The sequence below is a fragment of the Anastrepha ludens genome, chromosome 4, assembly GCF_028408465.1.
Source record: "Anastrepha ludens isolate Willacy chromosome 4, idAnaLude1.1, whole genome shotgun sequence".
Lineage (NCBI taxonomy): Eukaryota > Metazoa > Arthropoda > Insecta > Diptera > Tephritidae > Anastrepha > Anastrepha ludens.
In genome coordinates, this window is record NC_071500.1 from 113,696,158 (window position 1) to 113,757,105 (window position 60,948).

Genomic DNA, 60,948 nt, shown 5'->3' on the forward strand with positions numbered 1-60,948 from the left:
TTTACTGGATAGTATATTAAATTTGTAGGTATTTCATTTATTTTTTCACCAGGTTTATCATTGATAAAAAATTCATGAATAATATTTGTTTGTTTATTATTTTCATAACTACCTCCTACAATATTACATTTTATTCTAATAGAATTAACATTCATAATATTTACTGGTAAATCAGATGATACTAATGTATTAGGTTGAATAATTTGTTCACTAAATCCTAGTAATGAAGCTATGGAATTTTTTTGTGTAAAATCAATAATATAATCACTTTTAATTTCAACTTTTAATGTTGTCATATTTGGTTTAATAGTAATACCCTTTATTTTCTCTTTTATAAAATTGTTTATATCATTTATTTCATATGAACCAGTTGGGAATGTAATTATTTTGTTAACACTGTTAATTGTTTGTAAATTATCTTGTGAATCATTTCCTTCGAAAATATGTTCACTTTGTGAACCAATGACAGAGTCAACATAATGTAAAATATTATTTTTTAATTTTTCAGATATGTTCGGTATAGAATTATAAGTAGAAAAATTAAGCAAACACATTTCAAAATCATGTTTAACTTCATTTGACTCTGTTGAAATATGTTTATTATCTAAAATTATTGGTTCATCAAAATTACATGAAATTATTGAAGTATTTCCATCTAATGATATAGTCGGCATTATTTAATTAAGTAAAAATTTTAAACATAGATGACCACAAATTATTTCATTTATTTCTTGATCAATATTATTATTAAAAATTACAGTATTTTCATTAGTTTTGAAATATTTTTCTATTAATATTGGTAATTTATTTATAGCAAAGGAATCATAGTAAAAAATATGATTATTATATTTTTTATATGCTACCCAGTGTGTACCATTACCATCATTATTATCTAAATTTATTATTCCACATTCTTTATCTTTTATCTTTTCTGGTAATCTATCTTTCATGAATACACCCCTAAAATTTGCTATATTAAATTTTCTAGCATATTTTTTTAAATCATAATTACTTAATGGTTTAATTGGAATTAATTCAAAATCAAATTTTTTTTAAGTAACATACCATTACCAGATTTTTTAAGTAACATACCATTACCAGATTTTATATTTTTTTCTTCTAATGCTTTATTATGACGTATTTTTTCTTCTAATAATTTATCGTTAGTTTTTTTATCATTATATGCTCTATATAATGTTGTTCCTGCAGTAACTGCAGCTCCTATTGCTGGAATAAGTGGTAATAGTGCTGGTAAAAATCCGCCAATTTTTTCATTATTAAAACTTTGTAACTGAGACATAGATAATTTTAATATAAAAATTTTAAAAGTAGTTTTATTATTATCTAAATGTTTTTTTATTGAATTAATTTGTTTTCTAGTTAATGGTAAATATGTTTCATTCATTACACTTTCTTTAGTTCTTTGTAATTGAATTGGTTCTAATTTTATAGTAATATCTGTTTTATTTTTCATAGCATCATAAACTTGTTTTTGTTGATCCTCATTTAGAGATATTGGATATTTAATATATCGTCCACATTTTGGAATAAAATTAATTTCATTTTCATTTGTATTATGTTCACTTTGTGAACCGTTAACAGAGTCAACATTTATCAATTCTTCAGTTAATGAATTGTGAGTTGTTAAACCCATACCCATTTTTCTTTTAAATTTCATAGCATTAGTAGTTAAATATGCATTTACTTTTTCTGATAAACTAGCATCTTTTGCTGAAACTCTTGACCATGCTTTATCTTCTAAAATTTTATCAGCTTCATGTCTTTTCTTTATATCGTTACTTTTAGAATATGCAATATCATGTTCTTTAGCTGCTTCATCTAATTTATTAATTGGATGTATATCTTTTTCAAGTTTTAATTCAAGATTAGTACCAGGTCCTAAATAATTATATCCTGGAGAATGTAATTCAAATGGAAGATTATTTATAAGATTATTTATAATACCACTACCATAATATCGCACCATTTATTATAATAGAAAATGTGATGTATTTATTTATTTATTTGGATAATTATTAATCATGAACTGAAGGTAAACTTGAAATATCATCATCAACTTTTTTATTAATATTAGACAATTCGTTTTTATTTTTCTTATTTATTTTAGTTACATTCTTTAAAAGTTCCTCTGTTAAACTATTTGATTTAGTCTGTCGAGAATTGTATTCATTTGTCGAGAATTGTCGAGAATTGTCTTCTTTTGTCGAGAATTGTCGAGAATTGTCTTCATTTTTAGTGTTTTTGCCAATAATTTCAATACCAAGTAATTTAAGTCCATTATTAAGAGAATCGCGTGAAATATGATTTTGTTCGCAAAATTTTACTTTAGTTAATTTTAAAGTACTAGCTTGTTCTAAATAATTAATAGCTAAATTTCTTTCTCTAATTTGTTTAAGTTCTTTAGCATTTTTTGGAATATGAATATTTTTTGAATTTCTAAAACTTTTTGTTTTCCCTTGTAGTGATACAAGTGGTGAAACAGTTCTAGTAGAAGGGCTTGGATGATTGTATAAATTAGTTATATTCTTATACATTTTATTAATTTTAATTTATTTATGAAAAAATTTTTTAAAATAATTATATTTTTCTTAGTGTTTCAATATAAAAAAATATTAAAAATTTTTATTATAATAAATGTCGAATATACATACAATTGAAGAATTTAAAACAAATACTGATGTGCCTATCTTGAAATTAAGAGGATCTAGTATAAAACTATTAAATAAAGAAGAAATAGAAAAAGAGGTCAAACAAACACAAGAATTTATTAGGCAACATAAGTCTCAGTTTAATAATAGAAGTGGTTTTGTTCAATGTTTAAATGATGCACTTAAAAATAATGATCATGTATGGCATGAATATGCTGTTTGTATTATGAAAAGTGTTAAAAATATTAAAGATTATAATATTGAATTACATTCAGAATCAAATAAAATATTAGTAAATGAATTATTAAATGAGAAAGCTATATTAGAATTTAGTTTAATGAGTTATGAAGAAATTATTGGCAAATTAAATGATGATATGTATGAGTTACAAGTAAATTATGATATTCTTGAATCAGAACATAATAACCTTATAAATAGCATTGAAAATAAAAACGCTGCATTAGCTGAAAAATATAAGAACAATTTTATTAAAAGACAAAAAGCTATTGAAGAATCTAAAACAATGAAGATTGGACTAGTAAATAAAAAAATTACAACACAAAAACTCAATGATTTATTGAAAAGTGTAAGTAAAATGAAATAAAAAAAAAATATTGTTAATAAATGAATACTTGTGTTAATATTATTCCATATCAAAATGATTGTATATCACAGTTATACATAATTGATGCTAATAATAAATATAATGGAGGATGTAGATGTGTCATAATGGATCCGTCTTTATTAAAATTAATTTCTATTGTAATTTTTATTGTAATTGCAATTCTTATATTTTATGCAATATATTTAGATATACAAAAAAAGGTAATTGAAAATGAATGTAAAAAGATTAACAAAAAAAAAAAATATTAAAAATATTTAGGATTTTTTCTATTGCATTAAATGAATAATTGTAAAAACAATTTTGATAAAAATAATCAATTATCAAAAATAGATTTTATTATTTCAAATGGAATAGATAAAATAATGCAAAATGAATACATTTCAATGGTACTAATTATTATTCTATTAATAATGTTTTTTTATAATTTGATAAGACAATTAAATGCAAGACTACAATTATTTTAAACATTGGTTTCGACCTAGTCAAAACATATTAGTAAATTTTTAATAATATTTTTTAGTTAAATAAATGAAAGAAGAAAAAGGTATCGAATCTTATGACTTTTATGAACATTTGCCATCTAATTCTACACTATTAAATGAATATGGAAGACCAATAGAAATAAATATTAATAATCAAGACATTAAAACGTTACCATCAAAAAGTTTACTTAATATTAGAGGTCAAATTATTGCTAAAGATAAAGATGGTAAAATATTAGATAAACTTAATCCTGATAAAATAAATTTTGTGAATAATGGTATAATAAATCTGTTTAGTAAAATTACATATTTTATTAATTCAGTTGAAATTGATAAAATTGAAAATCCTGGAATAACAACAACAATTAAAGGCTTAGCATCATTTTCTAATGATTTATCATTAAATAATGCTGGTTGGCAAATTGTAAATAAAGGTAGTGTTTGTAATAAGAAAGGTTATTTTTCTGTTAGCATTCCATTGTGTATATTAATTGGGTTTTTTGATGATTACAAAAATTTCATTTTTAGAATTAATCAAAAATTAGAATTAATAAGATCAAATGATGATACAAATTGTTTAATTATTGATAATAGTTTAAGTGATCATACTTTTTCTATTGATATTAATCAAATTATATGGAGAATGCCTCATGTTAAATTTTCAGTTGAAGTTGATCATGAAATTAATAAAAAAATTTCAAATAATACAAACTTTCAAATGTATTTTAGAAATTGGAGATACTATTGTACTACTGCAATTCCAGCTGTAAAGACTTATACCTGGAATATAACATCATCTAGTGCTAAACCTAGATATTTTCTTATTGCATTTCAAACATCAAGAAATCAGAATAATTATGAAGACAATAGTAAATTTGACCATTGTAATTTAGAAAATGTTGTAGTTAAATTAAATACAAATAGATATCCAAACTATGATATGCAACTATCTATTAATCAAAATAAATTTGATACATTATATAATATGTTTCTAGATTTTAAAAATTCATATTATGGTTCTAGTATAAATAATTTACCAATAGTTAATTATGATACATTTTTAAAAGAATATCCAATAATATGCATTGATACATCTAAACAGAATGAGGTAATTAAAGAGGCTGCTATTGATATTAAAATTGAATTTAAATGGACAGAAGATTTTCCATCAAATACAGTCGTTCACTGTTTAATTATTAGTGATGATAGTTATTCATATAATCCACTAACAAATCAAGTGATGCATGTTTGACTTGTTTTTTTAAATTTTTATAAAATTAAAATTAACTAAAAATTAATTGAAATAAATATGTAATTAATTATATTAATAGATTAAAAAAATTTATCTAAAATTCTAAATTATGGATGGTCATTTAAAAGTTACTAAATTAGATAATAAAATTAAATTAACTATTCAAAATTTTGATACTCATAAACCAATAAAAAGATTAAATGAAATATTTCCGAATATTATTAGAGCAATTATTTGTGGACCAAGTAATTGCGGAAAAACAAATGTATTATTAAATATATTATCAAAGATTTATTATTCTGATATAATAATTTGTTCAAAAACTTGCTATCAAGAAAAATATAAATTTTTGGAAGATATGATAATTCAATTCAATAAATTGTGTGTTAAAAATGATTTGGAATCTAAAGATATAAAATGTTTATCAATTCAATCTCTACCAACACCTGAAAATATTAAACAATATTCTGTAATAATATTTGATGATATCTCTACAGAACAACAAGATAATATTTCCAATTATTTTGCTTATGGTAGACACAATAACATTTCTTGTTTTTATTTATGTCAAACATATTCAAAAATTCCTAAACAATTGATAAGAGATAATGCAAACTATATAATTTTATTTAAACAAGACAAGACTAATCTGAAACACATATTTAATGACCATTGTAATGATATTGATTATGATATTTTAAAAAATATGTGTATTCAATGTTGGAAAGAACAGTTTGGATTTTTAGTAATAGATAAAGAACAAGAAACAAATGATGGTAGATATAAAAAAATGTTTGAATTTTTCTTTACAATATAAAAAAATGTTTGAATTTTTGTTTAAATAAGATTTTTATTTTTTATTATATCCAGTTATTTTGGAAATCTTTATATTTTTCATTTTTTTCATCAAAAACTATATCTAATATTTTTCTATATTTATATAATCCATCAATGGTTATATCTAAATTTTGCAATTTTTGGTATTGTGTTACCAAAAAGCCTATATAACGTAATTTACAAGCATAGCTTTCGCTTATCTTAAATTTTTTATATATATCTTTCATAGTTGTATATTTACATTTTACACCAATTTTTTTATAACCTTTTTCTAATTGCAATTTTCTTGCATATTCTTCTAAAATTAATCCTATTGTACAATTTATATAAAAAGTATTTTTCTTATTTTGTAATAATAATTTATTAATTTTATATAATTTTGTAATATTATCATCAATACTATCTTTTTGTAAATTTTGTATAAATTCATTATCAATTTTAAAATCTAAACCAACTGGTTTAGATTGGTTTACACGTTTTGATTCCAATAATTCTTTTAAATCGATGAAATCAAATTCTCTTTTATCTTTCTTATAATTTTTTTTATCTTTTTTATCCATAAACATATTATCCAAAAAATTTTTATATTTTTCATTTTTTAATTTTAGGCCATTGCCTTCAAATATATATTTTTCTTTTAGTTGATTAAAAGAAGAAATACGTTTTTCTATACAAAAACTGGTGAAGGTTTCAAGATCTTTAAAAAATTTTTCCCCTTCTTCATCAAATCCATCCTTGCTTTCATCGAAATCCATACTTTCTTCTGAAACAAATAAATAAATTAATAAAAACTTAAAAAATTACAAAAAAAAAAACTTACCAGCCATAGTTATAAAATCTTTTTGTTTTGTTTTTTTTTTTGCGTCCACCCTCTTCTAACGCTAAATACATACTGCACTTGTAACCATGTTTGACAAAGTCAAACGGTTTCGACAGAGTCGAAACATGTGTTGATGTATAAAAGCTTATCAAATATTATGCTTATCTTGCAGTTTGTGACTCGTATTCAACAGTATTTCATTTTTTTTTGGTTTGTGCTTATGCTTATTCTATTTATAGATTGTGAGCAATGTTGATAAGATCAGCATTGCTTGCTTTGCATACTACTCAGCTGTAATTACATTACTTCAGAATATGATGTTTAGATGAGTTGGTTAAGCAGTTGGAATTATAACAATAATTTTGTTGCAAGTTCAAATCTGACTCAAAGACTCTTGTTTTGAGGAGTTCGTCGTTTTTTTTGAAAGGTACTTTAAAAAATAAATGTATCCTTTTTTGTTTTTTTTTTTGAATAGATTACTTTAAATATTTTGTAATAAATATTTAAAATTATCAATCAATAATAATCGACCCAACTCAAAATTTTTAACTTTTTTTTTTTATTTTTGTTTGAATAGATTACTTTAAATATTTTGTAATAAATATTTTAACATTTTTTCACTTAATAGACATCGACCCAACTCAAAATTTTTAACTTTTTTTTTTATTTTTGTTTGAATAGATTACTTTAAATATTTTGTAATAAATATTTAAAATTATCAATCAATAATAATCGACCCAACTCAAAATTTTTAACTTTTTTTTTTTTATTTTTGTTTGAATAGATTACTTTAAATATTTTGTAATAAATATTTAAAATTATCAATCAATAATAATCGACCCAACTCAAAATTTTTAACTTTTTTTTTTTTATTTTTGTTTGAATAGATTACTTTAAATATTTTGTAATAAATATTTAAAATTATCAATCAATAATAATCGACCCAACTCAAAATTTTTAACTTTTTTTTTTATTTTTGTTTGAATAGATTACTTTAAATATTTTGTAATAAATATTTAAAATTATCATCGACCCAACTCAAAATTTTTAACTTTTTTTTTTATTTTTGTTTGAATAGATTACTTTAAATATTTTGTAATAAATATTTAAAATTATCAATCAATAATAATCGACCCAACTCAAAATTTTTAACTTTTTTTTTTATTTTTGTTTGAATAGATTACTTTAAATATTTTGTAATAAATATTTAAAATTATCATCGACCCAACTCAAAATTTTTAACTTTTTTTTTTATTTTTGTTTGAATAGATTACTTTAAATATTTTGTAATCAATATTTTAACATTTTTTCACTTAATAGACATCGACCCAACTCAAAATTTTAACTGTACCAACCTAAATATTGATTACTAGTACATCAAAAATAGATATCTTTAATATCTTAAAAATATTAACTACGAGTAACTATAATTTAGGGGTGGACTAAATCGACCCAATTCAAAATTTTTAACTTTTTTTTTGAGATAATATAAGCTAAAAAAATGAGTTAAATGTTAAAAAATGTTAAAATTTTGAGTAACTGTAAGTTAAAAAAATGAGTTAAATGGTAAAAATGTTAAATTTTTGAGTTAAAATGATAAAAATATTAAAATTTTAATATTTTTGATATTGTCCTGTAGCCCGGAATATACATACTACTGTTATTAGTTTTCTAAATATTAATTATTTTGCGAGACAGCCATCAAAAGTGTAAAGTAGGTCTAGGACTGCACGTAAATAGCATAAATGTAGCAACAACAAGTAATAAGCAGCTGTAATAAAATTAATTAATATACAATGCATTCAAAATTTAGGTAAGCAGAGATGTATGTTTTAAAAAATGCATGATTTTGAAATTACTCTGTTCATTTTATTGGTACTTAAATGTAATTCAAAAACACTTGCATTTTACAGCCAGTTTCTATATTTGCCTTTTCGTCAAGAAATATTATCATTAATTTGACCAACCGGAAGCTCTATACGCATTTGGTGGCAATATTGATATAAAAAAATCACTAAGATATAAAGAACGGACCCGAACTGGTCGGGTGAAAATCGTTTTAACGTAAAACTTGTATAAGCTATCAATTTTTATTTTATTTTCTTTTTTATTAGGCGTACTATGTTAAACAAAAAACTCATATCAATTACCTTTATTTTAAACAAAATAGCGCAGCTTAGATTTGACTTCTCTCATTAGGCGCTGGACCGTTTTTTGTGACGGTACCTGCCGCGCTCCACCAATTCATTTTAAACTACTACTCATTTTTAATTTATTGTGTTTTTTTTGTTTTTAGCAATTTTTTTTTTTTTTTTTTTTTTGTAATTGGCCAATATTTTCTAATGGGTCGCAATTGTGGACAGTTCAGTGGAGATTGTAGTCCTTTTGAACATTATTTACCCCGTGGTTTTCATACCAGTTCATGGCCAGATGGCCAAAATGACACGCTGCTAAATCGGGCCGGAACAGTACTGAGTCTGTGAGCTGTGTTATAAATGGCAGTAAAAGCCAAAACAAAAACCAAAAAATGTTTTTCCTGCTGTTAACGCCTAATTTGGTTCTATAGCCAAAAAACTTAGTCAACTAAATATTTATTTTAATTTTATTTAATACTCAAGCGGGCCGCTTAATGGGCAACGCTTTGAAAATTGCCAATGAATTTAAAGGGGCAGATACCTGTAAAATTTCGAAAGAAATATTTTTTTTTTCATAAAATGTTATTAATATAATCCTTTAAGGCTATGGCAAAAAATTTGTAGAACGTACATTTAAGTATTTCTTATATTATAGATCATCAACCGTGACGACTCAATTCTTTGCGTTCGAGCGCTGGGTGAGGTATAGTTACGTATGAATTCAAACTTTAGACGCGTTTTTCTCAAAACCATATTTTTCATATTCATATTCATATGCGTGCACGAGAACTGGAAAAGTTGTTGACCGATCTCCCTAAAGTTTTACTCACATCTTTTTTACGATATTCTATGTGAATTTACAAGTTTTCGAAAAAATAATTTTTTCGAAGCAAAAATATGTAGTAGGAAAATTCGCCCCAAAATTCATTTTTTTTAACCAATTTTTATAGTAACCAAAATTAAAAAAGCGGCAATAAAAAAGTGTAAAATAAAAAGAAAAAATTAACCCAATACAATTTTTGTTTTTTTATTAACGATTCTTGGAAATTGTTTCGGAGCGATTTTCATTTGATAATTTAACTTATTTTAAGAATAATTTAATCGCTACTCGCTCTTCACAAGGAGCGTGTTTTTATCGTCTTCTACAACAAATGCAGCTTCGATGTCATTTTCTTCCTCCACTGATCTGAGAAATCTTATTTCACAAGTCTTCGCTTGAATGAAAAGTTGTGCTGCCGAATGTAGGCGACGTGAAACAGACGAGTTGCACATAGGCAAATAGCTTTTAGAACTAATGTAATGGCTTAAAATCCAAATCGGGTGCTTTTTTCAGAGCTTCAGAACTTAAAATGATAATACAAAAAAGAAGCACTATTAGAATTAATTTTTTTATTATTATAATCAGGTAGATAGAGTCAGGGCATTTATTTTTTGGTATGACATCCAGCACATGTCCGCCGTGGCTATGAGTTGCATAGTCCATTTGATTAGTTCAATTTTTGACTACTTTTTCCAATAAATCTGGCCGTATAGCGTCGATGACGCTTGAATATTGGCTTCCAATGCTTGAAGAGCTGCTTGTTTATCGGCATATACCAATAACTTAACGTAGCTCCATAACAAGTAAGCCGGAGCTGTGGACAGGACCCCTTCTGAAAAGAAAATTGTCATTTTTGAAAACAAAACTTCAGTCAGCATGGAAAAAAAATAAATCGTGGGAGAATTTGCTGACAAAAAACTAAAGAGTCAGTAAAAAAGAAAGCACACGCACAAAAGAATTAGAAAAGTCGAAAATCTGATGCCAGAATTGTGGACATTTATGTGCCAAATTTATTGTATTTCAATTACTTTTTTCCTAAGCTTTGAGATGAAATATTTGTCAAAAATTTTAAATTCACAAGCCTTTGACCAGAGACAAGAATTCTCAATGTCGCCGAAAGCCTTTCATTTGGCGTGATTGCTTTACACATTGGAGTATCCTCTTTTTTTTTTTTTATAAAAGTAGATACCGAATTAAGCAGCTCCATATAAGTTTCAATGGCCATGCGAAGAAAATGTTTATACTCCTCTGGAGCAATCCTTTCCATATTTTCTACGAACCTAATGCAAGAACGATTGTTCCTATTTTGCAACCTACCTCGATTATTCAAATTTCAAAACAAAACAAAAAATATGTTTTACATGCAACGCATTTCCGAAATTTGGCTTCTGCACAGCGGAAGGAGTCACTTAGCCCACGGTGCATTTTTAAATTCCTTATAAATACTGCAAAATTGTTTTAACTGGCCGCTTAACAGCAACTGATATATTTTAATGCAGGGCTCTTTTATGCATGTATAAGCACATTCATACAAAATATGCGCATGTGTGCGTACCAAGTAGTTTGTGAAAATATATTAAAGTTGAACAATGCTGCAAAATTAAAGCTTGCATTGCGAAATAATTAAAAATAAAGCAATAAAAATCAATGTGCAAGTCCCCAAATATTCAGATATCTCAGCCGCCGTGCTAGCAGACTGACGTAGAAATAGAAATGAAAAGGAGGTGAGAATATACAGGTACACAAAAAGATATTAGAGGTCGGCAAAAACGATGTAACCGGCAAAACTTGGCAGTGAGTGAGAGAAGAACTCAAACTCAAACCATGAAAAAGCAGAGCAGCCATTTGACATTTCAATAAAACTCATGCTGATATAGGAAATAACGGACAAAATGAGATTGCGCGAGGAATGGGGTTGGAAAAGCCGGCAAATCACACAGCATAGAAGGGAAGATGCTCAGTAGAATGCTGGGAGAAGAGTGTAATGCAAGTAAAAGTGCTCGTTGCTCACCGAGCAAATCTGCGCCTGGAGGTTGTGTGGAGTCGACAAACAGCTGAGCTGTGCATAGGGCTCTTAGAGTAGAGTAAATAAGTAAAAGCACATAGGAATATCCAAAGTACATGTAACGAAATATGTGTATGTATATGTGTACATGCTTCAATTTAAGGAGTAGCAGCTGAGCTTCATTTTAGGTGAGAGTTACATGAGGATGAAAATGAGTGAATGAAATGTGCAACTTGCGCGTATGTGTGGCAGGGTGAAAAACAGCTGAGCAGAAAACGAGAGCAAATGGAAAACCATTTGCTTATAAAAAGTCACGTAGACCAGCTAGGAGGCTGGATGAGAGGGGTAAGACCACGAATTTATTGAGCAAGTGAGCGGAATGTGCGCAGGCCGGGTGCAGAAAGGCGCATATATTTACCCATATACATATGTCTGTTTGCAACTAAGCATATGCACATCTACATATGTACGTTAGAGAATGAACTATTAAAGAGAAATGCCATTTGGGAAAAATCAATTAGTAGCAGCTATGATGGAAAGAATGAGCGAAAGAGCTGGTAAAGGCAAATAAGATGCCTGTATGAGGGTGACTAACTTGAAGGTGAGTGGAAAAATCAATTTTGAAATAATCGGGCAATTTTCACAAGAATATTAGGTGCTGAAATGTAAATTTGCTGATGCACACAATTTCTTCAACAGAATGAGAATGGAAAAATTCGTTAGTTTGCAAAGTATTTCCTAGCTGCTTACAGCATCGAAATATTTTATCTTAGTTTCTTATAGAAACGAATAGGCAGAAGTGGGAAAGCCCAGCTTTTCATTGAGCAAACATCTAAGCAAATTCATTCAAAAAGTGCTATGGACAATTACTTACAGCTGTTTTCTTTTCACATTTCGAGCTCTTCCTGCTATGTGCGCGATTTCTAAGAGCAAAATTTCTTATATATGTAAGTGTTTTGCAGGTTTCACTCAACGCCCAAGCGCTTGCCTCGCAAAGAATAATTCTCAGTATAATCAGCCTTACTGCTTCTCTTAACAAACAAAGATGTTCGCTTGTATACAGAACATAGGCAAAGAGCATGAAATAACATGCTTCTCTTTCTCTTAATCACCAAATACTCATTTTCTAAATGCGCTCAAAGTTTTCATTGAACCTGCCCTTCGTACATCTCTTTCGATTTCATTACCCATTTCCATGTTTACGTGTTTATATATTTATATGTGTGGGATAATACAGTTGCGCTCTTATTCTCTTTCGATTGTCAAAGTACCACAGCTGTTTTCTATATGCACATGCATATGTATGCATGAATGAGTGTATCACAGCTGTATGAAACGTTCTACTCTTTGAGCAAAAAGTGCTTTTGTTGTAGCGCACTACACTAACCTCCAGCAGCAATTTACTCTTCAATGCAATTTGCAATCTCCCCACAACCCCTTTTTTCATGCGTACTTCTCTACTTATTTCGGCACAACTCAACTCAGCCCTGACTCCCCACTCAATTTTCTTACTGCGCTAATTTACTAATGGAGTGTCTCACCAATCGTATTGTAAAGTACTCAGCTTGTGCGCAACTCCGACTCAATTTCGCTGCTCACATGCGCTCGCCTAGACTAGAACTCATCTTCTCCCTAGCAAAATATCTGTGCGTGCGCAATCGGAGAAGTGAAGAAAAAAATCAGCTGATTGCTGGAGATGTCGAAACAGATGTTCCGCACGTTCAACTGTGTGAAGAGAGAACAGCACTCACAGACTGGGCACCACCACAAACCGCTATGCAATAAAGTGAGTGCACAAAATTATGAGATACTGACACACAGCGCTCAGCGCATGACACAGAGCTTTGTCGGGCAACTGCATGCAGAACCTATGGGAAAGGGAGATTCATACGAGCACTCAACTCAATTGCAAGAAGTCACTCACACAATTAGGTGCAAACACACACACGCACTCACATATGACGGATGGATTGGTGTACGAGTATGTAGGTGCGTTGCATTCTGTTGTAATGTAAGTGGAGAGTAGGGATCTATCAGATACAAATCGTTAGCCGGGTTGTTGTTGCTAGTTAGTTTGGTTGTTGGTTGGTCGGTCGGTTGGCTGGTTGGTTGGTTGGCTGGTTGGGTTGGTTTGCCTTGCTTTGCTTTGATGGCCCGTCTGTGCATGGAAAAATCGTTGATTGTAACGGCCTGGGTAGCCCTATAAATAGCAGCACTTTGAGCCGGTCGGATCCAGTAGCTTCGTAACAACTCTGCTGGTTAAACGTAACGTGGAAATTGGTTTGTGAAGAACAAGAAGAGGAACATTTAAGAATTAAAGTAACAACAGCACGACTGCGAAGACGAAGACGACAGTAAGGCCACCAACACACAAATAATCTAAAACAGAAATGACAAAGGACAGCAGATTATTACTTTAAACAGAATTTTGCAGTAGCAAATAAAAAGTATAAGCGAGAAGTATGTCAAATAAAAACTTTTGTTAATTTTCACAAAACCAATAAACCAGCAATAAAACTAAAACAAACAGACTTGACAAATAAACCAAAACTGAATATCTACAGACATTCAAGCAAAACCATCCATTTTCGAGCTTTACAGTAACCACACATATGCGAAGCACACACACAACTACACACCAAAACAGCTGACACATGCAATATTTTGTTAATTGACTGCAAAAAATGAATTGTGTAAAATTTTGTTGAGCGAAAAATACCCAAAGACGCTAACAATTTAATGAATATTACTGAACTTTAAAAAGGGTGAAACATGTAAAATTATGCTACAAAAACAATATATATACCAAAAACAAAAAAAAACCAAGAGCGTCACATAGCTCTGACAATTTGCAAAAAAAATATGTTTTCCCATAAAATATTTGAAAATTCAGCAAAAACTTCAAATTAAATTTTTACAGCAGCAAAGTTCTTAAATTTGCTCTATAGCCACAGCAAAAAGCATTACACGCAGAGAGCACGAGTGAAGAGTACCCCCATTGACATCAGGAGAAAACCAGTACAGGAAGCTACCGAACAACAACAGCAAAACAACCATTTCAACACGTACCAGCGAGCACTCAGGAAAGATCTACCAACCCACAGCAAATGAGTGAAAACCAAATCAGCTGCAAATAGGCAAAGCCGTGAAAAAGAGGCTCCAACAAACAACTGATATCTCCAGCCCCACGAAGTAGCCGCGGAACGAAGGCTTTTGAGCCAAATAGTCGCCACATAGCCAAGAAAGCGCCTAGCAGCTCAGTGCAAACGACAGCCGACATCAGTAGCAGCTGGGAGAGCGTCGAGTAAGCAACGTCAGTAAATTTGGCAAACGACAACGAAAAAGAAGAACGAGCTCGCTCAAAGTAAACGGAAATTATCAAAGACGAGACGTGACCACGACGCGCAGGCAAAGCTACTGTAGAACAACCGGCAAATTGGTAAGCAAGCAAATGAAAAGAAAAAGAAACGCATAAGAACTTGAAGGGCTCTCGAAAGAAAAGGAAGTGACATTTGTGAAATAACTCCATTTTCAAAGATAAAAAAACAGGTGAGGCAAGCAAAGCAAAAAGCAAGACGAAGAAAATTTGCCGAACCAGCCGTTTTTGCCATTAAATTTGTGGTAGCAGTCAAGTAACACAGCAGAAGCCGGAAAAAATGCAGACAAAGGTTTTACTGAACGCCGCAGAAAACTGACAAGAAAATATACAAAATTCTCGCAGAGCCACAAATCAGTGAGAAAAGGAAACGGCAGTGAAATAGCAGTGAAGAAACAGAAAGCCGCAATTAAAGAGTGCCCAAGAAACCGCAAAAGTACGTAAACCATAAACTAAGAAAAAATCAAGGCGAAGATAAAAAGCACAAACGAGCCGACAAAGCGAAGCGGAAGGCGAAAACATTTTACAATAATAAGAAAAAATCGAATGCGCTGCAGGCGAATATCCGGCCTACATGCAGAAAGCGTCAATCAGCGCAAGAAAACGGCAACTGAGTGAACAGCAGATAACAAAAAATTAAAGGCACACAAAAAAACAAAAACCAGTGTGAAAAAGGCTAAAAACCACAAATTTAACAAAATAAAAATTCAAGTGATATTTTAGTGCTGTGAATGAGTCGAAACGGAGTTGACGAAGACGAAGCCTACAAAGCAGAAAAAGAAAATCTGTAAAAGGCAGCTGAAGGAAACTCCCACGACCAAAAGCCAGCGAGACAAAAGCTGAAAATACGCAAAATAAGCAGAGAAAATCAAGTAAAGCCACAAAAGCTGCAAGCAAAGGCAAAACGCTGCTGGGGTGAAAAGAAAATTCACTAGACGAACACAGATTTCTACAAAGTAGTTGGAGGGCGGCGTAAAATAGAATTAAGCTTTTGTAGCGATTCAAAATCTGTGAAAACTCAACCTGAAGGCAGAAAAGGGCTGGAGATTCGAGCAACAGCAAAGCAGCAGCTTAAAGAGGCGCAGTGAAATTTTCTTAAGCGTAAAAATACACAAGTTCAGGGATATAAATCATTTCATTTTTTAAAAATTAATAATAACAAACGAATAACTCCAAAAATAAATAATAAACTCTTAAACAAAAAATTGCGCAATTAAAACTTAAAAAGAAAAAATAATCAAAATCAGCAATTAAAGTTGGGCGAAAAATTGGTTATGAAAGTTGGCGAGAATCAATGCGGAGCACAGCAAAATGTAAATTTAATATCTAACGAAGCGAAATCCAAACGCAATGGTTTAGAAATTTTTCAACAAGAAATTCTCAAAATCATTAACGAAAATATTTACAAAGCCATGCGCGAGCAATAAGGAAATAATTAATAAAATTAAAAACAAATAGGAAGCAGCGTAGAACAAATAAACAACTACTCCTTTTTTAACGCCTTTTTAAAAAATACAAAAACCAACAAATAACAAAGTAATTACAAAGTAATAAAATAATAATAATCAAAGAAATTTTAATATTAAATTATAAAACAACACGAAAAAGCTAATTAGAATAACAAATTTGGAAGTGAATCAGTGATGGTGACAAAGCAAAGACAATTTCAAATTGAACTTAGTTGTTATTTTCAAATTTCGTTTTTGTTAATTAAAATAATAAAGCAAAAACAAAAACTACTGCTAATAGACACCACAATTTAATTACTGTTTAATAATTGTTGAAAAAGCAAAAAACTACGTTTAAACAAAAAACCAAGTATAACTTAATAAGACTACAAAGCAACCCAGTTTTAGCAACGCACTCGAGCAAAAATGTGCCGTAAAGCAAACGACGATTGAAGTAACGGAAAGTTTTGCAGAAAGCAATCGCACAGCCGCGACGGTCGAATGATTGTATCTGGCGTAGTAGCATAGCAGTTTTGTGTCGTTTTGTGTTACGTTTTTCTAACTCTGTGTTTAATTTTAATTAAATCAAAACAATTTTTGTGATTAAAGTGCATTTCTAAGCGTAATTTAATGAAAAATTAATCTTAATAACATAAAAACAAATTTTAAAAAACATTCAAATACAAACTGCAAAAACTCCAACACAAAATAGTAAGTTCACCAATTCAAACACACAAAGCCCAAAAAATAAAAATAAATAAAAAAAATCAGCGTGAATTTGCAATTTTCGTTCAGACGTTTGAAGATAAGTTTTCCACCCGCGCTCAGTCGCTGCAGTTAACTGCAGCGCCAACATCATTAAAATTGGCAACACTACAACAACGCGCAACAAAAACCACAACTCATCCACAGCAGCTACCACTTCAAGTGCAAGCGCCGCAGCAATTGGAGCAGCAGCAGCAGCTGAGGCCACCACCAACAATCGCCACATCGCCCATCGCACTAACACGCCCACAACACCCACTACGACCATTAAGAATTTATTTGCGTTTGTTAGCACCGCTACCGCCGTCAGTGCAGCGGTCGATATACCGCCCAGTCCGGTCACAGAGGCAGCCGTTGAAGCGACCACCGTCAATCAGACGCCGCGATATTTGGACGAAGCCATCGCAGCTAAACGACCACAACAACAGCAGCAGCAGCAACAGCACCAGAAGCAGGAGCAACGCAACAGCGAAAGGTTCAAAGGTGTTGCGGCGACACAGCAGCCAGGAGCGTTCGCAGCGGCAGCGCATACGCGTAGTGGGCAACGGTCAACAGTTACTAAACGGCAGCCGCAGGCTAAAGACGCGTCTGAAAGTGAAGTCGAAAACGAAGTGGAAGCAGAAAGGCGACTTAGAGGTCGAGAATACGGCGGTGCCAACAGTGACGTTGACGACGACAGCGAGACTGAAATCGATATTGAAGTTGAGCAAGAAGTCGAACGTGAAGGAGCAGAACTGACGCTGGCAGCGGCAGAGGGTCGGGGTGAGGGTAGCGACGTGTACGGCGACTTCGAAGCACAATTCGAACTGGAGGCCGAAGTGGATCGTCACGCCAACGATTTGATCCACATCGATCAAGTCTTCGAGGAGTTGCGACAGAAAATGGAAGTGCTCTCAGTACAAAATCAATATCAGGGACAATTCGGTGTCATCGGTTCAAGCAAAGTTAAAGGTGAGTGTCGATATTGAAATACCTATGTACATACACACATAGAATTATTTTATTTGTAGAGCAAAGTGTGCGTGCATACTTCTGTGACATGTTTTTAGATTTTGAAAAAACAAAAATAGTTTAAATCTTATAAAAGGTAAATAATATACATAAAGGGATTTATATTAATTGGAATGGTTTCCTATGGGTGCGAAAATGATTACTAAGCGGAAAAACTTGTGATTGCGTGCGAATTATTGCCTGCGCTTCACCACTTTAATATAATCACACTTTTTTTCATAAAAGGCAAATTCTCTAACTGTGGCTCACTACTTTTTTATGGAAAATCTATGTGTATTTTTCGGGGCTGGCTTGAAATTTTCTTTTGCAAAGGTATGATTGGCCTCATTTGTGTTGGAAAAATGCTAAATATTTAAATTTAAATTTTTTTTTTTTTTATTTAAAGTTAAATTTTTCGAAATATAAATTTAAGCCGATTGTTAGGCACAACGTTCGATGAAACGGAATTAAAAGAAATGAATTTTATCCTTCTACAATAACTCACTGAACTTGCCAACCGATTTTGAAATAAATTTACAAAGCCATTTTTTTTTTTTCTTTTCATGTTTTCAGGTGCGTTTAACAAACTGGGCGAATTAATTAATTTTCCTTGAAAATTCAACCGTTTCAAGCCATTGATCATTTCATACCAAACCACTTCTGCGCTCCGGAATGTATTTTTTGTAGTGAGAATCTTTAATCTTGAATTTGAGCGTCATTTTCTTTTTATCGGTGTCGATAATAGAAATAAGGTTTATTTCGATTTTTTTTAATTTTATGCTAAAAACTGCTTGTTCAGCTGGGCAATTGCATTTTAAAAGTAATTTTTAGCTTTTTCAGACTATTTTTTTTTATCTTATTACATTTTATCGTTTGATCCATCACACATCTGCTGTGCCTATTGGGAATTGGGTAATATTTTATGTTTGTGTTGAGAAACTGAACTTTTACATTTGACTTTTTATTTTACTTATTTCGCTCGTAAAGAACTAATTCTTGACTTGTTTTTAACTTAAGTACTTTCATTATACACTTGAATTATTTTGAAAAAAAATTAATTGTTGCAGCTTTTAAACACAATTTTTTTCATAAAATGTTAATATTAATCCTTTTTAGGGATTTATTCTTAAAATATAATTCTGATTTCTAATTTTCTAATTCTTATAAGAAGTGTTAATTAAAATTGCTGAATTCAAAGCGCTTGCTCTCACATTTTGAAATAAATTTGTGGTAAAAAATTTAGAATATTTAAAGTTAATTGCTTTAGAACCTTATATACAACCAAGACTATTGGAAGCTCCCCCAAGTATTAAATTTTATAATTTATTATAAATTTAAGTCAAAAATTAGATATAAATAAGTACTCATAATTTATTTGCGACTTTTAAAGTTTTGCTGAACAAATATTTAAAAATAAAGACTCAGCATCACTGACAAAAACAAGTTTGCTTAAAAATTGATTTTTCTTAAAACTCAACCGTTTAAAATTTTTTTTTTTTTTAACCTAATATTTTTTCAAAGAATTCGTATTTTGTTTCGAACGAATTTTGTTAGAAACTCATAATTTTTTGCGACATTTTAAGGTTTTGCTTAACAAATAAAAAAATAAAAAATCACAGTTGTTTTAAAGACTTTCAGCATCACTTGTAAAACCAAATTTGCTTAAAAATTTGAATTTTTCCTGAATCTGAACTGTTTTAAATATTTTTTTTTTTAACAAATATATTTTTTTAATGAATTTGTGATTCGTTAGGCGCATATCTCAAACATTTTATAAAAAAAAATGCCCAACAACCTTTTTACATTTAACGGTTTACGGTTTTTCTTAAAACCAATGTCAGCTTGTTGCCTTTTTTTAACTGATATTTTGTTTTAAAGAATTTCGGCTTAGCAAATAATACATTTTAATCATTTTAAGCCATTTTAAAGACATGTAGACTTTTTCCAAATACTTTTTTTATTGTTTTAAACGGTTCTTTTAAATGTATAACTCCTTTCGAGTTTTTAGGCTTTACTAGAAAAAATGTCAGCTAAAATTGAAATTTAATTATTTTTGCGATTTTATCAAAACTTTTTTTAATTATGTGAACAATTCACATATCCATAAACTAATTTAATTAACTCCCGTTAGCAGCTAAGATTCCTCGAAAAAGGCTGATTTTTATATCGCGAATTTGTCGCTGTTTCAAGTGGAAAAAAACCAAGTTCAAGCAATTAAGTTAACATGTCTGAAGATTTTTTTCCGAAGCGTAGTATTTGCTTAAATAAACACCATTTATAATTTAATTTCAAATGTAAGAATTAAAAGTTAATTAACTAAAACTTAATTGAATTAATTCATATGTACAAGAATGTGCAAGTCAACGCCAAGTCTCTAATTTGAAACTAATTAACGCCTAGTTGGTCTACACGATGCTTAAAATTTTATATTTAATTTATTTTATATAAAAAAAATATATTCATTTTGTTAAACTAATTTTTTTGTTTTAAATTTCGTTAATATACTCTCTTATTTTCTTTTAAAGCTGAAAGTAGACACGATTTTTTTTTTTTTTGATTTTTTTTTTTCGTTTACTCTTTTATATAATCAGAGGAAAATTACGGGCCAGGTGCTTGTTTTTTTGCATTTCATTGACGAAACTGATATTTTTTCATAATCAGAACTAAATTTTTTATAATCATTAAATAAATTTTATAAATCATTTTGCAATTATTATACAATTGAGAAACGCTAACAATTTTTATTTTTTTGTCTGGACAACTGCCAAGTACAGCACTCAGGAAACATTAAGTCCAATGTACTACCCTCGGGTTCCCTTTTTAGTTTCCTTTAAATCTACCCGAGCTCCGAAGAAATCTGAGTAGACCTTACAGTGCGAACGAGCCAATGTGGTCGCTTTTTAACGCTAATAATAGCAATGATGAAAATAATAATAAATTTAAAACAAAATTACCATTTTAAAATTAATTTTCAGCAAATTAAAAAAAAGTATGTTTTCGCTTTAACTAACAGAAATATGAGAGCTTTCATGTGCATACATACGTACATGGTTTGCTAAAATAATATTTGAAACGGTGTAAATAGATAAAAGTCAAATTTTTTGCATTGCGAGTTTCGTAGCTTCGCAAAAATTACTTTGAAAATGACTTCAGGCACCAATTTTTCCAACATCATTCTTTTCTCCAGAATTTAAGTTAAATATATTAAAAAAAAATATCATACTTATTTATTATTTATAAATAAAATATTACAGTTACCTATTTCCAGTGCATAAAAATTGTACAATAACATTTTCTAAATCACTCGTTGCCTCGTTTCCATCACTGACACAATGAAAAATCTTTAACCTAAAATGATTAACTCGTGTTTAATCCACTCAAACGTTTATTATTAATTACTTGCTAGGATTTTGTAATAATTTTTTTATGAACTGAATTGTAGCCAACTTTCAAGCTGCAAGCTGTTTCCATTAATATTATTTTTCGGTTGATTAACAACGGCACCATATCGAAAGCAGCATAGGCACATCATTCAAACGAGCATATGTTACATATGCACGCACACATGCATACGGATGTGTGTGTTTGTATGTATTTGAAGCCAGTATTTTCATACCATTTCCCATTCTACATATGCGCGTATGTGTGTGTGCCGCTCTACCCCCTGAAGTGGACGAAATAAGTTTGTTAGTTGCCTCTACCAACAATTTAGCCTGCTTTGCAGGCACACCCCTTCGGTCGTCTTGCCTGCGGCTTACTTGTTTTCGCTTTTCAGTTTATTCAAATTATCTCAAACACATATTATTACTACAAGTGTGCGAGTGTGTGTGTGTTTTATATGCCTATTCTACATGCGTATGTGTGTGTTCGTGCACAATAGAGACTTCAAATTTCAGGGTCAAAACGGCTTCAGCTGCGAAGCGCCCATTAAATGAAAATGATATATGACCACCACTTCACACATGACCCTCTCCGCATGCCGCCCTACAGCTGCTGTGCTGCGCGCATACTACACACATACATACGAACACATGTGGAAGAACCTTTTTTTTACTAATACTCGTATTCCACTTCATTGTTTCATGCAAAACTGCGATTTGGTTCCATTTTTTTGTTTTGTATTATATTTTTCCATTTTTTGTCACCAGCTTACAAAATTGGTTAGCTTCTTTCTTGTGTAACTCTTGGTGAAATTTGAGCACCACTAATAACAAAAGCCTGAAAAAATAATGAGCAAAACGCACGCACACACAAGCATATGGTATTTATGAATCAATAAAAGAATAACAAAAGTTAGAAAACTAATTTTTCAAAAATTTAAAAAATCGATGTACCAGCGCAGCTTTTGTGCTTTGCTAGCAGCAAATTCTTAAAACGAATACAAAAATGTTTATTAATTCTTTAGACTATTAAATTGGCCGAGTTTGGGGAATTCCTGGAGTACGTCAAAGCAACGAAAAACAGCACACAGCCAGATAGCTGACAGCTCAATAAATTTTTCGCTTTGTTTACAAAATTGCCAATCACTTAACTCTGTTCGCTGGCGCTGTGATACGTGCGAGAAGCTAGTCATAATTTTAAAACTGATTATCAACGAGGAAAGAGATTACTAGTAAGAGTTGTAGAGGGCAAGAGGGGGGCGCAAGTAATGCCTTCAGTGCTTAATGATTTTTTGGAAAACAACTTCTCATCGCATAAATCTTTATAGGCAAACACAGGCAAACGTATAAACACAAAGATATAAATAAACACACACGGCGCCAATTGCATGCCAGCAAACACAGTTTCAGCAGCGTGAGAAAATTCGATTTCTTCAATTGATATCAAACGCGTTTCGCCAATAATTACCAAGCTGCATATTCAATATATTTGAATTCATTTAGGACTAATGTGAAAAACTTGGCAGTGTTACATTTTTTCGAATAGCCAGGTGCCAACAAATCAATGGAGTCAATTTTACTAAGATCAAAGGTTGTTCAGGAATGCCTGGCAGCTCTAAATGTCTTCAAGGTCAGTCTTATACGGATTCCGGCACATAGAGATATGGACGGAAATTGCAAGGCCGAAAGTATACTAATCTTCCATTGCCAGAAAGGATACTAATCTTCCATTGCTTAAAAACAGAGGCAATATTGGAGTTCCCTGCAAATTAAGGATAAAAAATAATATTATCCAAGAGGCCAATAGGTCATGGAGAGCAGAAAATATTTGTATTACAACCAGTCTAATTTGGCCGCAAATATATAAGAACAGGCCAGGAGAATTGCTCAACCGCTCACGAGCGAACCACTCGAAGGTCGTGGCTTGTGTCACCGATCATTGGCTGTTAGGTTGCCAAAAGAGAACATAGGAGTATTTTCTTATGGAGTATTATTTCATTCACTGCGGAAGTTGAAGAGACGAGGAAGAGAAAGAAACACTTTCTCTGTAATTGTTCAGCCTTAACTAGGAGTAGAGCAGGGTTGTTAGGGAAACATTCTTTTGACTCTCTTACGGAATTATCCGGTATTGGGTTAAGCCCTATCCTACGTTCCATAAGAGCGTCCAAATGGTTCCAAGATGAATAAATACTGAGGGTTGCGTATTACACAGTGGTACCACAACGAACCTTCATCTAACCAATATAGAAATGAGCCAATAAACTATTCATGACTATAAAGTGGCCTTTAACTGCTTTCACTTTCCCAAGTGCCTGACTAAGCTAAGGCTAAAGTAAAAATGCATTAATTTTTTCAACTATTTGTTGATCAGCAAAACCGCTCACCCCCTTAACATCGTACTTTTAATACCACTCGGCACACAGGAGATTAAGAAACTTCTGAGAGAACGAAAATACGCTTATCAGCAAGATAAAGTGAGCTGTAATGTTCCATTTGTGGAACAACATCAAGACGCACACCACAAATAGGAGGAGGAGCGCGGCCAAACACCCAAAAAGGGTGTACGCGCCAATTATATATATACAGGTATATAATGTTAATAAAAATAATTGGATTAAATTTTATTTCCAAAATTACAATTTAATTCAGATTATTCAGATACATATTCATAAATAAGCTTTAAATTTTATTTGAAAATAAATAATTTTCTCAAGTGGCGCACAAATTTCACTTATTATTCGAAAAAGCTCTTCTTCCCATATCAGCACCAAATATCGTAAAAGATTGCTGCGATCTTGAGCATTTAAAAGAAATTTTTTTTCATATCTTTAGGAAACCTCCGAGTAGCAAATGCTCTTCTAGCTGGTTGCGTGATTAGTGGCGCGTAAGTGCCGACGCGCACTCCCGCTATATTTAGTAGCTTCCACTAAATTTTCACATTTCATACGTGCGCTTCATCATACGTGCGCTTCATCATACGTGCGCTTAGCAGCTGGAGAACAAGTAGTTTTGTAAACATGAATGCCTGCCTCATTTTTCGTTAAGATATTTCTACGAATTTTCCAAACTCAAAGGTGGCATCGTAAAAGCAGCAATCGCGAGCTCATTAAAATAGCTACCTTGGCAACAATGTGTGCGCTGATCATATGTAACGGGTCTTCCCGGAAATTTTAATGAAGGCAGATAATAGAAATTGCATTCATTTGTATAGGATTTTCCGAATACCAGCTTCGTCAGCCTGAAAGAAATGAAAAACTTGGAAATCATTTTTGACTCAAAGTTTACATTCGCTAATCATTTTTATTTTATTATTACAAAATCGTATGCTATGCTAGCTTTTGTAAGACGACACAGTTTGGAGTTCGCTGCTCGTATTTTTTTAGAGCCGAAGAACTTAAAATGATAATACAAAACAGACAATTTTTGGAATAAATTTTTTTATTATAATCTGGTGGATAATTTCATGGCAATAGTATTTTAAATATGACATCCGGCATACGTCCGTCGCTGCTACGGGTTACGTGGTCCTTTCTATTAGCCTAATTTTTGACTACTTTTTCCAATAAATCTGAAAAATAAATACAAATGAGCCCAATCAGCAAAAATGCAGCGCAAATGATAGTGATTTGCCTAAAATTCGGAAATGTTGGTTGTTGTTGCGACAGCTTACTAAACGCTATCACTGCGGTATGATCAATGGTAGACCCAGAAAAAGTTCTCTTTTGACAGGTTGCTTCCAGAGGGAGAGGTTAGGTGAGATAGGTTGATATTTTGTAGATATTTTTGCGCCGTCACTTAAAACTAAAACAATAATGAGACAGCGAATTATTTCTTCTTTTATTCAATTCCATATTGCCACTATGGGGCAATAACATTGGCATAACCTTAGTAATTTTTTTCATTTTAATACCCAAGCTGAAACAAAAACTAAATATTCGGCTGTGTTTTGCCCAGCAAACTTGTGCAGCCAAAATGATGGGTATTAATTGCACTCTTTAACATTATCCTCACACATACATGTATAGTGTGCATGTGAGTATGTACTTCACATGAAAATGTCCATCTGCACGCTCATGAGTCGATCCATCCGCTCGAAACTTATTAAAAATGCACCAAATTCGTCTCTGGTGATCCCCGTAAAAGTGGAAGACATAAAAATCTAAATTTGCGGCTTTCAAACTTTATTGCAAATACACTTTTGGTTGTATGTGTGCACACACACATATGCATAAACGAGTGTATGCGCTAGAAGTTATTGTATTAATTCCCGCAAATACCCAGCACACGCCACACTGGCAAACTGAATGAATTTTAAAATTTAATCAACCACACCTCCCAAAACAAGCAAAAAATCTCCAAAAAACTAAATCAAAAATGCAGAATTGCTAAGCTGCAAGTTGAGTGTGTGCGTGTGTGTGAGTGGGTATGACACTGCATTAGATTATACAGCCAACTACTGCTGCGGCCTTTTGTGCCACTTAGTATACAAGTATACCCATGCGCATGTGTGTGTGTGTGTGTGTGTAGTATCCGAAATACGCTCCGGCACCGGCAGTAAGTTGTGTGTCTGCGTTGTGTGTTGCCCTGTGTAGCTTTTGCACCGCAATCGTATGCGCCAGAGTTGGTATTATAAAGTCGGTGGCCAAACAAGTATGACATGACGCTCCAGGGATTATGCAACTTCCTGTTAATCCTGTCACTTGGGCGAGCTCGAGACAGATTCGCACACACGCGAACGAGGGTGTTTGCATAGTTTCTATACATCTAAATGCTCGAGTCGAGAGCGCACACAAAAGGCAACTTTTATAAAAGCGAGCGGCAAAGAAAAAATAAGTAAATTGAAATGGCAAAAGTAGAAGGACAAAATGGAAGCGCCAAAAGGCCGAGCTGAGAAATTCAGTTGAGTGCCAACACAGCCGCGTGGAAGGTGTATAAAAAGCGGTTGGCAATTGAAATATATACCGAAGGGAAAGGCTGACTGAAACCTCCCACCGAAAGGCGGCGTTAAGTGGGTGGAAAGAGATAGAGGGGCGGGCGTATGAGTAGAGTGAGGAAGCTGTGCGATTGTGCAAACGCGCATTCAAACATTTTTCCAAGCATTCTTGGGACACTGTCGGCGGCAATTGAGTGTGTCAGCTCAGGCTGTTAGCTGGCTAGGCTAAGCCAGCAGTTGGTTGGTTGGACGCGCAGCTGTTTCATTTGTGACACTTCGGCCCGTTCAGCGGCAAGCGACGCGCCTAACTGTCGCTTGTATGCGACCGTCCGCCGGCCTGCCAACAATTATGGTTCATCATAACAATTGCCGGGCTGCGCTGGCTTCAACTGATCGCTCTCTCAGAAAGCAGATTACATAAGTATATATTTTACACATACATACATACATATATAGATGTACATACATGCAGCCGCGGAAAGTGCGACGGCCGCGCAACCATTCATTGTACGCTTGTGTGATTTGTTGCCAAGTTGGCCGCTTCGTTGATATGTATGTGTGTATGCATTTATGTATGTATGTGTGTATGAATGTATGCACTTTAGCTTAGCTATCAGCTGACTGTTGGCCCCGTCACACGTTTTCAGCACAAATCATACAAACATCAGTCCCTTTGCCACATCTCATGGCCCCTCTCACATTGTTCATCCTCTTGTCCAGTTTTTGTGGTTTTGAAAATTGCAGTCAATTTAATTTCATGTCTGACTGCGTCCACGCCAACTGGCTTTCCTCGCTCCACCTTTGCTTTCACACTCTTTCAAATGGCTGCTATTTTTTTCAATTTTCTGTTGTTGTAATTCTTATTTGCATATTCGCATACAAGCGCCTGTACTCGTGTGTACGTGTATGTGTGTGTGCATGCTGTTACCCGCATAAATTACACACTTTATTGCCGAGTGTACGCATTCACCAAAAGGATGTGTCGTCTGAAGGACATTTGCATACAAACGTTCTTGCGAACAGGCACACACACACCCCTTCCACATACCCCTCTTCTTTGCAGCCTCACCGCTACTCGGCAGAGTTTTGCGTCATTTCTCTTGTCGTTGTCGTTGTCCTTTGAATTCGCTAAGCTTCTGCGCGAGCGGCAAGCTGCAAAATGCAGCCGAATAACCCGGTCCCGCGTCACACCAGCCCACTCTACAGCCAACTCAGCACACCCGGCAGCTCAATTATTGAGTTTTTGTAAAACTTTGCTCGTTCAACACACATTCACGCGCATTTAAAATTGCATATGCTTTTTTTGGTTTGCTAGCGTCTTTATACTTTTTTGTTGCCTTTTTTTTCTTCTTTTTTTTTGTGTTGTAGTTTTTCGCGTTGTTGAATTAGCTTTGGAAATTTTGTAATGAAGCTCGCAAGTGTGTGCTTTGAAAGCCACCCACCGCCGCCCAGTCATGGCCAAGTCGAGTGAGTTCTGTGCCAAAAAATGCGAAAATGCACACACAGCCCATTCATATACTTGGCAGTCCACATATATGTATGTATGTGTGTATGTATGTACATTTATTTATGGTTATATCAACAAGCACACCCACATATACATATACACATACATAAGTATGCATTCGACTTCAGTGTTTTTGTTTTTTTTTTTTTTGTATTCGAGTGCTCGCGTGCCTCACTCGTTTGTTGTTTGAAGTGTTTAGTGGGTTGTGCGCGACGCACAGTGTTTAAAAATTGTGCCACGCAAAATCAAAAAACGTGAAGTAAGCATTATTATTAAGGCCCATTAAAAATCAAGAAAAAAAAGTGGTGAAGAAGTTAACCCTCCGTCGGACACCCGGGTCTGGCCAGACTTTTTCGACTTTGGGCGTAAATTTAAGATCCCTCTTTTATAGCTAACAACTTGTGGCTAGTAGCTTCCAAAAATTTAATTTTCTTTCAAATTAGGGAGTTAACCTTTTAAAACGGATCTTCCAACAGGAAGAAAGAAGACCAGACCCGGGTGGCCAACCAAAGATTTTAAAAAAGGTGCCCCACGAAGGGTTAAAAAATTGATGTAGTAAATAAAAACAAAAATTCTACAGAGCTATTTGGCTTAAAATTCAAGAACCCGAAGAACTATTTTTTTTTCTTTTTATTTTGATTTTTATAAAAATTTAATAGAAAATAGACTTCCACATAAATGAGAAGTTGAAAATTGTAACTAAATTTAATACATATTTCGTATAGTTTAAGAGATATAACAAATATGAACACATTTTTATATCGGCAATTGAGCGAGCCACTGTTAAATCGTATTCGAGCCTAATAAATCTACCTGATTTTTAAAAATGGCGAAGTACTTTCCAAAGCGACGCATCTCCTCCAATCTCAACAAGACGTTACTTCTCGCTCCTCGAGGTAGTTTATTCATCTTTTTCTTAGCATTACAGTCCTTGGTGAACCATTGCTTCATTCACAACCTTGTGACATCTGTGTCTATCTAAGGCTACCGCCTTCCACCACCGCACGTTTAGCTTTTCAAGGTCACCTTCCACGTCTTCGAACCATGCCTTTAAGGAGCCTCCTCTTTTTCGGCCTCCAACAGCGCGAAATTCAATTGACTTTCCAATTAGTATCTCTTTGGGCATTCTAAACACGTATCCGAGCCATCTCATCTTCTCAGATTTTATCTTGATTATAGTTTCGTTGCTTGCTAGTAGTTCCAGGGCATGTTCACGAGGCAGTTTTTAACATTTTTTTTTTTTTTTTTATAAATATGGCTGCAAATGAAGGGCTCATTATCTTGTAGTACCACAACTAATTGCGAAAAAATCATAAATTCATAAAATCAAATACAAATAGTTATTTTAAAATTAAAATTTAAAATTTAAAATTGCATAATTGATATGTATGATAATGGCTATTACTACGTTTGGTTCAGCACAAGAGCAAAAGAGAAAAGTAAAATGAAACAGAAATAGTAATAGAGCAGTAAAACTGCAATCACATTCATCGTGCAGAGATAAAATAAAGTAATTACGCATCACCCTTTTGTAGTTCCCCTTTTTTAATGGTTCCGAGTGTAGTTCTGCCATGGAAAAGTTCCACATAAAAAACCATTTGCCATTCGGAGTCGGCTTAAAACTGTAGGTCCCTTTATTTATGAAACAACATCAAGACGCACGTCACAAATATTATTTGGTATTAAATTTTTGCATTTTAATAATTTTCATCTCTCTCGCTTTGCTAAATTTTTTCAATTAATCCAAATTTGTTCAGTAAATATCCAAAAACGCAATCCTGTGCGTTGTGACGTGATGCAATAATCTTTCTTCTTTTTACTACAGTTTGCTCTAAATTTCGTTCTACTCAATTCAAATTTTATGTGCTTTATTTCTTTCTTTATTGTGCACTGTTGTTGTGCTTATTATTTCTGGCACATCCTCATTTTTCTGCCTGCTGACAATAAATAATTTGTACATATGAATGTATGTAGACATGCTTACATTTGCATATACTCGTATGTATGTGTGTAAATAGATATATATGTATATGTACGTGCATGCAAATGTGGCTTTCTTGTGCAAATTTTTCTTCTTTCAACAAACAATGCTCGCTTATGTCACTGTTAGCACACAGCTGTGGCTAGTCTGGCTCCTACCAACTCTTGTGCGCCACCCCCCGCTGGCATTTACATGTCTCAAGCAATTCCCCACTGTGTTGGCTTTTGCTGCTTGAACGGCTTACTTATTTCATTTATTATTTAATCCTTTTGCGCTGAACGTGTGTTGGCAATTAAAACAGGAAAAAATAACAAAATATTGCAAACAAAGAAATATTGCAAGAACATTAATGGGGCTAGCAACAGCAACAACAAAAACATCACAATACAACATGAAATGCCGCTTTGTCTGATGAAATTTCACCTTCGCCTTGTCGAGGCGCAGAGAATGAAATGTCGCGAAATGAAATGCTCTGCATCCCTCCCATGTTGCCTATTGTATTTGTATGCATATTTGTTGCTATTACTGCTATGAATGTGATGAAACCCCATAAAACCTCACTACCGCCCAGCAACAAACAGTTCCTAATACGGCACACTTTTGTCACTCTCGCTGTTGTTGTTACTTCTGCTTGTTCGTCTTCTGCTTTTTAGCATTTGTGTGATTTCTGAACGACTGTTGCTAACGAAGGCGTCATTGGTTTGGGGTTGGTTAATTGATAGCTTTTGTTGTTATTCACTGCTATTGTTGTTTTTGTAGTAGACGTAGCAATTGTTGCTTACTTAGGCTTATTGCCAATACAGTGAACGAACTGCAGTCAACTGAACTGCAGCTATACGCATGAGAGCGAAGAGCAAAGAGAAATACATAAATACATGCATACGTACACATGTACGCACCTACATATGTACGAGTAAATGCTCACTTTTGGGTATAGCGGTAGAAGAGAAGCAAGTTTTAAGTAGGCAATTGTATGAGCAGACAACAATAAATTACACGGGCGAAGTTACTTACGCAAGTTTCTTTATTACTACTTAGCTGGTAAGCAACTTGCTTCAGGCAGCGCTGCCGAGTTTTTAAGGAAATATTGCACACAATTTTCTTGTTGTTGAGAACAATCTGCCTACTGTGAAGAGTACCTGGAATATATTGTTTAATATGCTCATTTAAATGGATTGTAAAATTATTACAAAACGAAAATCAGGTGGTGAAACTAAAGAATATTTTGTTGGCCTTATGCGGCTTATCATCATCTGATATGGTTCCGATAGACTTTTTTCTCTAACAAAAAATTACAAAAGTTTACAAAAGACGGAAGCAAATCTGAGTAGTCAATTTTGGAAGATACGTTCGAATTTTATTTTGATAATTGAATTATCAAAACAATAGTGAGCAATAAAAATAACAAAAAATGTTCATAGGGCACTTGCATCAAATGTGGTCAAATAAGCCGTTACTGGTAGTCTACTATTAGCAAACATTTCCGCATATCCATACATACACATGCATATGTACATGTGTACATCTGTTTGTATGCATGGGGATACACATACACGGCATGAACGATTTATTAATATGTAGAAATGTTTATTTATTGTATTTCAATAATATCTGGTAAATTAGGGGATTATCTTGGATGTTCTCTGAAATTACGCAGGTGAATAATAGAGCCTTGCAATCATTGTTTTTCAATATGCCAGTCTATTTTTTATTTCTCTATTTTCAGTTTTTTGTTTTTGCTATTTTGAAGAAAATATTTCATACGTAAAATAATAGATAGGTCCTGTTTCCTTTTTCAAGTCCGGCGTTTTCTGTGACTGTTGCCACAGCAGTCGCATAGGCTATTATTACTACCAGGATTTACATACGGGCGGCCACCGTAGCCGAATGGTTTGGTGCGTGATTACCATTTGGATTTCAGAGAGAGAACATTGGTTCGAATCCCGGTGAAAGTTCAAAGTTTCTTATAGCGGTCGCCCCTCGGCAGGCAATGGCAAACCTCCGAGTGTATTTCTGCCATGAAAAAGCTCCTCATAAAAATATCTGCCGTTCGGAGTCAGCTTGAAACTGTAAGTCCCTCCATTTGTGGAACAACATCAAGACGCACACCACAAATAGGAGGAGGAGCTCGGCCAAACACACAAAAAGGGTGTTCGCGCCAATTATATATACATATATGTATCCATATATATACAAGGCCAACAACTGTCGGTTTATTAGCATTTCCAAGAAAGGTATGAGGAATTTTCTATGCTAATACAACAACAGCAAGCGTATCGCTGCTGCATACTTAAAAACAATGAATTCCTGTGCTTTTTGGGATTTCTACTTTTTTAATTTTTAAATTTTGATTAAATATTCGACTGAATATTGCAAATAAGTGTCTTGTTCTTTGTTGACAAATACAAAAAAAAATTAAACTGATTAAAAATAGTGTAGCTATTGACTCTTTCGTTGACACAAATTTTTTACCCCTTAGTTTGGCAAAACCTTTTTTTTCCTGTTCCACAATCGATTCTGTTTCAGAAAGTCTGATTTAAAAAGGTTATAAAACCAAGCAAATTGAACTGAATTTATAAACGTAATTTCGATCAAGAACAACGCAATCATTTCAACGATTTTGCGGATTTGTTTGATGATTTCTGGTGTTACCGCCTCATTTGCGCATGCACTGAGTTTTGCATCATCGGTGTCTCTACGACCGAGTTTGAAGCCAGCAACACAACAGCCATTGGCTATAAGTGAGCGTTGGATAAAGGAAATATAAGAATATAACTTTATTAGATTTTAAATACCAAGTGACGCAAATTACTCGTCCATTCGGAAGATTTATAATTTTTGCAAATGAAGTTAATTAGACAACTGCAGTATACAAGCAGGCAGGCAATAAAGTGCGCAAAAGTCGAAATAAAGATTTTCATCTCTCAAAACAATTTTTGTATTTTCATTTAGTAATAAAGTTAAAAAAAAAATTGTTGAATAAAATTTTTTTTTAATAAATTAAAATATATTCTCGACTTTTCCATGCAGTTTTTGCTCTTCGTTGCGATTTAATATCTTCAATCTCTACATACACGCGGTATACCACATTTGAAAAAATTCGAACCCTTAATACGTACATACATGCACACATACATACTTACATATATCGGTCTACGATTAAAGTGTTAACTTACTTAATAAAATAATAGATTTGCAATCAAAACTTACTTGATAAAGAAGACTTCACACACTAAACCATGCATACATACATACATATGCACATAGGTATATGACGAAAATATAAATTTTCCTATTAGTCATCAGCACAATAATTGCTCTATTCTGTGCCATTGGTCATTAGGGAAACGTCAAAGCCGTGCACATCGCCGTCACCAATTCAATTCCATTAACGATTTCAGCAAAAATTGGAGCTGGCCAACCACTCTATGAGTGTCATGAAACTGGTACAAGTAGGATGAGTTTTGACTCTGTTATTGACTTAATTTCGGTTTTTCTGAAAATATTAAGCTCGAACTAATTAGGTAAATAATTAAAAAAACCAATGAGGCATGTATGAAGATAAGCGATGATTACAGCCAAAGGCGTCAGCATGTAAAAGTTTGCTGCGCTTCTTTCAGCACTAACTGAACGTGACTCAAAAATTCGACTTTATAACTAATTTGCGTTGCTTCTCTTATTTAAGCAAGTAACTGGTGGAATTTAATTGTCGATTTCAAGGAAGCGTCTGTGGGCATTTTTGTACACTTTTAGTTGACTTTAACTTTAATAAAACTCTAAAGCTTCGCACAGTACTAGTTTTTTACTCTATTCAATTCAATTCGTTCGGAAATGAGCTATTCCAAAGGCAATTGGATTGACTACGAGTAGTTTTTTGAAAATTTTCCACTACAAATTTATACATAGCCTCAAACCTGAGTCACATACATACGTGTTCTGTGTAAGATGTACAAATATGTTATATACAAATATATGTAAGTATGCATGCTCATATATGTATCTACATGCATGCACGTGTGTGTTTCGCCCGTCTTCACTTTCAATATTATTTGTTGGATACAACATGGCGACTGCAGCAACGAATTAACGAAAGAGCGAGTGTACAAATGTTGGAATAAACGAGCAAATGTCACGCAAGCATGCCTTGGCACGGCACCCAAAAACGGCTGATTTCCAGCTGAGTTGCCAGGTGATTGCGTCTCATGTCACCCGGCGTTTTGTCTTTAACTTTATAGTTGCCTGCAAGTGCACCCAAACACATACATGTTTTACACTTGTAATACATAAAATCAGCAACTCAGCTGTTTGGAGCAAACAGCTGTTTAGTTGCTATAACTGTAACAGCTTGCAGCTCTTTGCACTGTAATTGCAGCGCCTGCGCTTTATGGTAAATACTGTTTATTGCACTTTGTTTCTCTCGATCTCTCTCGCGCTCGCATTTGCTCTCTCTCTGTTAATAACAGGTAATCACAAACGATGTACAGAATTTTGTGAAGCTCTTACTGGCCAGTGCATTTGTATTCATTTCACTTTCGCTGAATGTCAGCTGTTGAACCTGTTGTTTTAGTTTTATTTTTAGCAGCTGTTAGTCGCTTTTTATTCACAACTAGGGGATTGTGTTTTGAGGTTGGACATTTCTGCACATTTTACATACATGCATATGTAAATAAAAATTCTGTTAATGCGACCTTTAGACACTCCTCTGTAGTTAGTAGCACAAAATCGGAGAGTGAGTATTTTGGAGGCACGCAGCTGTTTCTTATTTACAGCTTGTGTGTATGTGGGTTTTAATAGAAAAGTATTTATCATCTAGCCGGCCGGTGCAGTCTGCTCTTGCAGCGCTTGAACCAGCATAAAAAACAGATATCTTTCTTTTTCGGTGAATTTGGAGTAAAGGTTTGGAATAAAGTTCTTGAGAGTACACAACTTAAAATGCAGTTGAAGAAAAATAGACGCGTTCTGTACAGAACATTTATTGGGGTTAGGCCAAATAAGATCTACGACTTATTTCCTACACATATGTACATATGTATGTAATTGCGTGTTTTCTTTTGTAGGTTAGAATTAAATCCTTAAACTTTTGTAAGGGATAGATGAAGTACATAAGATCGCGTTGAATTTATCGGCCACCAACAAAGTCTTAAATAGCTTGGATAGATCTTATTTGGCTCACCCTTATTCTCTTGGTTCTGCTCAATCCTTGCGACAGCAGGCGCAAACGAGATAACCGCTCCAATATTTAAGCGCGCTGCCTGCTATATTATTTTACATTTTGAATTTGTAATTTGAATAAATAATCCAACTTGTCAGTTTGTGAAAAATTTCTAACGAATTCCAAACATTTTAATCTTCTTTAATCGATAGACTGGACGAGTCCGTTAACGCCACCACCACCACCACCATCATCATCATCACAACTGCTATCAACAAGCAACAGCATCACCAGTGACAACGTTGCGCACAATCAACGCAACGGCAACGGCAACAACAACAACAGAAACGTTAGCAACTACCAAATAAAACAGGACGAGGAGCAGCTCCTAGAGCTGTACACCGAAGGCGCAGTAGAGGGTGGGGACGTTGTTGACGGCGGAAATTGGTCAGCGCCACTAAAACAAGCAGAACAACACTACAATCATCATAATTATCACCACGAGCAGCGACAGCAACACTTTTATTACAACAATCACCACTACGGTGGCACCCACCACACTAACAACTACCACCATCATAATCAACCACACCCCAACAATTACCACCACTATCAGAAACAACAACAACAACAGCAACAATACTGCAACCACCAACAATACACCACTGGGCAACAAAAACAAGCAAAGCAACAGAAATCGCAAAAAGCCAACAACGCAACAACAAAAGAAGAGAACACCAAAGGCGCCTTCAACGACAACATGTTCTACTATGAGCCACCAGTGACTTCGGCCATTACACCAGTGGGCACACCAACATCGGGTAGCTGCTTCGGTAGCGCCACCACTGATGTGGACATCGCCGCCGTCAATGAGCTGGCGCAGCGGGTGCAGACGGAGTTGCGGGATGCCAAGAAGCGTCATTTGGACTGCACTGAAGTCTCATTGCCATTTAATCTCATGCCGCGCATTGCGGCCGAAATAATCAAGGCTTCGGAGCGGGAACCGTGTGGCGTGCGTGGCTGTTCGCTGTACATCGATTTCGAGTGTGAGCCGAGCAATGTGAGGTAGGTGGACTGGTGGTGATTGGTTAGTGAGTGACAAGAAAGAGTGGGCAACTGGTAAAGAAATGCGAAATTGTGTCGCGGTATCAAACACAAAATTATGAGCCATAGAAGTTGCCCACCGATGTAGCACTAAACGCAGCTTTACTCTGCTAGTATTTGGTGCTACTATCGGCTTTGTTTTATTACTCGCTCACTGCGCTGTTTACCTGACGATTTTACTGATATGGGATATATTTTCACGACAATTACTCACACTCTCTACTTTCCTCTCCCAATTTTACAGACGCATTGCCTCGTTCAAAGTGGATGACTCCACCGTCTCCACCTTCGAGTTGTATCTCATGCTAAAGCAGGACAAGAGCGGCTGGACCTCTTTGTTGCCACAATTTATCAAGTATGTAACTCGACAAGCAAGCGAAAATATGCAAGCTAGTCGCATGTGATCGCTCAGTTATATTCAAACTAATTTTTTTGAATTTCTTTTCGCAGAAATCTTACACGCAGCAACACCATTTTGGTGAGCCCCGATTTCACGCTGACCAAAAACAAGCTTTACTCCTGCGATTAATGCGCTTAAGCGAATTCCAGCTGAATGGTTGCGAGAAGAGAGATTTTTTTTATTATATGTATACATACCAACCCAGAGATCTCATTTATTCTCCTTCACACAACCACAAACAAAGCATAACAAATACAAAGTAATGAACGAAACGAAAGGACCTTAAACGAAGGGCATCAGAATTTGGTCAATTGCGTATTAGCTGTATGGAATAGACAACTTATACGCTATTCATTTTTTTTATTAATCAAATGGGCGTGGCTTTAACTACAACTACAAAAGAAAACTTCAAACAATTACTACAACAAAACCAGGAACAACGCATAACGAGAATACTTTACTTTCTCAACAATCCCTCCGAATTTCATTATTTTTACTGGACACCACAAACAAACAGTCGAAAGAGGCAATAAAAATAACGAGTTGCAGGTAGGAAAAGGATGTGAGGTTAGAAATAATTGAAACCGCTAAGGAAGGCGCTGGAGATTTCGGATTAAACAAATGCAACAACCCCCAAAAAATCAAAAAAGCAAATAAACTTGGATCACACTTTTTCTGTTCGCTAAATTGCTAGAGAAGTCGAAAGCAAGTTTCGGAATATGGCGCATACATAAATACATGAAACAAAAAAGCGACAATTACAATTCAATTCGTATCAACTACAACTACAATAGCAGCAACCACAACTCAATAACATTTGCAGGCAAAGAAGATAAACACAGGAATGCCAACGGCAACAAATGAACCAACAGTTACCGGCTAAATAATTTGGACCGAAAACTTATGAAACTAACAAAGGGGTAAGAGTTATGCAATTAAGGTGCAGAGAAATTGTATGTAACGGCAAAGCAGTACGATTTTGCGTACCAACGGTGCGCGATCGTTGAGGACTAAGAAGCAAAAGCAGTAAAATTAGTGACTACTATTTTGGGAATACTGCATTCGTTAGAAGAAGAGAAGAAGAAGGGATAAAATATTTGTAATTTATAAAATTAATAACAAAAACAAACAAAGAAACATTAAATCGGACGCCTACGCTAACGTCCAACACTGTATTTATGGTAGTATTACGTAAATAACAAACCAACAAACCAACAAACATACAAACAAGCAAGCAAGCAAGAAAAGCTCTTTAACTTATTTCCTTTTTCTATGCAATGAGAAATTTAATGGCGATTTTTTCATAAACCTACAAAATGAAAACAGTTTTGAAAAAATCAAATAAGCAAATAAGAAACTCTTAAAACTTTAAGATAAGCGATGCAAAACGCAAAAACAAACAAAGTCGATGTGATATTAATTAATGATAACTAATTGATAGTAAGAGAGAAACAAACTAATATTAAATTAAAATTTAAAAAACAAAATAGTGGTAAAACACGAATTTCAACACAGTTTTTCTTATTATCTACTTAATTTGGCCAAAGCAATTTTTTTCTTTATTCCAAAATGCAATAGAACAGGAATTAAGTAGAATTATAAATGTGAGTATTGGAGTATTGGAAGTAAGTGGCTGGGTTGTTGTGGAAAGAGAAAACATAGACGCAGGCTGCGACAAAGCGACTCAGACGGCATTGGCAGTAAGCAGGAAGCGGCTGAGTGAAGGCAGTTGGCAGCAGCGTGAAGGCAGCAGTGCGGAGTCGCGAAGCAGTAAGACGTTGTCACGCGCCGATGGATTTTTTGCGGTAGAGTGAAGCAGTGAAACATTTATCAAGAGTAAGAATTATTGGAAGCAAATGTTTTAGGTATTTTTCTATTTTTGGAGACTTTAAAGATGCATTGAAATAATAATTAGCTGCGGATGGCAAAAAGTCTAAAAAAGGGCGCAAGAGCAATGGAAGATTTAGTGCTAGGAAATATTCGCCAGTTGTCGTTAAAGCAGTTGCTTAGAGTGGCAATTGGGATTTTGTAAATCTTTTATTTTTCAAAGTGTTGCTTAACGTAAATGCTGCTATTTCAGTACTTTGCACTGGTTTTAATTAATTTCTTCTTTTTTTTTGTATGTATGCATCTATAAAATATTTTTGCTTATGTTAGGTTGACCTGGCTGGCTGAAGATGGAGCTAGACTTTTACGTTTCTTTGTAGTAGAAATAAAATACTTTAACTATGCATGAATTTGCTCATAAATTTCTTCAAATAATTCGCAAAAGCTATAACTTTTTTCAATTGCCATCAAAGCGAAATCCATTTAAGTTATTAGTTGGCGCTGATTTTACAAAAATCACTGCTAGTTTTGCTTTTAGTTTCATATATATTTTCTAAATCAAAAGTAAAATTATTGAAAAATTATTTAACAATCTTGAAATTATGCATTAACATGAAAGTTCTAGTTAAATTCTTTTAAACATTTTTTTGTAAATTTTTTTTTATATTTTTGAATTTTTCGTAATTTTTGTACACTGATTTTAATATATTTTAAATCCTTAAAATAATAACAAAAATTGGTTGAGCTTAAAACTAAAGTATTTAAAAATCTTGCAATTGCGCGTTAACATGAAAGTTTTAGTTAACTTTTTTTTAATTTTTTTTTTGTATTTTATTTTAATTTTTTACACTGATTTAGATATTTTTTTGTTTCACTTGTTTGACACAAATCGGCCTGTTTTTTGTGATTAAGCATACGTTTTTTTGTTTCTAATTAATTTTTATGAATAATTAAAAAATTTTTAGACTTAGTTAAACTAAATTTTCTTTTGTATTGATATTTGCATATTTAAAGGACTTATTTGAAAGGGCTTAAATGCTTTTATATTTCAAATTTTTAATTTCTTTTAAAATTTTTAATTTCTGTTACAAATATTAAACTTTTAAATTTTTACTTATCTAAATTTTTTAATATTAAAAAAAAGATTTTTAAATTAAAAGAAAAATTAATTTTAAATTTAATTTGATTTAGAATTAAAGTAAAATCAAAACAAAAATTTTTAATGTTAAAAAACAGTTTTAATTTAAATTCTAAGTTTTGAATTAAAAAATGTATGTATGTACTTTTAGAATCTAAATTTAATTTAATTTAAAATTTTTAAAAAAATTTTTGTTACACTTTGCAAAAATTAAAAAATAAAAATTTGTATTAAATAATTTTTTCTAACTGTAAGCAGCTACTTGTACGACAACATAGGCATATTGAAAGCTCTTTAAGCCAATATACACATTACTGTTTTTCCAATTATCTATAACTGGTTTTCAATTATGTACGCCTCCTCCTAAACTTGTTTCAAATCTTTTTTGCTACCATTCATTATTCGGAGCTTATTTGCTTTTTTTTTCTTTTCAAATAAATCCCACAAATTACATACAAATAAAAGCACTCACCGCACTCAGTACAGTTAGAGTGCACTGAAATAAGATCCAATGAAATTTATTTACGTAATGTTACAAAATTGAAAACTAATTTCACGCTTGTTAAATGGATTAATTTCATCCATTTTTGTGGTACACTTAAACACACATACCAACACCCACAAAACAAACAATCAATATAATGCGTGTATGTAGTAGTACAGCGCGAATAGTGTAGCGTAGATGTTAGCAAATTAGTTAAGAAAAAAAAAACGATGAAGAAGACGAAGGACGAAGAAGAAGGAAAAGCAGAACAGCAAATTACAATATAAAATAGCCACCCAGCTCTTTCAAACAATAAAACAATAGAAAATTCAAATCCAAATGCAAAAAAAAATAATATTTATGTATCTAGAAATAAAACTTCACCGGCTTAACTCAAAATACAATCTTCACTGAAATAGCAAACACAAAGGCAACAACTCTGAACTACATACATACATATTAAAATATCAAATATCGAATATCAAATAGGCAAGTGCAGCTCAATAACAAATGGATAAACTAAGCAGATGTAAGCAAATTAGATGAGAATCAAATCAAACTTTTTTATAAGCCGAAAAAAACTAGAAAAAACAAAAATAAAAACAAAAAAAATTATCACACAATTAAAAATCTAACCTTACTTTTAAGCGCGGTGATGGTGTCCGCACATCGTCACCAAAAACAAAAACAAATAAAAACAAAAAGCAAACAAATCGTCAAAATGAAGTGAAAACAAATGTAGTAGGACAAAACAAAACAAATTACAAATGTGTATGTGTGCAGGTCCGAAAGTAAATAAAAATCAATAAGGAAACTAAACGAAGGCATAGGTTGTTATAAGAAATGTGTATGTAGGAGTTTTTATTTATTGAGCAGGAAATGTAACAAAAAACAAAACAGGAAAGGGAAAGGGAAATTCGCAAGGGGGAAAGGTGTGTAATAAATGTAAGCAAAAGATAAAGTCATCTGTGTTATATAGTAATGTATTAAAAAATAGTGGATTAGGTATTAGTAAGGGTAACATACGAACTAAACAAATAAACACACATAAACACATACACACATACACACATACATGCATATATGATATGATATACTTAGTTATGGTAACAACAACACACAACAAACAACAAATATTTATTGTAAGCTAATTAGTTTAGGAAGTACACCACTACAACAACACCTACACGTACATGCACGCCGACATGCATACACACAAACGTTGATTACATGTGCAACACGGGGACAGGAAGGCGAAACAGTGCATTTGAATTAAAATTTCAATTTCTGTGCATAGATTGCATCAACTATTCAAATTAAATTTGTTGTATCGAAGTTAATATTTAAAGTTTTTCTGTTCAGAATTTTTAGCATTAAAAATAATGTTTTGAAAAAAAAGTGATATTCACTTAAGAAAAGTTCAAGTCACTGAATTAATATCAAAAGTCTATGCTAGGAAAAAGCACTAAATTTTGAAAAACAAACGATTAATTAAAATCTTTTACCGAAAAAAATAATTTGTTTTTTTTTTATTTTTAAGCATAAGCACTTTTTACCAATTGAAAATTTCAGTGTCATGTACTATTTAGTAATGTGGACATGATTTTAATTGGTTTTTACCGATGACAGTATTGACTCACTTCATTGCTATGAACTTCAAAATTTAGGCCATTAATGTCGAACGCACTTTTCTTTAAACATTTTGTGCCTCAAAAGGCAATTTAAATGAAAAACAAATGAAAGGCAGTCAAACCATAGCAGCACGCGAAAAATTTCGAATGCGCAAAACATTCAAATTTCTGTACCGGTTTAGCTGAATTTTTAAGCTTTGATGATTTCAAAATCATGTTTCGAGTTATTAAATGTATGCGCTTAAAATATAAAATTTAAATGAAGCATTTTTTCAAGTGTAAGCTGCAGCTTAAAAATTAAATGTCGATCGGGTAACGCGCTGGATAGCGCACAACTTCATAATGAATATTTCTACAACGTAAAACTTTTTATCAGAACTTCAAATATGTTAATTTCATGATCCAAAGCTTTCACTCATAAGCTCGACCACTACACAATGTGACTATATTCAAAATGTGTATTTCAAAAGTGCAAAGCCTTCCTTCAAAACTTCAAATATGATCATATCGCACCCTAAATACAAAAGGGTCACAACTCAAAATGTACCTTCTGCTCAAATATGAACGGGACGTTATCAATAAAACGGTCCGCGGATGACATATGGCAAAAATAATTTTTTTTGTTTTTTGGTAGGACTGTTATAAGCTTACATGGCAAATTTCAGCGTGATATGTCACATAGTTTGTTTTCTGTGCTACTGTAAACAAGTCAAGCTCGAGTGTGGAAAATTTTGAGTTGTGACCCTTTTGTTTAGGGTACGATATCATGATCTAAAGCTTTCACTCGAAAGCTCAACCAACACACAATATGGCGAACTGAAAATTTAAAGCTTTCACTTAAAAGCTCACTGCTGCAAAACATAGAGTTTTCATTCAAAAGTTCAGCGCTTCAAAATATGATAGTTTAAAAATCTAGAGCTTTCAATCAAAAGCTCGTTTGCTTTTTCTAAGCGCTTCCGCTTAGAAACGTACCGCTCAAACATATAATCATTTTAAAATATAAAGCCTTCAAAACTTTATTCCTGATGTACTCTTAAACTTTCACGAGCTCATAGGCTAGATTTTGTGCGCTTGCCGCTTCTGCACAACTTTGGTTTGACTTTCCAAAAAACTTGACCCTTAAAAACTTCTCACCATAAATATTTGAAAAGAAATACATATTCATGTAGCTAAAGGCTATGATTAAATAGGTAATTATTATTTTTATAATTTGACAATTTGTTTGCAAAGGATCTCCAATTTGAAATAAATCCAGGTATATTTCAAATATTAATGTTTAGGTTTTATTTGTTAAGCGTTTAAGTGTAGAATAACTAATCTTTTTTCTTAAGTTCTGTAAACGCAAGCATTTAGCACAGCTTAGGGAAAATAAGAAGAATATGGAAACAAATTTTAAAGCTCTTCGAACGTAACGTAACATACCGTAAAGAATGCATACCTTCAAACACACACACACAAATACACACACATCTATTGTTTACAGCTCGCACACGCGCATATGGGAGTATGCAAACTAAAATTTAATGTGAATTAAGTAAAGAAAAGCGAAAAATAGAACCATGAATGTGATCTATTTATTAATTGATGCAAATGTAAATTAGGCCTAGTAACTGAGGTAAACAAAAAATTATTTATGAAAAACAAAACACTGCAATAATTCTTACTTTCTACTCTTTCTTAACACTTTTTACTTTGCATTGTTAGGGAAAATTCTGCATTCAACTGAAAGGAAAACAGACGCAGCTTTTGCCGAAAGCACGTGAAAGCTGCGAAGCGCTGCAAGGCGAAAGCTGCAAGCTGCGTGCAGCGATGCAAAACTTATTTTGCGATTTTACAAAATTGAATTAATAAAAGTAACATTTTTGACAAAAAACAAAATTTTATAAGCTTTCAGTGGGTTATGCGTAATTTGTATAATTAATTGAAGAAAAAATCCAAGTAAATGATTTTTGGCCACGGCAGATCTTCTCAAACATAATTCATAATTTAGTTTTTTCTTTCAATTGTTAAAGCTTTATGTGTTGCAATAAATGAATAAACTATTGTAATTAAAGAAAAATAATAGCGTAAATCAGCTAAGGTTAAAACTAATGCAAAAAGCCGCTTTCAGTGTGTTTTTGATGCTTTGAATGGTTGCTTTAATTACACGTTTCAAATAATTTGCAGTATTGCGCACTGTTTAACGATAAGTAATTTAAGCAAAAGCAAAAAATAAAACACTTTAATGTAAAACAAATCTTCTAATTTAATTAAAATGCAAGCAAAAAATCAATTCTCATTTTACGCATTTTTAGAATTACAAAAAATTAATAATAATTAAGTAAAAATAGGTTTAAATATTCAAAAAAAAAAAACATAAAAACAAAAATATAAAAACTATCACGTCCAGTGCTCCTCAAAGTATTTTGTAAAACATTAAGCGAAAAACAACAAAAAAGCATTCAACGCAGCAAAGCGTTGAAATGTGAAAAGATTTAAGAAAACTACTAAGAAATTAATTTATATAGGCAGATGAAATCAATTGTAAAAATAAAAGTAAAAATTAAAGTAATAAAAAACAATGATAAATATTTACCTAAAATCCAAAAGCAGCACATTTAAATTATAACAGTAAATGGCTGAAAAAGCAGTAGTTGTAGTATTTTACAATATTCTGAACTTATCTATGTCTATATATACATATTATATGTGTGTTTTTTAAAGTTTCGAAAAACCAAACGAAAACAATTATAAAGCGCAATTTAAGAAATAACCAGTCCACAAAAACAAAAGTTCACCGCAAAAAATAATCCGAAAAAGGCAAAAAAGCCAGCAAAAACGTAGAGAAATCTTCATTTTACATGTCCACATTCGCTAATTACTGTTATCGTAAATTCAACCACAACAACAACAATAACTAGTAGCAAAGAATACATACTTGTGTACGCAAAGCAACTACAAAAACAATAGCCTAATAGAATTAAATGCTTTAAATGGCCACTTTATTATCGAAAACTATGAAAAATAAGCAAATAAATGGTGAACAAAGAGAATCATAATTATAAAACTACCCACAACAGCAACAACAAAAATAACCGAAAATCAAAACTCAATTATGCTTAATACTATAGCAAATATGTATGTAATACAATAGCAAGTAATCACTACTACCACAACAAACAACAAACAGCAGACAGCAGCAACAATAATAAGCGCAATAGCAGCAACAAACATTTTCTTTGAAATAGTGTAAAAATTGAAAAATCCAAAACGTTGTAGAAGTAACAAATTTTCTATCATTTAGCTTAGAAGTATGCAAAAAAAATCGTATATGTATGTAAAAATATAGCCATTAACTTATAGAAATTGTTAAAAAAAATATTTAACGATTATCCCACCATGTGATTGAATAACAATTATTCAAATTAATTTATTAAACAGCTTAGAATATGAAATTGCAAAGAACGAAAAATTAATGCATACATACATACATACATATGATATATAAATAAATACTTACTTGCATAGGTTATGAGTAAACAGGCAAGTGAAAATAAACTTGAAAATACAAAAAACTCAAAACAAAAACATTTAGCCTAGTAGGAAGCCAGGTTCTTGTACGTTTTGTTTGAATTGTTGCGCTGAAATGGATTAGCTGGCTGAAGACAACAGCTGGAAGGCGCTAAAGGCAAATAAAATGCATGCCGCTAATTGTGCTTCAAAAAATTCAGCAAAAAATACTATAAATAATTAAAAATTCCATTGTCAACAAGAGAAGGAAATGAAAATAATAGAGCGGCACTCACTGCTTTGCGGCATTTATGATTTTCACTAAAAGCTGAGCAACACAAAAGGTTATAGCAAACTTGAAATAAACAGTAACCTGTCTAACCAGCGCCAGTTCTAGCGAAAATTAGCTTCGTTTGCCGTTTGGCCTCGCATCCGCAGCCTGCAGGCGGTGAGTGCTGCTGGCAAGAAATGTGAAGAGCGAAAAATCTGTAAATTCGCTTATTTACTCACTTTACTTTCTAATGCATTTTTGCGCTTCTCCCTCCACTACACGAAAATCATCCGCATAACGCCAACAATTCTTTCAACTCCACCCTCCAGCCAGTCTTCACACGAGTGCCGCTGTGCTGTTAAAGCGCATTGCACATACACATACACGGCAATGATTGCAAAATAAAATTGTATGAGATAAAAAAATCACTCTCTCAACTCCTCAACTCTACTTCCTACCACGCTCTCACATAATAATCACACACATACTTATATATTTGACTAAAATATAATGCATATATATATATACAGATAAAAAGAGCAAAAACACTAAAAACAAATAAATTATACAAATATAATAATTACACAAATTTAAAATATAAATTAAAAGATAAAAAATCTAAAAATGCAAAACAAAACACAAATTATTGAATGTTTCTCTCACACTTAGCGTTAAAGATTTTTCACCTTAATACTTACTTACTACATAAATAGTATTGTATTTGTATGTATTTATTAGTTATTTGTTTTATATTGAAATATGAGAAATTAATCGATTGTATTTGTATTTGTATGCGAGTGCGCGTGCGCGTGATTATGTAGGCATTTTCCAATTCAATTAATTACTATTAACAATTTAACTTAGTTATTATATGCAATTATTAATGTAATTATTATTAAAGCATTTTGAAAATTTTCACTGTTGTTGTGTATGTGGAAAGAATATAAAAATAAAAACATCAAATCAGTGCACAACGCAAAATTAGGCTTCAACAACTAATTTCATTACAATGGCAAATAAAATTATTATAAAAATATTTGTGAAAATACAAAAACAAACAAAAAAATAAACAAAAAATACAAAACCAAATTACACCACAAAAAAATTTAATAAAAACAAAAAACTTAATATGTTGCAAAAAAATCACTTTGTGTTTTTTCTTTATTATTTTCTTGAACGCTACCATTCACATTCATACATCTACTTACATATGATTTGACCCACGCTCATCTTTCGCTAGTTTTCCGCTTTATTTTCGACACATCATCGGCAGTTTCAAGCACAAACAGCTTCGTATTTTCTTTTATTTGGAAATTTGCGTTTGCGCGCCTAGTTTGAAGAAATAATAGGCATAAACTAAGAGATGTTTAAAGAGAGGATGAAGATGGCATAATAGAAAAACGGGGCCTATTTTCGTTAGATGCTTCAAAACACAATGAAAGAAGAGCAGCGAACAGTAGCAAGCTAACAAAAAGGTAATTTGGAGTTGGCTGGAAAAGAGAAAAGTTGCGCGCAATAAAGTGTTTGAAGCCAGTTTTTCAGCGTGCAATCGAAAACACTGAATTTGCGATGCTAAGCGCCGGTTTTGAAATACCACTAACTGTGGTGAATTTTTTAAACTGCGTTTAACACTTTTGCATCATCGCTCGATATGCGCGATGCACTCAAAATACCAGCATCCATAATATCTTGCATTGGCAAGACTTTTACTGTTTTACTTACTGTTTTTTTTTATGCCTTAACTAATTTATTCCTGATTATTCCATTCTTGGTGATAAGAGAAAGTTTTTGATCGCTGACTATTCCGTTGAATGATGCGAAAGGACTAAGCTTAATTTGACTGAAAAGCCTAATTGAACGAGCACTGAAAAACTGCCGCTCGTTGCGCTGCCTGAAAGTATGCGGCACATTCTTAGTTTGCAGTTATTAGAGCGTTTGTGAAAAAAAATAAAACAAATTTAAATTTAAATAAAAAAAAATTATTTTAAATTAAATAAAAAAAAAATTATTTAATATATTTTAATTTCCAAAGAACTGGAAGAATTTTGAAGAACACTAAGTAGGCATTTATGTCCAAGTATCTTACTCACCCGGCTCAAGTTAGTATTCAAATTAAAATTCAATTCAATTTAAAATTTCACAACAAGCTTATGCCGTACTGGTGTTTTTACGCAAATAAATTTGATGCGACATTTATTAGACTGCATTTAACAGACTTGGACTAATCCTCAATGCTATATTTTGAGTGAGCAGTCATAATTAAAAAAACAAACATTTGGCAATTTGAATATAAATAGCATCATCATTTTTGAGCCAGCATACTTTTAGGCGCTGTGCCATTTAACGGTACCTTTTTATAATGTTGAAATGCTCAAATATTCAAAACTTGAGCAAGAAAAAAATTTGAGAATTTGAGATCAGGAATATAGCAAATTCATTGCAAGCTAGCTTACTTTTAGGCGCTGTGACATATAACGGTACTTTTTATAATGTTGAAAGACTCAAATATTCAAAACTTGAGCGACGAAAAAATTTGAGAATTTGAGATCAGGAATATAGCAAATTAATTGCAAGCTAGCATACTTTTAGGCGCTGTGACATTTAACGGTACTTTTTATAATGTTGAAAGGCTCAAATATTCAAAACTTGAGCGACGAAAAAATTTGAGAATTTGAGATCAGGAACATGGCAAATTCATTGCAAGCTAGCATACTTTTAGGCGCTGTGACATTTAACGGTACTTTTTATAATGTTGAAAGGCTCAAATATTCAAAACTTGAGCGACGAAAAAATTTGAGAATTTGAGATCAGGAACATGGCAAATTCATTGCAAGCTAGCATACTTTTAGGCGCTGTACAATTCCAAGGTGTTTTTTATATGTTTTGAAAGGCTCAAATATTAAGCACTGGATCGACTAAAAAACTTGGTAATTTGAGATCAGGAATATGGCATAACTCTTTTGAAGCTAGCATACTTTTAGGCGCTGTACGATTTAAAGGTGTTTTATATATAAATATATATGTATTGCGTATATATTATTCGTTTCTCCATTTAGCAAAGTCCTTTCGTGAAATGCAGCTAAAAACTATAACATACATTTAGGCTCTTCGTACATGTCGTAGTATGAATTAATTGAATACATAAACTTAATTATGCACGAATGTTGACCATGAATTCGAAACTTTTTCATGCTTTCTTGAAACAGGCGAAGAGCCTATATGTATGCTACAGTTTTTAACTGCACACCTGAAATGACTTCGTGAAATGAACAGACGCATAAACTTTGTGTAGGTACCCATGCTGTTGTTGTAGCAGCGTAAATATTTCCCATACATGTACGGGGTGTTCTACAAAAATACAGATTTTGGTCGGAAACGACTGTTGAGGGTACAATTAAGCACCCATCTTAAGTAGGCGCTGTACCATTTTCTTATCCAGTCATATCTAGTCATCCATATTCCATTCCATTGCATTTTTTTTTTTTGCATAATTCTTTTAACTTTTGTTTTATCCGCACTCACACCCACTTTCGAAATTCTTTCCTTTCCAATTTATGCAATGGCAACCTATTGTAATAAATATAATATAAGCAACCTGAATAATGCGATATGAAAATATTTAAACGGGACAACTTTTTGAAGTCGTTTGTTGATATTACGTAAAGACAATTGAGATAAGTACAAAAGTTCATTCAACTAAACCGTAAAGGTTAAATAATAATTAAATATTCAATATTCAATAAATATTAATTCTCGGTCGATATTGAGCCGCACTGCCCTTAATCTGCAAATAAAAGCTTGGGTGTACATAAATAATTAATTAAATTTGTATTTCACTAAACGAACTACGCCTATTTATGGTAAGGAAAATAAATAATTAGTGGATCTACAATAAATAAAGTTCACAATCTGATGTTCAGGTTTTCATGCCAAAAAAAAATTTGGAAAAGCTAAGTTCTCTTACTTTCGAGACGCGCAAGCTGCCACCAGAGCATTTTTGTTATCAAAGCTCTTATTACCACGGCCATTTGCAAGCTGCCACGTTTATCGTAAGAGCTCAGTAGAAGAAATTCGCTACAAGCTCTGAACCCAACTAAGGCTTCAGGCAAGCTCTGTCCATACACTGAAAAAGGCCACTTATAGTAGATTCTGTTAATTCGACAAGTCGACAAGTTGGCAAGTCGAATTTCCATAAGTGTTCGCAAATAATTTTTGATGTTATCTATTATACACATATATATGTAAGTGTGTAGTGTGCTTTTCGAATGAAAAAACAACAAATCTGCCATTACAACCAGCTGTAGGTGAAGACTTAGGACAAAACTATGTTGAACTATGCACACAGAGTTGAAAATGAGGTACGAGTTACTTTGCTTTGCGTTTTTTTTTGTACAAGTTTAGGGGTTTTCTAAGATTTTTACAAAAATTTTGAAATTCGAAAAGGTTTTTTTCGTTTATCGGATGCAATTTTATAGCTTTTCAGCTGGTTTTTTTCGTGAATCTGAGTTTTAATTTAAAAATTTATTTATTATTGTATATAAATTACATTTTTTGTACTTTTTTGATTTTTTTTTAATTTGTTCTTTATTTCTTTTTATTTTTATTTTTTTTTTTTGTTTTTGTTTTTTTATTTTTTAGTTGTATTATTTATTATTTTTATTTCTTTTTTATTTATTTATTTTATTTTATTTTTTTTTTTGCGTGTCGCGATAAGTGACTATAAACGCTAACACCTACGCACACACATATGAGTAGGTTTACTAAATAAATTCTTAGTTAGGTAGTATTGTTAGATAATCGAAATAAATGAGCATAAAAGTATAATAAAATTATAATATTAATGCGTAATAAATATTACAAATACAAAAATATATAAAAAACAAAAACAAGAATAACCAGCAAGTTCAACAAACATTTCTCGGTGTGTCTTTAGAATTTTAAATTTAATCTGCGTGTACGTTGAAAATATTTATCGATAATAATCCAAGCAAAGGCTTAGTAATTATGTAAGTAAAATTTAAAGTTAGGAGGAGAAAACAATTTTAAATTAGAAACCAACTAAGTGCATAAACAGAGGTAGGGTAGTCAAAAAATTGGTTAATATAAAACAGAGGTAAATAAACAGCTGAGTAATTGGAAGCAAATGAAGCAAACAAACAATTGTGCCATTATGCATTTTCTAAAAATAAAAATATACAAAAACAATAATAGCAAAGTAATAATTGAGTGAATAATAAAAAACAAACTTATAAAAGGAACTTTCAGTGAGCATTACAAATTTTCAGGATGCATACAAATATGCGTCTTGTAGGGAGCGTTCGAGAAGTTACTCACCTAAACCCAGCTGCCAAGACGCATGCCAATAATTGCGAAATAAGCTGGCCAAACGACTAACAAAGGATGTGGCATTTGCAATTTTAAACTATTCCTACGCTCCCAGGGCCCTTTCATTGCGTTTTCAAAGAAGAGCTTAAATCAGATACTGGATAAACTTTCCAGAAAAAACTCTCGTTAAGCTTTCACACCACAAAGCTTAAGCACTTTGCGTGCGCAACGATTATAAAATGTTTCTATTTCCAAGACCCTTTCATTTCAAAAAAAGAGTTTAAATCAGCAATAAGCTACTTTTGAAATAAGCTTTCATTCAGCTTTCATGGCTTGGTATATGCTATTTAAAAATATTTCCACCTCCAAGGCCACTTTAATGCGTTTTCAAAAACTGAACTTAAATCAGTATATAAGCTACTTTTTAGATCAACTTTCATCAAGCTTTCACACCACAAAGCGTAAGGAATCTGAGTAGGCACAACTTCCTTCAAAAAAGAGCTTAAAACAGCAAATAAACTATTGTACTTTTCAGATAAACTTTCATCAAGCTTTCACACCACAAACCTTAAGGAATGTGAGTGCGCAATAGCTTCATAAAAAGCTTATGCAGCTTTCATACATTTCGCATATTTCCTACTTGTGCGGCTGCTCTCATCCGAAAAGCGCGCCCGCTGGCATTGGGTTCGTCATCACTCAACGAAATTCCATGCGACAAACGAAATGATATTCGATAAAAAATTATTTAAACCAAATAAATGTACTCTGGTAACACCTACAAACGAGACTAAGCGTACTGAACGTAAAGCATGAAAATTACAATATTACTTAGATATTACTAAATGTAGATATGTATGAAATCGTGTTAATTAAATGTATTTATGTAAATAATTTCATGCGGAAGTGAAAGCTCCCGTCAATTTTTGCCTTTTTCTAAAAACCAAAAAACAAAAAACCAAAAACAAAAATGAAGTACTCAGCTAAAATGCAAACTACAAATTATAACGTTAGAATATTAAAAAAACAAAAGACGAAAACAACAAAAATATATATATAACTAAAGTAATAAACATAAATTAGGTGGTTTGTTAAGGAAGACAAAGTACGAGTAAAATAAAAATTAAGCAAAGAAACAAGGAAATACAACACGAACAAATTATTATATATACATACATACCTATACATATACATACATGCAAAAGTTTAGGTAGATTTGAAATGTGAAAAGAACTAAGTAAGTAAGTAAGTAAGTAAGTAAACCAAACAATACTGAATGCAAATTTTTAACTTTTTAAGCAACAATAAAAACAAATTAACAAAATTAACAAATTTCTCACTCTCTCAGTGTCCGTAGCATGCAGTAGGTGTCATACATAAATATAATAAATATTTATTGCAATATACATACGTACGTATAAACATAAAGCATATATATTCATATTTACTATACACGCATACATACATACATGCATACATGAAAATTAATGAAAAAACTGAGGAAATTATGAAACAATTTATGAAAGGCTAATCAACGAAAACAGTTAAAGCAAAATAAGTGGTGACAGAGTAAAACAATTTTGCGTAGAATTTAAAAAACTTAACACCTTTTTTTTCAATTTTATTTCACTACTTGCAGTTGACTCAAGGCAGATTTTAGAAATGCGCTTAAAAAAAAGTATTGAGCTTACAAAATGAAGTTGCCGCAAAGTGGCTGTCAACTAAGGCCAGCTCTGGCTTTGCTCTTAAAAAAAGTTGACGAAAACCGAAAAACGTTCGTCTTATTTAAAATCCGTATTTATTTTGCATACTTTCATTGTAGAGTTAAAAAAAAACTCTTTCGAACAGTAGCAAGGCGCTTTACACGCGCTCTTATGACAACAACTGTGAATGGCGACAGCTATTCAACGCTTTTGGGTATGCGCAAAAATCGCTATTTTATTTTCACAAAAAATAACTGTCACTCTGGAATGCACAATCTCGTCCATATCAAAATCTAAAAATAAAAAGTCTAAAAAAGTAAAAAAATAAAAAAAAGGTCTATATTTACTAAATAGTGTAATAAATGCTGTATGATTTATAGTACTGTGGAACAAAACTAAATAAAATGACCGGAGAATGTCAAAATGGCAGGAGCGCCGCAAGATGGCGCGCCACTTGAGGAAGCAAATGAAAACAAAGCTATAAAAAATAAAATAAAATAAATTAAATCGAAGGAAGTATACAACAAATAAACCGTCAATTTTCTGGCATTTGCAAGAGAAACAGAGATGGAAAGAAATACTAAGAATTGTAACCCATTTACTAACTTCAAATATATGTAAAAACGAGCAGCTGTAGGCTAAAGGGACACTCAGTAAAAATAAAGCTAAGTTGAAATAGTTCGTTTTCAAATATAAAATTTTAGTTGAAGTTGTTTTTTCTTAAAAAAAATGTTCTCTGTGTTAAAATTTTAACCGTCAACCCCGCTCTTCCTTAAATTTTTGTTTGAAATTTCCGTTTCTGCTAATGTTTACTTTCAAAATAACTAAGTCCGAACTCATTAACTCTCGTTTCATCTACTTTTTAACTTTTTTTTAAATAAGTTTTTTGAAGTGAAACTTCATAGCCGTCGATGGGCGAGCGAGAATGGAGAGTAAAAATTCAAGGCCATGCAACGTTTTGGGCATTTTCGTTCCGCGAGAGAGAAAAACGATATAACCTAGAGGAAAAGGAGAGAGAGAGAGAGCTATACCTTATATATATCTTAGATACACTTTAGGCTATTTTTGCTAAGTTTTTACTTGTGCCTGCTTTTTGGCGCTTGTTTGTTGGTGCGAACTTGTAGGAAATATATTTTGGTGCCTACGTTTTGGCTTTATATTTTCTTGGTGCCTACTGTTTGGGGCATGTTTTGGTCCCACTTTTTTTTGGCGTTGTTTTTTTGGAGCCTACTTTTTGACTATTTCCGTTTCCTGGCTAGTGCGAGTGCGTACTATAAAGTGCTACCCATTTCGGCGTCGAATTTATTGGTATTGCTTTGCGGTAATTTGTGCCGTTGCTGCGGTCATGGAATCGCTGCGTCCATTAGTATTCTCTGCAAATGTTGTGAATTTATTTATAAATTTAGATATATTGTATATTCTTACTCTCTCTCTCTCTCTCTCTCATTCTCTCTCAGGTCTTTCCCTCTTTCTTTGTCTGCCTTGAAAGTTTCACTTCTGTTATGTGTACTACGCTACACCCACTTTTCCTTGAATAATTTGTTTGTCCTAAAAAAAATTATCCCCAAAAAAAATTAACCACAAGCTATTTCTCCACCTTCTTTTCATTTCGGCTTAAGTATTTTTTTTTTTTTTTTGTTTTTGATAAATTTGTGCTTATCAAAAATATAATATCAGGAACAAAATAAATATCGGGTGTTATTTAGGAGCTTGATAAACTCCAATGACACTACAGACCAAAAATATTATTGGAATAAATTTTTTTATTATAACCTAGTGGATAATTTCATGGCATACATTTCTTGAATATGACATCCAGCATATGTCCGCCGCGGCTACGAATTTCATTGTCCATTCGGTCAGTACAATTTTTGACTACTTTCTCTAATAAATCTGAATAATAAATCCATATGAGCTCAGTCAGCAAAAATCTGACACAAACGCTGGTCATTTAGCTTCAATTCTTGCAGGAGCTGCATTTTATAGGCACGCACGCCAAGATCATCCACGTGAAATTTTCCACGTAGTCGAAACGCAAATCCCAGCAAGTTGAGCACGACGACGTCATTGCGGCATTGTTGTTGTTGTTGTTATACCAGCATAAACATTCCCTATACATATACGGGGCGGCCGCCATAGCCGAATGGGTTGGTGCGTGATTACCATTCGGAATTCACAGAGAGAACGTTGGTTCAAATCTCGGTGAAACCAAAATTAATAAAAACATTTTTCTAATAGCGGTCGCACCTCGACAGCCAATGGCAAACCTTCGAGTGTATTTCTGCCATGAAAACGCTCCTCATAAAAATATCTGTCGTTGGGAGTCGGCTTGAAACTATAGGAGGGACCCCATTTGTGAAACAATATCAAGACGCACACCACAAATAGGAGGAGGAGCTCGGCCAAACACCCAAAAAGGGTGTACGCGCCAATTATATATGTATATATGCATATACGGAGATTGCTGCTGAAGTGACAGTCCTTGACCGGATACAAATCCGCGCCGTTCCGGTTACGTAGAGCCGACTTGGATTGCACTATCGAGAGATGATTAACGATTTTTTATGGCCGAAATTGGATGGCATTGATCTGGACAACGTTTATTTTCAATAAGACGGCGCTACGTACCACACAAGCAACGAAACCATTGATCTTTTACGGTAAAAGTTTCCGGACCGTGTTATCTCTCGAAGAGGTGATCGCAATTGGCCACCGAGATCTTGTGATTTAACACCTTGTGACTTTTTTCATTGGGGCCACGTGAAAGAGAAGGTCTACGCCAACAACCCAGGGGCAATTCAAGACCTCAAAGATGGAGTTCGTGAGGCTATCGAGGACATAGGGCAGTCACTTTGCAATTCGGTTATGGAACATTTGATGAAAGGGATATTGTCCTGAAAGCGAGGTCGTGGTGGACATTCGCCTGATGTCATTTTCCACTACTAAAGGCATACCTTCCTCTTTATAATGAAATAAACATCCGATAATTTATATTAAAAAATAGCATTTTTCCTTGAATATCAAAATAACACCTCTGTTTGGAAAACCGTATATTTCCATTTTTCTGATCATTTTTTTTTTTTTGTAAAAAACTCTAGCAGATACTACAAATTATATTCATTTTCCAGCTTTCATCCATTAAATTGAAAAATTACATCTTTGTGTAGTTACTCCTTTGCCTATGGGAAATACCGCAGAGTCCTGTTTTCAAACAATACAAAACATATAAAATAAATAAATTGCCATTACCACCAAAAACATCTCAACTCACACAACTCAAATCAAAAATATTATTAAAATTCAAACCAATTTAGTGAAGCTATTAAAAAAACGTAAAAACTATAAAAAATGTAAGAAAACTGTGTTTATACACATACATATACACGTAAATATAAGTAGGGCTAAAAGGATAATAATAAAAATTAAACAACAATAATGGAAGCAAAGAACTGTACTGTGAGCAAATAGAAATAAACTGAGAGCAACAAAAACAAAATAAAAATTATCTCTTGCAAAAAACAGCACAAAATACAAAAATAATTTTATTTCTGTTCATAAGCAACAAAATGAAAATATAATAATAAATAAATAATGGAGAAATATGAAGGTAAAAGTAAAATGAAAAGCTGCACGCAAAAGCGGGGAATTGGAAATGAATATTTTGCAAAAATAAAATAATAATAAAAAATGCAGCAGAAATTTATAAGAAAACCAACAAATATGGTAACAAATATGATAACATGAAAATACCTACACCTAAAATTAATTGGATTTTACCTTACCCCTTTATATGTAATTTTTGTTTTAAGTGTAGACAAGGAATAAACGAAGTTGAGACTGTAAACATAATTAAAAAAGGAAACAACGATTACATTTTCAACAAAAAGTTGCAGCAATCAGTTGAGAATAGCAAAAATTATAACAAAAAATAATAAAATTTAAGTTATTCGTTAAAAAAGTCGGTGAGAAACAATTGGCATAACCTAATTTTTGCAACAAAAATTTTTTTTAAAAAACAAAAACTTGAATTGATTAAATAAATAAAAATTACAAGCCACAACTAACAAATTTCAATAAAAAAGTAAACGAAAACTTACAAACATTCATCCTTCAAATGGTCTTGAAAACCTAACCTAGAAATATACGAACTCAATAAGTCCCGAAAGGCAGCACAATACTTATATATATGTATGTATGGATTATGTAAGAGTAGTGTTTATGTTTATTGAAAACACGAAAAAATTAAGCTGCAACAATAACAACCTTGCAGCAAGAGTATATTGAAAAATAAAACTTTTTCAACAAAAAGTAGGGGAATGACGAAGTTAATTATCCAGCTAGGAAAGAAGCCCAAATCAAAATTCATGTTATTTAGCTATGCGAAATTTAAGAAATTGTGAAGCGAAAACCAAAAGAAAACATTAAAACAAAAGTCAAGTGCTGTAAAGAGGAGGTAAGCGCTGCTGAAGTGATCTCAGCCAACCAACAAAAACGGCTTTGAAAAAAAGAAGCTTTGACATGCAAAGACGAAATGTAATGAAAGCAGCAAGCAAATGCATGAAAATCACAATTGAAAACTGAAGAAATAATAAATAAACGAAAACAATAAAATACTTAGAACACAAACAAATAAAAACTAAAACACAAACTAAATACCAAAAATTAAATAAAACTAAAAATTTATTGGAAGCAAAAAAACTGACTTTCTTTTATTTGATTACACAATTTTGGAATTTTTTATTTCCTACACAGCAGCAACGGCGTAGTATTGCTGAAAGAGCATAACGCGTTGGCCAGTTTTGCTGAAGAACCTCAAAGTCCAGTGTATCTGAATTTTCTTTAAATTGCATTCAGAGGATAAAAGAGTCATAATAATAAATTTGCTGTCTGAGAAAAAGTTATTTCCTATAACCCCCCCAACGTCTCTTTTTTCCACATATTTTTAAGATTTTCATGCGGTGTTTTTTAGCTGCATAAGAACTATCGGCAGCTGAAAATGGCAGGCTTTGTTGACATTTCTGATCAGTAAGTTTTGTAAAGTCATCATGAATCGTTAGAATTTAACGCCAGAACAAAGCTTACGAATTGTGGAAATTTACTTTGAAAAAAAAAAGAAATCTGTTCATAGCGTTGAAGAAGACGCCTCGTTGTCCTTTGGCGTTTCCTCGCCTTCCTTCGACTACGTGGATAATTTTACGTAAGGATCTTGGCTTACGTGCCTATAAAATACAGCTCGAGCAAGAATTGAAGCCAAATGTTCAGCAGCGTCGCATTTCTGGTGATTGAGCTCATTTAGATTTTCTATTCAGATTTATTTAGAAAAGTAGTCAAAAATTGGACTGATCGAATGGAGCCTTCAAAATAGGTGAGTACGAATATAGCGTTTTTCAATAGGTGCGCTTCAACTTTTTTCCGATAGGGAGGGCGAACGACGCAATATTTTTTATTTTTCGCTTGTCATTTGTAAACTTCATTAGCATACATTTCATCATGGAACGCTACACACTTGAGCAACGATTGCAAATCGTGCAAATTTTTTATGAAAATAATCGTTCTGTTGCTGCTACTTTAAATCCAAATAATTCCAAAAAATCATCTTCAGTGTTGAAGCTCACTTTTGGCTCAATGGCTTTGTCAACAAGCAAAATATGCGTTACTGGGCAGAAAGCAATCCACACGTGATTCATGAGGCACCGTTGCATCCCGAAAAAATCACTGTTTGGTGCGGTTTACATGCCGGCGGCGTAATTGGCCCATATTTTTTCGTTGACGAGAACGATCGCCACGTTACTGTGAATGGAAATCGATACCGCGACATGATAAACGATTATTTTTGGCCGCAATTGAATGGTATGGACTTAGACGACATGTGGTCTCAACAGGACGGGGCCACAAGCCACACAGCACACGCTACAACTGATTTGTTGAAGAGTAAGTTCGATGAGCGCATTATTTCCAGAAATGGACCGGTCGAATGGCCGCAGCGCTCGTGTGATTTGACGCCTCTAGACTTTTTTCTTTGGGGTTATGTGAAGTCATTGGTCTACAGTAACAAGCCGGCGACGATTTGTGAGCTCAGAGCCAATATTGAACGCGAAATTGCTGGAATTTCGGTCGATTTATGCAAAAAAGTGGTCGAAAATTGGGTTCAACGATTGGACTTCGTAAAACGTGCACGCGGTGGTCATGCAAAAGAAATCGAATTTCATACTTAAATGTATATGTTCAAACTCGATAATAAAAAAAAAATTAGTTAAAAAAGTCAAACCGTTTGTGTTTTATTTGAAAAAAAAAGTTGAAGCGCTCTTACTGGAAAACGCTTTACAATACTTGGTTCATCTCCATCAAGGGGATTTGTCCTTTTATAAATCAGACCATTTTTGAGTGATGATATGGGAAAAACAAAAATAATTTATATCGGATTTGTAATCAGCGACAGCAAAAATCTCCAAATAATAATTTTTGTTACCTTAGCGCATCGATCGTGATCACTGAACCCATTTATTCAAAGACCTTTATTTTTTTTTTATTTTCTTTTTTTAAACTGGAATATAAATATAATTATAACGTAGGGTTCAAGCTACAGTTTGAAGTCTCTGTCACTTCAAACTTTTGAAAAGATTGGGTTAAAACACCCCAAAATGCATTTTTGAGACTTTTGGACCCGAGAATCGCAATTCGGCGCTCAAAAATATATCAAAACTCGAAACTAGACTTATAAAATTAGCTGCATTTCAAATCTGACATCAGTGCACGTGAAAAATAAAAATCTGCTATATTTTCAATTCGCTAAACGAATGAGGTACATTTTTCCATACTTTTATGGCACTAATAATAATAGTTTTATTTTTAATAATCCAACTCAAAACAAAAGCTATAAAATTGGTTTCCAATATTAAGCGGAAACAGCAGTAATTTCATAACTACAAAAGATTTTTATAAACTCAGATCAAACTTACTAATATTCAATATGATTTAATGCCTTTTTCAAAATTTGGGATCGAAATTTTTTTTCGTGCTTTTTTCTTTGGGAACTCAACCTCAGTATCTTAATCAGCGAACTTCAACTTCAACATATTCTAAGTTTCAGACTGATGTAAAAGTATTTCTCAATTTCTTTTGTCATTTTGAAATTTGAAAATTTAAAGCAAATAGCAAATTTCAAAAATATTTCTAACTTTTTCCATGGCGAATCTATTAAAGGTGGTATCGGTAAATCAGCTGATTTGGTTTTTCTCTTTCGCCCTGCCCATGTTACTGTCAGCCCAGAATGAAACAAGGCGAATTCATTCCTCACCAATACTTTGCTTTGACAATCAAACGTACAAAACATTGTTGTTGGTCTAATGCCACCACCTTTAATGGATGCGCCTTGACTTTTTCTCAAAATTTTTTATCCGCCACTTTGTATACAATATGAGCCCTTGATTTTGAAAGTCGACTAAGTCATATTTTCCTTGTTTCGAGATAATTAGAGTTTTGCGTTTTAAAGGATTAACAAATATTTTTGCACTATGGAAAATGATTTTTCGACAGTAAAGTAGTGCCAACAAACAAGAAATTATTATGGTTGTGAAATTTATAACCATTTTTAACTGGATATGTGCTTTTGAAAGGTTGCAAATGACTTAGTCGACTTTCAAAATTAACAGAATGACTTTATAAATGACTTATTCCAAGGAAACATTTTTATTAGTAATTAACATTTTATTCAAACTCATTTCATTGTAACAAAGTAAATTATTTGTTAATACATATTTAGGGAAGTAAAGTGCTTGTGAAAAATTGGTGGGATATTGGGTAGTAAATCCATCATATCTTTATGTTTTTCTTTTGTTGTTGGTCTAATAGTTGTGTACAATGGAGGCAAATCAATTTTTTTGTATATTTTAGGTCTTCCTATTTTAGGTGAGAGGTCTAATATTTTGAATTCGGAATTGTCATCTAAGGAAGTTTTATAAAACATCTTATATGGAGAATTTTTTAGAAATCTGATCCATTGAATTTTTAGCCAAGACACAGCTTCTCCATTGGTGTTTTTCTTTCTATTATTCGTTGAATCTTTTAGTTGTTTTGTCGAAATGAAATTTTTCTGAGCCATTTGTACCACCAAAAATGGGTTTTTTTTTACATACTTCTATTAAATTATAATAATGCTCAGGTATGTATAAATAATTCGATTTTTTAATTTTAGTTTCTATCATACCAAAATCGCGATCATTTGGCAAAAAAGAATGGCCGGATACCATAAATTTATGATCAACAGTTTCAACATTGTTATCAGATGACTGTACAATTTTTAACCAAACTAAAGCTATATTGATGTTACGATTTTGTCCTGTGCAGGCATCACTGTAAGCTATGACGTGCTTTTGAGTGGTAATGTCCTGAATGTGCTTTAA

At 32.7% G+C, this 60,948-nt stretch overlaps 1 protein-coding gene across 4 annotated transcripts; it reads left to right on the forward strand.

The window, feature by feature from the left end:
- Positions 1-13,868: 13,868 nt before the first annotated feature.
- On the forward strand, positions 13,869-40,495 carry LOC128860649 (TPR-containing protein DDB_G0280363-like). Of its 4 annotated transcripts, none has more exons than XM_054098292.1 (5): positions 13,869-14,105; positions 14,566-18,185; positions 35,390-36,242; positions 36,526-36,636; positions 36,732-40,495. In XM_054098292.1, the coding sequence occupies exons 2-5, from the start codon at positions 18,116-18,118 to the stop codon at positions 36,808-36,810; spliced, it is 1,113 nt and encodes a 370-aa protein (XP_053954267.1). In that variant the 5' UTR covers positions 13,869-14,105; positions 14,566-18,115; the 3' UTR covers positions 36,811-40,495. The 4 variants fall into 4 exon arrangements, with proteins under 4 accessions (XP_053954267.1, XP_053954268.1, XP_053954269.1 ...); XM_054098293.1 differs by having other exon boundaries at positions 14,594-18,185; XM_054098294.1 differs by having other exon boundaries at positions 13,869-13,999.
- Positions 40,496-60,948: the final 20,453 nt, after the last annotated feature.

Excerpts from the sequence above, each read along its gene's own strand:
- LOC128860649 (XM_054098291.1), top strand. The coding sequence starts at position 18,116 with ATGGAAGTGCTCTCAGTACAAAATCAATATCAGGGACAATTCGGTGTC. Across the intron at positions 36,243-36,525 it reads TGTGAGCCGAGCAATGTGAG|ACGCATTGCCTCGTTCAAAG; the intron begins GTAGGTGGACTG and ends CCAATTTTACAG. Across the intron at positions 36,637-36,731 it reads TTGTTGCCACAATTTATCAA|AAATCTTACACGCAGCAACA; the intron begins GTATGTAACTCG and ends TTCTTTTCGCAG.